This window comes from Engraulis encrasicolus, chromosome 8 (assembly GCF_034702125.1).
Source record: "Engraulis encrasicolus isolate BLACKSEA-1 chromosome 8, IST_EnEncr_1.0, whole genome shotgun sequence".
In the NCBI taxonomy this organism is placed as follows: Eukaryota; Metazoa; Chordata; class Actinopteri; order Clupeiformes; family Engraulidae; genus Engraulis; species Engraulis encrasicolus.
The window spans coordinates 51,250,064-51,307,563 of NC_085864.1; the positions used below are offsets into that span (position 1 = coordinate 51,250,064).

Here is a 57,500-nt window from a genome sequence, read left to right on the forward strand (position 1 = left end):
TGGACCATGTTTTTTAATAGCATTTTCTATTTTTTCAAAATTGAGGAGATGCAGGAGAGACAGTGGAGGAGACATAGGAGTTGAGTTGAGAGAGGAATTGAGTTGGGACAGAGAGATGGGTAGGGATCAGCAAATGACCGGGGTCGGAATCTTAACCGGGAAGCCGGCGTAGCAGTCCAGTGCCCAGCCGTTAGCGCCACGGCTGGTCCAGGCAAGTGGATCATGTTGAGGTGAGGAGCCACTGCACACAGTATACAGTGTTGCCAGATGTGTCTGATCAAATCCCGCCCAAAAGTTTTATCAAAAACCGCCAAAATGTGCTAAATTCCGCACAATTTCAACAAATTACATCTATTTCTATGGGTATAAAACAACAGAAATAAAAACGCCAAATGGCAGTGGTCCTCCCTGTTGGATTTTCTGCTTTCAAATCCTGTAAAAACAAGATACACCGTCACAATGGCTCTGAAAAGTCTAGTTCTACCCACCCCTGTTCAAATGCCAAGTGACTATGACATCAAAACAATATTGCATACCTTTAAATCTTTGGTATTCAAGCCCAGCTGCTTCTCAAAGTCTGCATCTCCTAGCCGGTTCCTTTTGGGTCTGAAAGAGATAAAGCATTTTTGTAATTGTAATAATGTGCAGGTATGATTATTCTGTACTGAAGGAATTCTCAGTTAAGTCTAAAATAAAGAGGCATCTGCTATATGTATTATCGCAATACTGTAATCACATTTTATTCTGACCTGAATATTAGAACAAAAACAAATCCAGACGAATGAACAAACAAAGGATGATCATCAATCAATAGTCCTCCCTGGTGGATTCAACATCCTGAAAAAACAAGATAGAGTTTTTTAGGTTTAATAATGACAGAAAGACCAAAAAAAAACTTTTTTCCAACTATTTCCACTACATTAACGACCAATTATTAATAAATGTATGGGCATTAACTTAGCTGTAGTTGTACAATCTGATGTCTGAGCCCAAAAATATGTCATTGACAGCTCCAGGCCACTTTATTAGAATAGCATGAAAAAGTTGACTTATTTCCCATAATTTTATCAATAATGTTATGATTGAATGAATGATTGGGATAGTTCAAAATGGGCAATGAATATAGAAGTTAAACATTATTGATAAAATTATGGAAATAAATTAATTTCTCTCCAGGACCACCAACACTGCATCATTCTTGGCTGCTTCTCCAAATATTACAAGTGGCTGACTGCAGCGATGACATCAAAACAATATTGAATATACAGTACCTTTAAATCTTTTGGTTGGCATTCAACATCAGCTGCTTCTCAAAGTTTGCATCTCCTAGCCGGTTCCTTCTGGGCCTGAAAGAGATTAAAGCATTTTTGTAATTGCAGGGATGTATGATTATTCTGTACTGAAGGAATCCTCAGGTAAGTCTACTACTAATAAATGGAGGAGGTAACTGTTTTAAAATACATACAGTATAAGACATAAAATAAAATCACCAGAACAAGTCTAGGCTTCGGCTATATTTATTATCACAAATATTACTGTAATCTCATTTTCATTCTTACCTGAATATTAGACCACCGGCGCTGAAGAGTCTCTCGACTGGGGCACTTGAGGGCAGGGCAGTGTTGTGTTTAATGAACAGCCTTCTGAGCTTTGGAAGCTGCATATATTCTTCAAACCCCTGTGTTGCTGGGGCATCCAAATAAAGGTCCACTTCAGATTTTGGGACAACCGAAGGACTGGATGAAAACCTGAAAAAAGACAATGCAGGATCCTTCTTGTCCTTCTTGGATGGAGCTGAAACAACGGTGGAGGTGGAGGTGGTGGCGGTGGTGTCGTCGGAGAGGAAGTTTTGGTATTCTTTCTTTAACATCATTTTGTATTGAAACCGTTTCTCCTCATCCTGGACCCAATCCAACTTGAATCTTGGTAGGAGAATCGCTGAGAGAATGTGGTCCCTTTTCTCCAGAGCGCCTGCCAGCCTCCTCTCCACAGACTCCAAGATGCACTTCATCAGGGGTTTGCATGTAATGAGGCCCTCTGTTGCAGTGGGTTTCCGGCTGTCATTCAACAGTTCATTGATGTGACATTGCAGCTGCACGATGGTTGGTGCCAGGTAACCCAGGTAGACGTTCTGCTCTGCTTGCAAGATGTTCAGGGCAAGTGCTAAAGGCCTCATTACATCAACAAATTTGTGGATGAAGTCCACCTCTTCTGGAGAGAAACGGCGAAGGCCAAATTCATCACTCACTGTGTGCACCAGGAAATCGTCATGTGAAGGGGGGTTGTCGCCTGGGGTCAGCTCAGCCACATCGGGTGATTTTGATAGCGTTGCAATGCGCGACAGACGCTCCATGGCGAGGAACACGGAGTTCCATCTGGTGTCATTGGGCACCACAAAGCCAAGGCCAAGTCTCTCCTCCAGAACATCGGCAGCCTTGGTGCTTCTCTTGACCAGATTCCACATAGCAGATGCCTTGCCAAACACTGCTCTTGACATGGTTTTAAACCTTTTTTCTGTGATTTTCTCCGTGTCTTTTGCCACGAGATTCAATGTATGAGCCATACACCTTTTGTGTGGAGGGAGAGAGGGATGATCAAGCTCCGAGAGCGGCTCCGGCTCCATCTGATCGTCGTCATCTGATCTTTCATCCTCCCCTTCCAAATCTGTTCCAAAACAGTTGAATGCTTTCACGTAATTGGCTGCATTGTCGGTCACCGTGCACACCACCTTGTTCTGTATCTTATATTCCCTGTGCACATCAGACATCATCTTTGCCAACACATCGTGTGTGTGTGATCCCTTCACGCGGCGACAGGCGAGCACTGCGGAGAATCTTTTACCCACGTCTGTCTTGCTAAGCCAATGGACTGTGATTCCCATGAATGCCTTGTTGACGGCTGCCCAGCAATCAGCAGTCGTGCACACACAGTCAACCTCACTCAGCCTAATTTTCAGGTCACACACAGAATCTTCAAACTGCTTATTCAGCAGTGACTGCACCTTCTTTCTGGTTGGCACGGTTTTGGATGGCTGCAGTCCTTTAATCAAATTAATGAAATGTGGACTCTCCACTTTGCTCAAAGGCTGTAGGTCTCCAATTATATACTGCAGTACGAGTGTGTCTATGTTTGACTGTAAACAAACACCGTGGCCGCCGCCGGTGTATGCAGCAAGTGGCATTTGGACTGGTTCTTTCACTCTCGACGATGTCTCACCTTCTTTTGACCTGCAGCGTGGGGCCGGGTAACGTGACAGACTGCCGGGGTGCCTCAGCTCAATGTGGCGTTTTAAGTTAGACGTGGATGTAGTCGACGTACAAAATGTTTTTTTCAATGCTGGTGGACATAATCTGCATTCGAATATGACAACTGTGCCCTCCTCCCCCACCTTTGTGTAAAATTCTTTTAAATATTTCTTTTTTGAGTCCTTCTCCGAAGCATCCTCGCCCTTCTCTTTCTCCATTTTGTTTCCCGCGGAAGTTATTTGATAACTAGGAGGATACGGAAACTGTCAAGTTCAAAGTCGCTGTCACTGTTTGTTCTCCCTACACCTGCCTACACACATAATGCAGTACCCTCCCCCCTTCCACACACACACACACACGCTTCCTGTCTGTAGTCGAACATGTAAACTAGGTCAAAGTAAAAGTCGCTATCTTTAAGCTGTTGTTAGTCAGGGTTTCTGCAGGGATTTAATGAAATCTGGTAACTTGGAATGAACGGAATGATGAACGTAATGAACGTTCACGTTCACGCTCCAGATGAACGCATTCACAGTTCGTTCATCATCTAGAAAATACTGTCCGTTCAGTTCACGTTCTCAAAATATGAACGCGTTCATGAACTTTCGTTCATTGAACGCGTTCGGGTACAACACTGACCGTGGGGACCTAAAAGGGATCATTATGATTCAGAGGTGTTTTGAGAAATATTAGACCCCAAAGGGAAGAGCACTCTGATGTATTGCATTAGGCCGACAAAGCTTTCATAACATAATGGGAAAATCAATATGGTTGAGATTCTTTAATGAGGAAACCTACTGAATGTAGTAAATCATTTGAACCCTTTGAATGCATTTTTTAGAAATACCCTTTTTTAAAGGGGCACAATGTAGGATGACATCGTTTGTGAGGTGCAAAGCTTTCATAGCTGATGGGAAAATCAATATGGTTGAGATAATTTAATGAAGAAACCTACTGAACAAAGTAAATCATTTTAACTCATCATTCTATTTTTTAAAGGAATGCCCTGTTTTACTGAAAGGAAGCACCATACACTGCAGTATGTTATCAACTAATACATATTTGGTATATTTTCTGCAAAGTAGGCCCTACAGAACATGTTTTCTCCTCTGGGTGTAATGAGTAATCGATGTACTGTATTGGGAATTGTGTCCTTATTTACTTCTATTGTCATTGTATGCCTACTACACTACACGTGTTCCTCAGACCCAGAGGAGGTTACTTCTCCCCTTTCTCCTTCTGTACTGTACTGAACTGAACTCCCCCTCAATCCTCCAACCTCCATTCCCAGTCTGTTACCTTAAAACACCCTTTAATATCAACCAATTACCATGATGTATTGCTTTCATCGCCAGCCTGCGGAAATTACCCTTTTGTGGGCTGGTTGTGTGTGTGTGTGTGCGCGCATGCGTGCTCGTGTGTGTGTGAGGAGGGTGAGTTTGTTCAGGGTAGGTGCATTGCTTCCTGCTGGTCAATTGTGACTTGGTGGAGTTGGCCATGACCAAATCAAGGAGGTCAGAGGAGTGAACAAGATTGAGAGTCCTCATACACTGTCAAAAATGGGGTTGCAATTTCACTATTGTGTGTGTGTGTGTGTGTGTGTGTACAACTGGCAGCCATCATTTCTATAAGCTATAAAATCAGCTATAAAATACAAACTGTAAATGCACATGTCAATGGCATCATCTTTCCATGCTGCAGGGATTGAATTGGTTTACTTTGCCGCTGACAGACTGCTGATCTATCTCTGGATATTATAGTGTGTGCATGCAAAACTACCAACCCTGAGATGTTGTCATGAACCATAAATTATAAAACATATATCAGTTGCACTGATGCAGTGGGGGTGATACAGTTGGTTAACTTTGCTGCTGATGGATTGCTGCTCTACAGAATATATGGATAATATAACTGAGTGTTTGTGTATCCTAATGTTTAGAACCAACCATATACAACTGGCAGCCACATGCAACTTGAGTTGGTGCCATAAACCATGAAGCAGTGTCAGTGGCATTTTCTATTTGTGCTGGAAAGATGGATTGCTTACTTTGATACCGACAGGCTGCTGCTAAGTGTATCCTAACTTTTCTTTCCTGGCTTCCTAATCCAAACAGGAATATACAACTGGCAGCCCTCATGCAACTTGAGTTGCCGCCATTAGCCATAAACCATGAAGCATAATGTTATAGTAGTGCCATGTACATGTATGACTGGCAGCCGCTAGGTTGTCATCAACCATAAACTACTATAAAACATATGTCAGTTGCATCCTCCATCCGTACTGGAGTGATGCCGTTGGCTAATTATGCTGCTCATGGGCTGCTGCTCTATCTATGGATATCTAGTGTCATGGGCTGCTGCTCTATCTATGGATATCTAGTGTGAGTGTTAGTGTATTCTAACTTTTAAAACCAATCAGATACAACTGGCAGCCATGCAACTTGAGCTTATGCCAAGAGGCATAAACCATGACGCGTATGTCAATGGCATTCTCTATATTTGTGCTGTAACTTTGCAACGGTTTCCCCTTGGATCTTTATCCAAATTGCCATATGCAACTGGTAGCCAATGTGTACCTTGAGTTGGAGACATAAACCATGAAGCATATGCTATAGAAGCGCAATGTACAACTGGCAGCCATTAGACAGGTTCAGGCAACGTAAAGCGTAAGGAATAAACCATATGTCAGTGACGTAGCGTGTTGGCAGCCATTAAGCTACTTGAGTTGCGATAAGCAGTAAAGCACGTCAGTGACGTCCCCCGGGTTGGGGTGCCCGCCCAATTGGGCTACTTGGGACGAACGTCTGCGGGTAAAAACAAGAAAAATTGGCCATTTGGCGTTTTTTTTTTTTCAGCCGTTTTGGGCCCATATAAGTGGATTTGGGCGGAATTTGGCGCATTTTGACGGTTTTTGAGGACCCTTTGGGCGGGATTTGATCAGACATATCTGGCAACACTGGCTGCAGTGACGGGGTTTGCTGCTTCCTGAGTGGAGCTCCATTGTGGTGTAATGATGGGGGTTTACCTGACAGCCAGCCGGTAGCCACTCAGACAGGAAACGTAAACACATCCATCCATCACTCCATCAATCACTTGTGTGTTATGTTTGGGGAGCATACCTATGTTCCCCGGGTCCTATGTTCCATTCCTCCATCAATCACTTGTGTTACGTTTGTCTGATCGCTGCGATGAGAGACGGCACTCACAGGTCCTTCCATCTGCCGAGGCCTGACATTTCATTTCAAAGTGTGTGTGTGTGTGTGTGTGTGTGTGTGTGTGTGTGTGTGTGTGTGTGTGTGTGTGTGTGTGTGTGTGTGTGTGTGTGTGGCTACATATGTGACAGAGTTGGTTTATCAGTGAGCTAAATAACTAAGTAAATCAGATTATGTAAGAGACCATGTTTGTGTGCATATGCATGTGTGTACCTATGTGTGGGTCTGTGTCCATCAGTGCTTGTTGTAGTACACATCCTCACAGCCGGACGGGGACAAAAAAAATCAGGCCGGGAACTGTCCGCCAGGCATTGACAGAAACTGAATCCTGTGACCAGGGTTGCCAGATGAGGCTGATGATTTCCAGCCCAAAAAGTGCTCAAAACCCGCCTAGAATCACAAAATCTGCTAAATGCCATTTGTACCCGCACACGGTCATCTTAAGCAGCCCAATTGGGCGGTTAACAGCCCAATCTGGCAACACTGCCTGTGACAACATTGTTAGTCAAATGAATATTTAAGAGAGGTCAGCTGTGGCGGCATGAGGACTGATGGCACTACGTTTAGGGGAGGACCAGGTCGAAATCATCAACAGTCCACCGGGCAAATGCCCTGTATGCCTTATGGCCAATGGAGCCGCACAGCTTCAGTGCTTATAAAAACCAGCACGATGCATTAGTTCTCATTCATCACAACATTTGTCCCCAAAGGCTGTCTGTCTTCGCGTAGACGCAAAAACATTACAGCTGTCCCCAAGCACCGTCTACACGGCGTAGATGCCACAACATTACATCTGTCCCCAAACACTGTCTACAGCAGCCGTCATGTTGATTCACAGTCTGGCTGTGGCATTAATGCGTCTAGTGTCACTTGTTTTTGCATTCGTTCATTTTCCACCACACTCACAACATTGACAAGCTGGCAATGGATGTCTGGATGTTTTTTTTTCATTCCGTGCAGGAGGATATTCATTGCAGGAAAAAGTGTGTTGACAGGGAGTGTTTTCGTCTGGCGAGTAGCAGAGTTGGTTGCCAATGCTCAATCTTATGTCTCTTGACAGGTTTGAAATGCAGAACTTTCACTCTGTGGCCAAGATTTAGACTTGTTTTCCAAACATAAGTGAAAGACTGCTTTCAAACATTCAACCATCACTTGAATGGATGAATTCATTGTTGTGCCTATACGTAATGTTTAACTGGAACAGTGACAACAGTGTTGCTGATCTGTAGGACTGTATATCAAAATGCATTTGTCTGCGGCTGCCGCTTGTCACTATTGAAAAAAAGACAAAAAAAAACAACATATGTCTCTGAGGGGAGATGAGAGAGGCATCTCTCTATAGATAATGTCCTGTGTGACATTTACCCAAGAGACCTAGCTGGAGGCTGAACTGGAACATTGCCAGCTCTGTGTGGTGGGAAAATGACCTGGGGAGTGACCGGAGAAGGCGTACATACAGTAAAGGTGCCGGTATGCTTGCTGCAAGATACGCGAGCGCGTGCACGATTTGTTCATGAACGCGTTAACATGCGTATTTAATGTCAATTTCGCGCGCGTTGGACACGGCAGCCAAATGCGTGCGTCAGGTGCAATATCTTCAAACTCGCTGGGGGCGATCGTAATATGGACTGCGCAGTACCATGCGTGTGCTTGATATGAACACGACAATGGCAGCAACCTTTACGAGCGTCTCATTGAGTTTGTCCGAAATGTCAAACATTTGTGATCATACTTGCTTGTTGCACTTTTAGTTTTTTTGTTTTGTTGTTTTCCTTGCCATCCAATTTCCCCATCTCAATGCTGCGTGCTCTCTGCCCCCTGGATGATACCGCCAGTATTTTGCGTCTTGGTCAACTGCTTTTGAAGCAAGAATGTGCAGTCGGTTGCTTGCGGTGACGTGCGTAATTTACATCTCGCAGCAAGCATACCGGCACCTTAAAGTTGTCACATTTCACATCAGGACAGAGAGGGCGTACATACAGTTAAGTTGTCACATGTCACAGGAGGGCATTCCCCATAGAGAGGGATGCCGAACGAAATTGACTGAAAGAGAACAGGGTGTTAACAAAACAAGACATGACTTCACAAACAGTGCCATTTATTTATTAAAGTCATTTAGTAATGTCCACATTTTGTATCTCATGAGCACAGTTTATCTTTAGCCCAATATATTTGCCCATTTCAAGTCAGCTACGTGTGTGTGTGTGTGTGTGTGTGTGTGTGTGTGTGTGTGTATGCGTGTGCGTATGCGCGTGTGCGTGCGCGTACGTGTATGTGTAGGTGTAGGTGTGTGCGTGTGTATGTGTGCGAGCGTGTGCGTTTGTGCCGTGGTGGTGGTAATGGGTGGCGGTGGGGATGACGTGGCAATTAGTGTTGCAGGCAGACATATTGACATGGGGCTGTGCAGACTAAATTGGTTGGCCAATGTTGATGAATATTGTGGGAATAAATTCCTCATTAGCCCTGATCAATATCATTAATTTCATCCGGAGGGCCCTCTAATACACTATTAGCATGTGCAACATTTCACCATCACCAGCCGAGGAAAACTGTAAAACAAACAAACAAACAAACAAAATAACAAACAAACATTCTCATTTGTATTTGGGCTTTTGTGTAGATTGGATTGCAGATGATCAGATTCAGTAATTGCTTAAGAAACGTCAATGACATCCAGTTACTTTAACACATTAACACATAGGCTAAGTTTACTTTCTTCACATTTACCTCATAAAGTTAGGAAAGGTCATCAAATATGAAGCGCAATAAATATGTACTTACAAAAAACCATTAAACATTGATTGGGGTCAAGTTAGAAGTGTCGAGCATAAATTCCAAAACACAACCCAATCTTTTCTAACCCAATTGACCTTATATACATAAAATATGTGAGATTAGACACAAAACATCTTGCGGTGATCCTTCTTGTTTACCTTGGATTACTGATGACTGCACTTCACCAGGCAGCACCTGGAATCTGGCTGTACATAGGAATTTCAGATCTTTGAACACAAATTTCTCTTCTTGTGTTTCCTCACTGAACACAACAGCTGTCTTTTCCCCATGCTGGGAGGGGGAACTCACTGACCCGTCTCTCTCTGCATCCTTGTTCCAGACATGCCACAAGCTTTTTGGTGAGCCTGTTTGATCTGGCCTTGCACTAGCAACAAAAGGGTCTAGACTTCTCCATTAATGTGTGCGTGTGTGTGTGTGAGTGTGTGTGTGCGTGTGAAAGAGAGAGACAGACAGACAGACGGACAGATAGGGAGAGAGAGAAAAAAAAGTGTGTAAGAGAGCTTTTTCACCAGTCCCTGGCCTGCACACACACACACACGCACACGCACATGCACACAAACACACACACACACACACACACACACACACACGCACGCGCACACGCACACTCAAGCACACTGGAACTGTTCATTTTGTAATATTATTCTCCCATAACTGTGCTCTGAATTTATGCATGCAGGTAATTGCATTGTGCAAGAGGCTGCTTTAAAAACCTTTTTGGTTACACTGCGCAATGAAACATAAGTCCCTTTTTTAGTTAGACGGTGCTTTTTAGCTTTTTAGTGGTTTAAACTCTAGTCTATATTCATAGAATATTCATTCATGCATATTGCATTTCCTCTCTCTCTCTCTTACAACCCTTCTGCTCGGGCCAGAGCCACTCTTGGACACTCTTAGACCCATTTGCATGTACTGAAGAAAAACGAGCGACTTTCCCACCTCTGTCTTTCTGCTTCATACCAACAATACTGGAAAGGCCGCCTCAGTAAAACTGGACACTTCATAATAATGTCATTTTGCCTGGCCATCTCCTCTTCCTCAGGTTACTTCTCTTCCCTCTTCTCTTCTCCCTCTTTTTCTCTGTGCTTCTTCTTCACAGTAAGATATGATAAGATAAGATAAACAGTATTGTCTGTTTGCACAGAAATGTGTCTTGTATGACACTTCGCCACTTCAGTCGTGCCTAGATCCTCAGAAACATGATCACATGGGCATCACAGTGCCCCACTCTTCTGGGACACTTGGTTGTGTTTATTGCTCCCGGACTGCACTATGCTGCTATTTAATGTCAGCCATTAAATATGTGATATCCTTCACTCCTTGTCCGCACTCCTCAATTTACCCATCTCTCTCCTCTCCTCTCCTCACTTCTCCTCTCCTCTCCTCTCCTCTCCCCTCTTCTCCTCTCCTCTCCACTCCTCGCTTCTCTTCTCCTCTCCTCTCCTCTCCTCTCCTCTCGCCTCACCTCTCCTTTGCTCTCCTCTGCTCTCCTGTCCCCTGCTCTCCTCTCCTCTCCTCTATGATGCTCAGAGTGAGGACCAATTTTATGTAAATATGAAAGACTGAGATATGTAAATATGACACACTCCCCAACAATATACACTTCTTTATCTACAGCACAGATGCTACAGGTTTTATGTGGTGTGTAGACTTTAGTGTGTGGAGGTATTTGTCATGGTGATTGGAGGACGGCTGTGAAGGGGAATATCTTTATGTGGGAGATGAGTGTTTAAAAGCACTATTGCCTGGCGAGACACCCGAATCAGAACGCTACAATTCCCAGAACATCGAGGCCTGTCACGGAGCAATTTAGAGACACCAATTTCCATTCCGTTCCAAAAATATTACGGACATTTGAACTTTTGACAGCATTACTTTTATTGACTCACTTAAAGAAATTCATCCGAAGGCACACTTGCAGGCCGACACAGACACAAATACTGCACATGAGCACGCACACACACACACACACGCACGCACGCACGCACGCGCACACGCACGCACGCACACACACACAGGCGCTCACACACACACACACACACACACAGGCGCTCACGTACGCACGCACGCACGTACACACACACACACACGTGCGTGCATGCATGCATGCATGCATTTGTGCGTGTTGTCCATTGGCCACTGTGTTATCTCTACAGGGTCTTCATCTCATTATGCACAGTGTCTCACACCGCTGACTCTATACTCTACCTCTCATGTCTTTCTCATACTCCTCCTCTCCTCCTAACACCTTGTCTCTGCCTCTTTCTTCTCTCCTTTCCTCTCCTCTCTTCCTTTGCTATGGTCTTTAATTTTCCATCCTACTCCTCGTCTTCTCTTGGGATCTTGTCTATTCTCTCTGTCTCTTTCTTTTCTCTCTCCTCTCCTCTCTTCTTTATTTTTGCCATGGTCTATTATTTTCCTCTCCCCTCCTATTGTTTCCTTTCTTTCGTTATAGTCATCTCTCTCCCCTCCCTCTCTCTCCTCTCCTCTCTTCTATCATTCTCTCTTCTCTCATTGTTCCTGTCCACTTCTCCATTGCTCTCTCCCTTCTCACTCCTGTCATTCACTATTCTCTCTCTCTCTCTCTCTCTCTTTCTCTCTCTCTCTGTCTGTCTGTCTGTCTGTCTGTCTGTCTGTCTGTCTTCTCTCTCTCTCTCTCTCTCTCTCTCTCTCTCTCTCCATTTGTCTCCTCTACATCTACATTTCCCTTATCTCTGCTCCCTTTCCTCCCTCTCTCATGTTCTCATTCCTTTCTGTCTCTCCTCTCGTGGTTCTAGTTGCCAGTTCTGCTGTTTGCTGTGTGTTGTCCTTGATGCGTCACTTAGTGCTGCCTTCTCTTTCTCATTTTCTTCCATCGCTCTGTCTCTTTTCTTCTATCCCTCTCTTCCTTTTCTCTCCTTCCCAGCTGTTACCGCCATGTCTCATACCAATCGTTTTTTCCCTCCCTTTCTCACTCTCCGTTGTCATCCACCACCCCACCTCCCGCCCTTTCTCACTCTCCGTTGTTAGCACTTCACCTTCCTCCATCCCTCCATCCCTCTTTTTCTTCCTATTTCTTCCCTCTGTATTAGTCAGGCACAGGCATCACAATTGACATGTAACTGCTACAGCAATATGCTAGTATGATAAAACCAGGCTCTTGTCTGCTCCACTCTTCTCTTCACTTCACTTCACTTCACTTCACTTCACTTCACTTCACTTCACTTCACTTCACTTCACTTCACTTCACTTCACTTCACTTCACTTCACTTCACTTCCCACCCCATAAGCTCTCTCATCCCTTCCTCTATTATTTGGTTTATCTTCGCCACCTCACCTCTCATTTTCACCCCTCCAAATTATTTCTTCTTCTCTCCTCACATCTCATCTCTTCTCCTCTCCTTTTGACTGATTGCTCCCTTCCCCCTCCTCTCAGCCCTTTTTTCTCAACTCCTGTCCTCTATTTTCTCACACACTTTTATCTGTAGAGATCTGACTGCCTAGATCAGAGGGGGACAAGGGACAGCAATGAAGGACAGAGAGAGAGAGAGAGAGAGAGAGTCAGACAGACATATAAATATAAATATCAAAAGAGAAGAGAAAGGGAGAGGGAAGAGGAAGAGAGAGAGAATCAACACAGAGCAAGGTGGGTGGAGGGGGAGATAGAGAGCTGAAATAAACCTCACTCTCTAGTGCCAGTGGACTCCAGCTCAGCCAACCATGAAGGTTACAGCAGCTCACCATTTACTTCTATGTAATGATTTACGTATTGATGTATTTATTTATGTATTTATTTATTCATTCCTTTTGTAGCCATGTTGGAACAGATGGTGCAAAACCCACTATTATGCAGTTCGCATTGAGAACCAACTTTTCGGTTTGTGAACGCTAAGATCTGTGGCGTGAACATGTCAGTCGGTTTGCGATTAGGTGCGGGGAACGGACACTGGCGCAGCTCTTAGGCGTCCTGAATGTACCATAAGTGGAGCCTGTGTGATTCCAGGAGTGCAAAGGTTCAGTATAGCAGAACTTCTAGACTGAGAGTAGACATAATTACAATGGTGCATTTCCCAGTTGGGAGCATACTGAAGCTGAAGAGCCAGAGCTTCAGCACAGCCCATTTTGCAGTCTAGAAACACATATAGTGCTTTCAGGCCGACTGAGAACCGTGCTGGAGCCCGTTCACGCACCTAATCGCGAACCAGTCGTGTTCACGCCACAGATTTTTGCGTTTGCGAACCGGAAAGTTGGTTCGCAATGCGAACCGCAAAATACTAGGTTTTTCTCCGCGAACCGTGACGACAGCATGCTCGTCAGCAGGTTCATCCGGGTAACGCAGTCACGTGCGGGAAAAGTTCAGAGCCCGGTCTGAACACGGGCGGTTCGCAGACAAGCGTGTTAGTGCCGAACGTAACTGGTGCAGGCACCGACACCGGCTCCGTTCTGGTCGGCCTGAAAGCCCTAACAGAGGACCTTGTAAGACAAGTGGAGCTTATTTGGGATTCTAGGAGGGTATAGGTTCAATGCAGTAGAACACCTAGGCTGACAGCAGACAGCCCTTAGAGTGAGATTATGTTCATGATTAATGTGCTTGACATCTGGCGTACGCTTTGTTCAGTTTTATACTGTAAGGTAGCCCAACACATTCATTTCCCCCATATTTGGCGAGAGCCCAGTCAAATTCAGGTAAGCGTGGCCTTCAAATTGCGTCAGTGCACTAAATCCACAAGAATGAACTGGATGAAAAATGCAGTAAATAACTTGATGCATCGTCACTCTCTAACACACACAGCACCAGGGAAAGGGGTGTGCCATGGTGTCAGGAGACTGTATCAGTCTTTTTGCTCCACACGCGTACACGCACACGCACACACACACACACACACACACACCGCTGGGTCGAGGCTATTTGACACCCAGATGGAGGGTCAGGCCAGTGGCTTTAATGTCATCAGCTGACCTCAAGGAGCAGGCTGCAGTCCAGTGGCTTTAATGTCATCAGCGGACCTCAAGGAGCAGGCCAGTGGCTTTAATGTCATCAGCGGACCTCAAGGAGCAGGCCAGTGGCTTTAATGTCATCAGCGGACCTCAAGGAGCAGGCTGCAGTCCAGTTGCTTTAATGTCATCAGCGGACCTCAAGGAGCAGGCTGCAGGCCAGTGGCTTTAATGTCATCAGCGGACCTCAAGGAGCAGGCTGCAGGCCAGTGGCTTTAATGTCATCAGCGGACCTCAAGGAGCAGGCTGCAGTCCAGTGGCTTTAATGTCATCAGCGGACCTCAAGGAGCAGTCCAGTGGCTTTAATGTCATCAGCGGACCTCAAGGAGCAGGCCAGTGGCTTTAATATCTGTTGAAACCACACAGTAAAAAAAAGAACTGTTGTTTTTACGGTACATTGCTGGCAGCAGTGGTTGCCAAAGTCTACCTTTAAACAAATAACGGTATATTTCCTTTTTACATTTTACGGTAAGATTATGGCAGCAGTGGTTGCCAAAGCCTACCGTTAAATAAATAACGGTATTATTTTTTTTTACATTTTACGGTAAAATTATGGCAGCAGTGGTTGCCAAAACAGATTGGACAGAATATATTCAGGTGAGTTCAATTATAGAGTCACAATCAGACAACTGATTGGACTGATTATACTCAGGTGAGTTCAATTATATAGTTACAATCAGACAACTGATTGGACTGATTATACTCAGGTGAGTCCAATTATAGAGTTGCAATCACAGACAACTGATTAGACTGATTCTACTCATTGGAGTCCAATAAACATCAACTTAATTAGATACCTAAATAAATGCCCAATTGCCAGATTGTCTAGTGCAGGCAGGTGGACCAGTCTAGTATCATCAATGAAGGGTATGCAAATCCATTCTTTATTTAAAAAAGGCCTGAAAATAACCTTAAGGAAAATGAAGGCCAAAGCTAGCGGGGCAAGCAAGCAAACAAACAAGCTAGTTAGCAAGCCACCATGCAGCCACCCTTACAACGTGACCTGCTAGCCGGACCAGCCAGGTGAGGGCAGGCCAGCAGCCGGCCAGCCGGCCTTACAGCCAGCCAGCCAGCTAGCTAGCAACCAGTGAGCAGTACAATGCAACAGTCCCTGTTTAAGTACATGTTCAAGTAAACCATGTGACCCGAGTGATGAAGCATTTGGCAGGTGCAGGCAGTAAGTTAATCATTGCATGACAGCCCTTAGCACTCAGGTGAGGTCAGGAATTGATTGATAGATTGATTCGGATGGGGTAGAATGACAGTTTCAAATAGACTGGGCTACTTCTAAGAGCTCAAGGGATAACTGTCCCAGGTAGACTTTTTCAGATTATACTAGCCTATAGGTATATTTTACACATTAAATGAGGCTAAACTGTAGGCTGTTAGCGGAGAAATAATAAGTTACAGTGAATTACTGCAAAATGTGCAAACTGTTGCCATTTGCAGTCCTTAACTGTTGCACAGTTTATTCAGTTGCCAGCTTCATTGTTGTCAAATCTACAACGTGGAGGCACCTGGAGCCAAGCAGACAGGCAATATGTTTTCTGTGGAGTAATTAATATTCAATTCATTATAACCTCCATTGCTTTCTGTTGGGTAGGAGGAATGCAAAAAAAGATATTCTGAATTTTGAAGAGGTTTACTGTGTCAATTTGCCTCTCAATCGAAAACTCTGATGGCAAAGCCTCAAAGTCCAATGAGGGAAAAAATTATTGCGGTGGAGAATTTTTCGCAGGATGAACTACAACACATGCAGAGGGTTGTACTCTAAGTCAGTGGTTCCCAACCTTTTTCTTAAGGGACCCATGTTTTTACTATTGTAAGCTTTGGTGACCCAACCACGCGAGCGCCCGCACGAGACGGAGTCACAAGATGCCCTTTGTTTCCTGCGAAAACTAATTTTAGTTATTTTATTCCTCAATTCGTCTTTGGTCAAATATAGAATAAATGTTTAATGTAGCACTTGCAATTTGTTGCTTCTATGCATGTATTAGTTAAATGCTTTGTCTTTTATTTAACATGGGCTATATTTAAAATGAAACCCCTTAAAATCAAGAGGGCTCCGCGACCCCCTGTGGATCTTTGGCGACCCATAATGGGAACCACTGCTCTAAGTTAATACTCGTTGATGGCTACTAATCAAATAGTGTGTTGACATCAAACTCTGCCTGTTACAACCAGCCTATCAGTGGTTTGACAAGTTACACCTGGAACAAGTGCAATCACAAGAGATCTATTGGACTAAAAGAGGACAAAAAGCCTAACACGACCAGAAAGAGCACCTACTTTTTGTAGTATACACAATGTGAAGAAAAGCAGAACAGAGTTCTTTGTCTGTTGGTTCACAATTTGGTTCACTAACAGAGGATTGAGTTTGGTTCACTTATAGGGGACTCAACAAAAATGGCTACTCATGTTGCCAAAACATTTGAAAATTGGGGAGGCATGTTTTTCATAACTCTCAAGGGAGTTAAACATTAACTCTCTAGCTACCTTAGCTCAACAACTCGGATCCAGAGGAGTCAAATAACACTCTGTAGTGTTGCTGCAACTCATGATGTTTAGATTTTGGCTGAACACCAGTCTAACTCTGATCAATCGAACTCTGGCAAATTTGCTGTGTACATATGTGTACACCAGTGAAAAATAAAGTCATGTACCGTTTCTTGACTACTTCATCTTCACTTAACGGTATTTTCCGATATTTTCTTTTCAGTCAACAGTTCAGTATTTTCTACATATTGACACGAAAAATAAAGTTATGTACCGTTTCTTGACTACTTCATCTCACTTAATGGTATTTTCCAATATCTTCGTTTACAGAAAACAGTCCAGTATTTTCTACATATGACACCTGTCAAAAATAAAGTTATGTAGCGCTTTTTGACTAAATAGTGGCTTGCCATATTTAGTACAGAGATAAACTGTTTTACATTTTACGGTCACTGACTGTTGCAATTTCATAGTTTTTTGCCGTAATTTCAACAGGGATTTTTTACAGTGGTGTTGTACTGATCTCATATAGCACTGCTCTCAAGCACTCCTACATTAGCAGAGAGAATACTATCTCTGGCATAAGTGGGCAGTGCACACACACACACGCACGCACGCACACACACACACACATTAATCCAAAGCCAGATCCATATCCACTCTGGTCCTGCCTAATGATTTCCAGTGTGTCCAAGGCCAGTGGCTAATCTGTTTACATATGGAGGGAGTGGGATCTCTGTGGTGTGGTGGTGGTTGATGATGTGGGAAGACTGTGTGTGTGTGTGTGTGTGTGTGTGTGTGTGTGTGTGTGTGTGTGTGTGTGTGTGTGTGTTAGCGTGTGTTAGCGTGTGTTAGAGAGAGAGACAAAGAGAGACAGAGAGAGCGAGAGAGAGAGAGACAGAGAGAGACAGAGAGAGACAGAGAGAGAGATCTATGCTGTGGTATTGCTGGTGGTAACGATAAAGAAAGCAATGCCAGCAGAGAGAAATGAGAAGAGTTTGTGGCCATGACCAAATTAACTTAGCACTGTTTCAGGCCTATTTGTTTGTGCGTGTGTGTATGTGCGTGCATGTGTACATGTGTTCCAGGTCGGCTGTGTGTACTGTGTGTGTGTGTGTGTGTGTGTGTGTGTGTGTGTGTTTGTGTGTGTATTCCAGGTCGGCCGTGCTTCTGATGGATTTATGTTTCAATTCACTCCCCTCTAATCCCACTTAAGACACGAGCAGCTCTGCTTATTTATTCCTCTGGTTATTTATCTCTCTGTTTATTTATTTGTTTGGTTGTTTATTGATTTAAACTGTGTTTATTTTAAGGTGTCTGGGGTAAGCACTTGTATTTATTTTTCCAAGCAAATGAGATGTTTTTGCCTCACCTTCTCTGGTCCATTTAACCAATTCATCCATCTTTGCTCTCCTCATTTCTCTCTCCTGCAATTACTCAATCGCTCTCTCGCTCTCTTGCTAATGCCTAATAATTAGTTTGCTGGTAAATTAGATGATACACAACAGAGGGAAGGAGAGGCAGTGTAACCAAATTGTCCTGCCGCTTACTCATCTTCAATCAGCATTGAAAATGGACACCTCTATAATTATGGGAAACAATGACATTGATGAATGGACAGTGACACACAGCAAGTGATTTAGGTTTTTTTTCAAACATGCTTTTTTCAAAACAAAATCTCACCCCCTCTTTGGGAGGTCTAGCGAGACACACACCAGGGGTGGACTGGTTACGCATACTTCTAAAAAAGGGTTATATGCTCCCGGAATTGTATGTTTCCAAGTTTTCAAATTGTGCCCTTCCCAAAACCATCCCTAAACATAACCTGTCAGTAATGCAATGTTTCTGAGTTGTAAATTTGTGCCCTGACCAAAACCAACCCTAAACCTAACCTGTCAGAGTTGCAACAACAACCTGCGCTTTGCCCTGTAACAGCAGTCTACTTGGAAGCAGAGGGGAACATAGAACCCTTTTTTGAAAAAAGGGTCCCAAGTTCCCCGGTTGAGGGATGACCCCGGATGATAACGCCATCATGGTGCGTATTGGTTTTGTGCTTATAAAGCAAATGTGCAGTCGGTCACACGCTGTGATATGCGTAATTTAAGAGCAAGTATAAGCCTTAGTTATTTTTGCACAGACAAAGCAAGAATTGGAACAAAATCTGCATCTCTGTTATATCTTTAACCCATTGATGCCTGATGTTGTGTCGCGCAACATTGGCCCTGCCGCCTGGAGCTGCATTTCGCAATATTCATGCTCATGAGATTTGAGATAACTTTATTAAAAATCTCTGTTTGTTTGAGATGAATGAACACATTCTAATGAAAGATAAGCATCTTAGTGTTTAAATGCAACTTAGTGCATATTTGTATGTGCTTCAGAAGCTGAGATATTTAGGTTTGTATAGGCTGAGGGCAGCTTTTCTTAAAAAGGGCTCAGGCATCCAGCACCCTTTTTTGCAGGTGCCTTAGGCGTCAATGGGTTAAGAGAGAGGATAAATAGAAAATGGCCCTCAATTAATTTCCAATAGAGATTAACCTATGGGCATATTAGACCTATGGGCATGACACAGCTCAATTTTAAAGCAAAAAAGTGCCAGCCAAGCCGCTTTATGTCAAGATGTAGGCCTACCAGAAAACCGGCGGTGGAAAGCAGCCTTAAGTCAATCAAATGAATAGGTCCTCCTGAAGCATGTTAGTATAAAGACATTCAGACTCATTGAAGATCACATTTTAGCACATTATTCAGTGTTTATTTTTAAAAACAGGTGTTGTTTTTCATATGAAAAGCTGGAGTTGGATTACATTCTGCATTTCTGTTATGCGAGTGTATAAAATGGAAATAGCCTTCCATTCATTTTTAATAGCGATATCTACATATTTGTGTAAAATGAGTGAACAGAGAGCTTCCCAGTTGGCACCTGTTTTGGCATACATTTCTTTGCAACTCACAACTCAGGGGGAAAATCTAATTACACAATGTCATGTTGCTTTGGAAAATGACAATACCATATTTAACACATATTTTGAACTCTGTGTTTGGTTTGATGCATAACCAACCCTGGGTGCTGTATAAGGTAAGCCAGAAAGAGTCAGAACAATATGTCTAAATGTCTTTAAGCAAAGGTAATCCATATAAACTGTGGAAAGGCCTGATCTCACTACAGCAACTTTAGTAACTGTTACAAAACAACACTCAAACCCGATGATGCTTTGGAAGAGCGACTTTTGTCATTAAGAGTCATTACCACCCTCTGGATCCTGCAAGGGCGTAGGTTTGGCTTGAGCTTTGGTAGGGACAACTTCAACCAAAAAAAAATAAAAATAAAAAATACATAGATTCTTTATCTCGATTAATCTGACTGGTATTATAAAATTAATCTAGGCTCATTCAATATAGGCCTATGCGCCCTACCGAAATAATGACTAGGGCCTATAAGTAAGGAAGACTGTTTCTTAAACCAGGTGGCACATTAGACCAGGGCTCATATCCTTTTCCCAAAACAGTGCTATACAGTAAGTGGTACATGTTGAACACAGATAATTCTATTTAACATTTATTTAAACAGAATTGCTTCAACGACCAAGCATTTGTAATGGGCCTGGACAACATAACAATGGGGAGAGAGAGAGAGAGAGAGAGAGAGAGAGAGAGAGAGAGAGAGAATGAGAATATCTGTATCTGACTCTAAAAGGGTAGCGGCTCCTTTAAAGACGTAGGCCAGGCTACTCTTGGGCTCCTTTCTGTAAAGCAGTCAAGCTCCATCAAGACCGAGCCCCTTTGTCCTGGGAGAATAAACGACCCTTTTTTGCCTAACAATATCTAAAACCTGACTTTTATTCTCAGAATGTCAGAGGAATTAAAACTTGAAATGAATTCCTTTTGCCAAACTTATTATAACATGCGGCACACGCGGCACGCGGCAACCGAAATGAGCAAGCATAACTCGTATTTAGCTATCGAGTAGTTTGACAGTCGTAATGTTTTGCAACTATGGCATGCATTGTGTGAGGTGTGTGGATAGCCACCAGGCTACAGCAACTAATTCAAACGGCAGCATCTCCAGCATCTTCCCATGACTCTCTCATTCATTCATTCATTCATTCCCATGTTTATTTGCATCTGCCAGGGCTTAATTTACTACAACGAGACTGTTAAAACTTGCACTCGAAAAAGAAAAGGGAGGGTAGGAGGATAACGCTTATCTTACCTAAACACCGAACGATGCAACACATGTGTAGATGAAATCTTATGGGGCCTTACTGTTGAGGTAGGCTAGGCTATCATAACTTCTTATGCCAGTCGTCCTTTTCTTTTTGGTATATCTGAGGCTCATAAATGTCAAATTCAGAAGGAAACATGTATGCCGTTGGAGTTTAATTCCAATACGAGACAGATGCGTTCACTTTTCAGCACCACCAGCGTGGACCACTGCTTCCGCCTGCTTGCCTGCTTGTTGCAGCCAGTAGCGGCATGGGTCATCAATCATAGCTCACTAACTAGCCAATTTAAAATGTTCTTTAACACTAGAACTACCAGGATTTTTCTGCCTACCTAGAAGTACCAGAGAGGGGTCATTTGACCCTTCGGCTTTTACCTAATACACTAATCACTCATTTTGTTATGGTAATGAGGCTGTTAGGGGCCGTGTGTGGGGTGAGGGGTGAGGGGGTCACACCTTACAGTGCTAACAGCCAAGACAAACAGGGACAGACAGCTTCTTCCCAAGGGCTGTCAGCCTCCAAAATCACCACAGGTAAATAGCAACTTGCATGAAGATATCAGCAGCAAAGACAGATAGCACAGTTTGGCGAACAGTGTGTTACAGTTTTTCTCCATTGGTTTGGCTCATTTCTTGAAACTGAGATGTCATTCTCAAAACATGGACAAATTCCAAAAATAATTTGCAGTTCCTCACAACAGAATGGCATTTATCATTGCTTTCATCAAATTTCAAATGCTTTAGTACATCCTTGCAAATGGCTATGTACAAGTATCCTACAGTTATCAGCTTACATTTAGTACAATTTTCAAATGAATGTACCTTGCTGATCTATCCCAATTGGTTGATTCTCAGTGTAATGGTTGTCCTGAAAACATGTCAGCACATTTTCTTCATATAAGTCATCAATGAACTTGTGAATGTCCCATGTGATCATGACGTATCATATGACTGCAACCAGATAATGGTTGAATTACAGTTTTTCTCGATTGGTTTGGCTCATTTCTTGAAACTGAGATGACATTCCTATAACCATTGGGTCATTTGGCCAAACATTCTTACACTTCTGCACAACAGTTCAGATAACTAGCAAAATGTCATATACCTCCCAAAACACCTCATTCTTGCATCAACACTAAACCGTCTCACATATAAATAGTCAGTACCATCAAAATGGCATAGATCTTTCTCAATTGCTTTGGCTCATTTGCATTCATTTAGTCCTTCTGTCAAAATAAACTGGATGGTTCAGCATAACTACTTGGATCCTCATCACTCGCTCATATCACCCCAAAAACAGTTTACCCATGTGTCAAAACTAAATTTCTTCCCCACATATATCATCAGTACCCCCAAAATAAATTATCCCTTTGCCATTGTGTAAGCACTGCCAGTCAAAATGGTTGTTTTATCTACGTTCAGCTAACAGATTTCGACTATGTATAAAAATGAAAAAGTGAGTGGAAACATTGAAGTTTGACAACACAGATAATTTACCAAGGACATTTATCAGTAACTTTCTTTACTGTAAATTCATATACAGAAAGTAATGCCCATATATCACAGGTTTCTCATGGGTTTGGCTCATTTCTCAAAACAGAGATAACATTCACAAAATAACATGGACAAATGCCAAAGCAACTAGCAATTGTTCAAAACAGAATGTTGTTTGAAAAAATGTCATGAAATTAGCCAAATAACAGAGGAAACTGTAGTATACACGGTTGTAAAATTATTTTCTACTAACTAGAAAAGTTACAATACCATCTGACCTGTTGAACATTTACTATGTAATGAAATTCTTAAAATATATGATGTCCTTGACTTGATGTCCTTGTTTTGGGAATTGCGTAGACCACTTTGCATATGATGACTTACACAATGAAATAATGCTGACGTGTTTTGGAGAGGGCAACCATTAGACTGAGAATTGTCTAATTCGTTTAGATAAGCAAGGTCAATTTATTTGGAAAATGTGCTAAATCTATGCTGAATGTGTCAACTGAAGGGTATTTGTACATATCCATCTGCAGAGATGTACTAAACATTTGAGACATGTACAAAGCATTTGATATCTGATGAAAGCAATGACAAATGCCATTCTGTTTTGGGAAATTGCAAGTTGGTTTGGGGATTTGTCCGTGTTGTTTTGAGAATGTCATCTCAGTTTCGAGAAATTAGCCAAACCAATCGAGAAAAACTGTAACGTGTGAATCTCCCATGCCATGTGACCATAACGACTCATGTGAATGCAACCTGGCAATTGTTAGATGGATAAATACCAGTGCATGTGGACTACTGCTTCACTTCCCTCAAGAATTTTGTGGTGAAAGAAGCTCCTCTCCCAGATGCAGAGATACAGCACTCAACAGGCATTGGAAATGATCCACACACACACACACACTCTGTGTCTCAAGTGACAGCTGTGAGGTGCTAACAGCTACATTTCCACAACAAAAGGAGTGTCCGCAGGGGGTCCAAAGGGTCAAATGACCCCCTTGTGGGGCTTTTAGGTAAAAAGGTCAATTGACCCCTCCGTGGTAGTTCTAGTGTTAAATGAATGCTACCACTGCATAGTATATCGAAATATTAAACTAATCAATGTAGATTTTCGTTCAGTTATTGCATTTTTTTTAATTAATATGTCAAAAATTGGTCGGGACTATTTTATATCCCTTGAATATTGGTTGTGACATGTCACGACCGTCCCTACCCAAATCTACGCCCATGGGATCCTGAAACCACAACGACTCTCCCACTTACACCTTGATGGGTGACCCTTCTGTCACCTAACGAGGGGAGTGGTCTGCAGCTCTCCCACTTACACCTTGATGGGTGACCCTTTTGTCAACTAACGAGGGGAGAGGTCTACAGCTCTCCCATTTACACCTTCATGACTGAGACCCTTTTGTCAACTAACGAGCGGAGTGGTCTACAGCTCTTCCATTTACAACTTGATGGGTGAGACCCTTTGTCACCAGCAGTGGTGTACAGCTCCACCTCTACTAGTGGCCCAGAGATAAAGCTCCTGGCTCTCTACCAGCAGGTCAGAACTGCAGAAGACTTGGCTAAAAAGAGGAATCATCCTGAAGTTGCGAACAATAGTTCTGCAGGCTACAACTTGGATCATTTGACTACCAAAACCTGGATGAATGAGAATCTTCATAGACACTCATCACCACTCGAGATGAACATGAATGACATAAAGGGAGAAGACATATATGACTTTCTACCAGAGCATTTGTCTACAAAATTGAATGGTACCTGTACATCAATTTGCAAGGAAGAACCGTGTTTGTCTCATGAAATTAAAGGAGGGGAGACGTCTCATAACATGCAATTTAGTGGTGATGAGAACACTACTACAATGCAGCCATCAACTCCATCACAACAGGCAATACCTCTGAAGATGGATGATTTCCTCCCAGAGTATTGGTACAAAACAAAGGAGGAAGATCATGAAACTGACAGACTGTACATGAAAGAAGAATCCCTGGACATGACAAGGGAAACAGAGTCTTCTCTAATGGAATACAATGGAGATGTGGCCCCAATAGGTAAGTTGTATAACAAACTTGTAACATTATTTAAATATTAGATTGTGTATTTGCAAAATAAATAGGTTGGTGTTTACCTCTCAGCTTTTTGTCACTTTTGCCTTAAAGGGACACTGTGCAGGAAATGGAAAAAAAGGTACTGCAACTATGCTGCTCATTGAAACTGGCTGCCTATTGCCAAATTACATCTTTACATGAAAGTTTACTAGGTAATAAACACATATTTTCTAGTGTGGTCCAAGTACAGTCATTTTTGCAGCTAAAAATGCTAAAAAAAAAAAATTAAATTTGGAAATTAAAACTGGCGGACCATGGAGAAGATCCCCCTTTTCATGTATGAAAAGTGCCATTTTTCCAGTCATAGTGAATACTTAGAATTTGATGGTGGTGGTAAGTATTTATGAAAAAGGTAACATTAGTGAATGGGCAGCATGAATTCTGGAAATAAACAACTAAAAATCTCACACAGTGTCCCTTTAAATATAAGGTATATTATATGACACAAGCCTCCGCTTCTCTGAACATGTCAATGCATAGGTTGCAAGTACTTATCAAACATTATGATATACATTTGAAGGAATTTCCATATTGTCAAAGTCCAGCAGAAAGATCAACATAATTCCATCCAGTGATCACTTGAGGCGGGATGCTAAAGTTACCAGTTACTTCCAGTGATGATGCTAATGATTCTGATCCAATAAATCTAAGTACTGAAAACACTGAGAAGAAAATGATATGCACATTCATGAATAATGCCGGGAAATACTTCAAATATGTGAAAATAAAAAAGGGTGGTCTGTTCCTTTAAAAATACATTTAAAAAAAATGTAGATGCAAGGTGGAGATGCAAGGTTTCTGCTGGGCTGTGACAATATTATTAGTATTTACCGTATCTGAAATTGATGATGTAGTCAGTAACTAATTTGTTGTGGAGTTAAAAGTCGTTTGTTTGTATTTCTTCCTTTTTGTGTACTCAGGTGAACACCAGACAGCTCATACTAGCACAGACCAACACCAGTGTACCACATGTGAAAAGAGCTTTAAAACAAAACACGACTTATCGAAGCACCGGAGAACCCATGTACCGGGAAATACATGGGAATATGCCACATGTGGAAAAGGATTTGCACAGAATGGTTCCCTCATCAGGCACCAGAGAACCCATACTGGAGAAAAGCCCTATCTGTGCACTACATGTGGAAAGGGCTTTGCAGTGAAATGTAACCTCATCACCCATCAGAGAACCCATACTGGAGACAAACCATATCAGTGTGCCACATGTGGAGCAGCCTTTTCACAACGCAGCACTTTAGTTCACCACCAGAGAATCCATACTGGAGACAAACCATATCATTGTGCCACATGTGGAGCAGCCTTTTCACAACGCAGCACTTTAGTTCACCACCAGAAAACCCATACTAGAGAAAGGCCTTTTCAGTGTGCTACATGTGGGAAATGCTTTGCAAAGAAAGCTAACCTCAACAGTCATCAGATAACCCATACTGGAGAAAAGCCCTATCTGTGCACTACATGTGGAAAAGGCTTTGCAGTGAAATGCAGCCTCATCACCCATCAGAGAACCCATACTGGAGACAAACCATATCAGTGTGCCACATGCGGAGCAGCCTTTTCACGAAGCAGATCTTTAGTTCACCACCAGAGAATCCATACAGGCGAAAAGCCTTACAAGTGCACCACATGTGGAAAAGGCTTTGGACAAAAACATGATCTCCTAACACACCAGAGAACCCATACTGGAGAAAGGCCTTTCCAGTGTTCCACATGTGGAAAAAGCTTTGCAAAAAAAGGTAACCTTATCGTCCACCAGAAAACCCATACTGGAGAAAGGCCTTATCAGTGTGCTACATGTGGGAAATGCTTTTCAAAGAAAGCTAACCTCAATAGGCATCAGAAAATCCACATTGACAACAGCAATGCTCAACATGCGGAGCTGCTTTTCCAAAATTCGCCTCTTTAGCTGTTCACCAGAGAACCCATACTGGAGAAAGGCCTTACCAGTGTGCTACATGTGGGAAGTGCTTTTCAAAGAAAGCTAACCTCAATAGGCATCAGAAAGTCTACATTGACAACAGCTAACACTGGTGAACAAGACCTGCATTACTCTGAAGAACAGTTACAGAACATCTGCAGGTTGAGACTGGGGAACAAGACCTGTATTAAAGGTGCACTATGTAACATCTATATGTTGAGACTGGGTAACAGTATATCTGAATGTTTATAGGAGCCATTTTATTGTAAATTCAGTTGTATTGGGACTTCAGATATTCAACATAAATATTTGATTTAGTTTGACTACTGAAAAGTCACATTAATACAGTGGGTTATAAAGTGTGATATTAATGTTTTGCCCTAATCTCATATTACAAATATAAAGTAATTCCAGAGGGCTTTCAGACTAGAATTAAAATATAGACCCACAGAACCCCTATGCACATTTGAGTGCTTTTGTCCCTGATGATTTTAGATAGCAGTTTGGGTGAGGACAACTGATCATGGCCTCATCACACAACTTAACCATTTATTCACATTCAATAAAGCCAATGGCATTCATGTTTTGAATCATGCTAATTTTTTGTGTAGGTTGTTTATTATTAATTCTTCTAGTGTTTTGGATTACTAAGCTTACATCTGGCGCTGCACATGCATCGTAGCCTAGGCTAGCCGATGGCCCGAGGCACAATTGAAAAATCAGCAGAAAATGAATGTATCTTTAGTTGCTTTTAACGTCAACACATCAGAACTCAATATTTACCATTCATATCTGCACCAATTGACACGGTTTGATTTCGCCGAGCCTGCACGTTTACCTGACATCCACACCCTTACGTCAACTCTCCTTCCTTCTCTCTCACTCACTCTCTCTCACTCACTTACTCAATTGACAGAGCGAGGAGGAGGGGCATGTCTCGCAGACACACGCCTGCATGTTGCCAGTTAAATATTTCAGTTTCAGTTCAATATTAGATAGTTTAATGCAATACTTAATAATGTTTCATTAGGCCTGCATTGATTAATAGCCTACTCCAATTTAGACTTAGATTGGCAATAGCCTACATTTCCAGAGATAACGGTATTACATATAGTCTAGACACATTTTTCATATTTGTGAATGTTAGAAGCATTTTTTAGTAAAAGTTGGGAACCTATGTACTTAACATAATTTAAGTGTGCTGAATTCAACTAGACTGGTTCCCAAGCTGGATTTTGAGGTTTTGACAGTTAAATTTGAAAAATAAAATGGCTGCCAAAATACGCTATTTTTGACAGAGCATTTTTACCAAGTATTGCTGTACTTGGAAATAAATGCTCTTTTCTAACATTTTGTGTCCCATTAATGTTTCTTGATGAATGTATCTACTATAGAGGATTTTAAAAAGTATAAAATAGCTTCTAGAATGCTAATAATGCTAATATTGTAGGCTAGGTGTTAAACGTTTTAAATATAGCCTAAACGTTTTAAATATTTAGCTTTTCTAATAAGATATTTGTAGCCTATGTGTGTTTATATGGTTAAGAAAATTGATGTAAGTATTTTAGAAATACTTTGCATAATGTGAAGTATTTAGTGCAGGGGTCCCCAAACTAAGGCCCGGGGGCCGGATGCGGCCCGCCATGCCCCTTTGACCGGCCCTCCACCTCTCTGCACCTCACCATTTACACTGGCCCAAAGAAGCAATCCTCACAGAAAAAAAATATGATAAAATATTGTATCTATTGTATCACTCATAAACTGTCATTCACCATATTTTTCTAACCTTTCCTTGCTATTTTTACATGTGAAGTACTCACTTCTTTCGCTTGTAATGATGAACTATTTTGTGCTAGAAATTATGGCTATAACAGGCAGTGGCCTAGCATACAGCCCACATTGATCCCGGCCCCTGATCACAGTCAGGAACGATAATGTGGCCCCCAGAGAAAAAAAGTTTGGGGACCCCTGATTTAGTGTTTCCAAAAAATCACTGAAAGTTGCTATTGGCTCTCTGAAAACTGTCCAGAAATCGCTAGATGACACCATGATATTACATATAACGTACATTTTGAAAAATGTTCAGACATATTTTACATATTCTATCAGATACTATTGTATACATTCCAGATAGTCTATACATGCTACTCAGCCTGGTTGTTAGTGGCCAGACATCTCTTGAAGATGATGGAATTGGTTGCAAGGAAAAACTTCCTCAAAGAAGAGTTCTGAATGAGGCTAAAGTCCTTGTTTATTGTGTCAGTGATGGCAAAAAATGGACTCCGAAACATGTCAGTCTTGCTTGTACTCTTCATCAAGCTATTGGGTAAAAGACCTAATATGACTATTCAATCAGGCAGGTCATTGTCTGAGTTACGACCAGGTCCTCCAAGTCCAGATCCTCCTTAAGCTGGGCTTACACTGTGCGACTTTTGCCCCGATTTTGCCCCGATTTGGCACTCGCACGACTTTTTGAGAGTCGGGCCGATTTCTTGCTCAATCGCAGGTCAATCGTGAGTCTTGCATCGTGCAGTGTACATGGGGTAACGACAAGCGATTTTGCCTCACGATCGTGCAATCGCAGGGTCGCAAGAAAATCAAAACGGTTTGAAATTCTGGTCGTGGCTCGTGCGTAAATCGCACAGTTAAAGCAGTGCTACGACCCGATTTGACTCTTCACATGCACAAATTAATAGGGCCGTGCGATTCGCTGTTGAGTGCGACCTCATCTCCACCTCAGGTGCGCAAGTTCCCTCCTCTGTAGACCGGGGAAACATGCCTGTCGCGTGGTACAGTGGAAGCATTTCGCTCGCATCCGATTGTCGGCTCGTGTAGTGTGAGGACGTGAGTCGTCAGCTGTGAACTTTTAAACAGGGAAATTCCATCGTGCAGTGTGAGAAGAAGCTTAAGACCCACGAGTGAAAATATCGCACAGTGTATGCCCGGCTTTAGCTGAGAGCACTCTAAAACACTGAAGCAAGAGAGTGGTGCCATTATTCCAACAAACATTGTGGCAGATAAATTCATCCACTACAACACAAATGGCAGCATGGCAGAGAGGCCAACCAATTGATGATTCTGTTAAAGATATAGAGATGTCTACTAGACATACATTAAAATGTGCCAAATGCCCTGATGGAGCTACATCCTCTCTGGATTACGCATAGGACATTCAAGCCAACTTTTTCAGCACCCATTGCTTAATCATGCTTTGGAAAATCTGGAGAGGAGCATAAGTATGCTAGACAAGCAAAGGCTACGGATCTAGCTTTCTTCTTGCACTGTCAAAACTTAGACATTTTTTGCACATTTTCTCAGAATTGCACATTTTCTCAGAAAGCCTTGGGATGGACGGTGGATGACGGAGTTCCGGTGACATGGCAGCAGTTTGAATAAACCCGCGTTACCTCCCCTGAAATAAGATCTAAATCTCGTTTAAAATGATACTGTAAAGAAAATGTTTAAGCAAGATAACTAAGTGATGAATCTGCGCTCCGGGATAAATAAAGATTTCCACGAACTCCAACCAAAGAAAAAGAAACCAACCAAGAAACACACGGGGGAAGACGAAACCCGCAGCATGGCCGCCCAGGGTGAAATGCATAAACTTTTTGCTGAGTTAAAAGAGTCCTTGTGCCAAGAGTTTCAAGTGCTGAAAATGGAATTGAAAGATTTTCGTCGAGAGACTGAACGCGACATTCAGAAGATTATGCAACAAACAGCTGATCTGAACGAGAAGGTGAACGCAACTACAACGCGCGTTGAGCACTTGGAAAGTCGGGTGAGCGATTTGGATGATGCTGGAGCCAATAATCAGCAAACTATGGAATGGATGAAGTCTCGAATTGATGAACTTATTGAACAAACAGAGTACTTGGAAAGCAAGTCGAGGCAAAATAACATGTGCATCTACAATATCGCTGAAGGAAGTGAAGGAAAGGACATGGTGGGATTTCTCACAAAGTTGATTAAAGAACTCGGAGTACATGATGAACTGAACATACTTCGTGCGCATCGCACTTATCAAGAGCGAGAAAACTTCGACCGTCCGATCATCATTGCTTTCCTCGAGAACGACATGAAAATGCGTGTCATGCAGGCTGCATGGACAAAGAAGAAGGTGATGTTTGAAGATACAAGGATTTACTTCGAGCATGATTTCACAACCAAGGTGAGGAAGCAGAGAGCCATGTATAAGCCAATCAGGAAACAACTAAAGGACCAGGGGATCAAGTCGCATATCGTGGCGCCTGCGAAACTGAAGATTTTCCACGAGGATGATTCCACTACAACCTTCCCTAACCCAGGGGCAGCGACTCAAGCTTTAGAAGAAAAGGGACTTTACAAAGCCAAATAAACTGGATTACGCCGCGAGGCCGAATTCACCTTCAGATAAGAAGATGCGCATCTTGGATAGGCCTACGGATTACGGTAGGCTGCGTAATGGAGCAAATGGGGACCTCTCTCTCTCTCTCTCTCTCTCTCTCTCTCTCTCTCTCTCTCTCTCTCATTTCACGCATGTCGTCATTGACTACGGTCTACTGGAATAATAGAACAAAGCTGGATGAACTTGAAACTTGCAACGGTGAACATTAATGTGCAGTCTAAGGAAACGCCTTCTTTTTTTCTGTTTTGCCCTACTCTGCTTATGATCATATTGAAAAGGGAAAGGTTTTGCTCCAGTGGGCGGCTTGCAGAGAACCTTTGTTATCTTTTTATTATTATTGTTTTATTTTTTCTTCCTGGCTTAAAGCTCAAGGTAGGACTGACATTTCGGCCCGGCAAAAGGGACTGCACAAAGCCGAGTGTACCTGAGATGAAGATGACGCGCTGTCTGGACTTTGGTCACGGTATGCAAAAAAAAAAGGGAGTGAGGGGGGGCGGGACGGGACTGGTCTTTAAGTTCAAGCCTTTTTTTTGTGTTTTTTTGTTTTGTTTATGGAAACGAAGAGGAGTGTAAAAGGCGATTGAACTGGCATAGATATGAAGAGTGTACAGACCTAGGTAGGCCTAGGCCTATATGGCTACTATGGTGAACATTAACACGAGAGTTGATTTGTTTTCGTTAAACTAAGTTATTTTGTAAGAAAATGGACAAGTGTGGATCCAGTTTGCAGTCTACCGGGGAACTTTGCAAACTATTTATTTTATTCTGTTTCTTTCTCTTTCTCTCCTTCTCTTTTGGGATATTAAAAAAAAAAAATACTTAAAAGATTTTTCGGTCTGATAGAAATTACTTAACAGCTATAACCAACTTTGGACATGACTGGAAATTATTTGATTAATTAGAGTTGGATAATTTAGGGGGAGGGGAGGGTTCAAGCTGCTTTCTTTTAGGGTATGTGCACGAACGTGGCTACAGAGACCCTAAATTCTGAACTAACAACTCTCACCACAAGTTGCCACCAAATTAGCCGGTGGTGCAGATGGAACTTTGTCGATCTAAATGTGTATGAATGTTTGTGTTTTTGTGTTGACTGTGTATTTGTTTCCTTTTTTGTCTTTATTAATCCTGCCTACCGCAGCTTGAAGGTTTCCCTGTGTATTTTCTCAAGGTTTCTTCATAAAAAGGTATCATGAGACCATTAAAATTAATTACATGGAATGTTAAAGGTATAGGACATCCTGTTAAACGAACCAAAATACTCACAGCACTTAAAAAAGAAAAGGTTGAAATAGCTCTACTGCAAGAAACCCATCTTACACCAGAAGAACATCTTAAACTGCAAAAGGACTGGGTTGGACAAATATTTTCTTCATCCTTCAAATCAAACAGCAGAGGAGTGGCTATCCTGGTTCACAAACACACACCGTTTGAACTCATTGAACAAATCACAGATACAGAGGGAAGATATATTCTGGTTAAAGGGAAAATTGGGAATAAGGAATTAACATTGCTTAATATATATGCTCCTAATACAGACACGCCTTCATTTATTTCTGATATGATTTCGCTTTTTAACACCCATTGCACAACATTGGGATTTATAGGGGGGGACTACAACCTAACTCTTTCATGCTTAGACAAATCCTCTCATTCCCGTGGGTCTAATCCTAAATCAGCAAAAATATTGAATGCTTTGGCACATGAAACAGGATTAGCAGATGTATGGAGAGTTAAAAATCCCACAAAAAGGGACTATACTTTTTTTTCTAACAGACATAAAACTTATTCTCGGTTAGATTACTTTTTTCTCCCAAAGAATTGTTTGAATCTAGTTTCCTCTTGTGAAATACATGAAATCTCCATATCGGACCATGCTATGGTTTCTTTGGAAATATCATTACAAAAGGTGCATACATCTAAAATGTGGAAGTTTAACAACTCACTTTTGGAAGACGGAACGTTCTGCAAGAAAATGGAAGAGTGGATTGAAGACTTTATTATGCATAATGTAGGGCTACCTGACATACCACCTCATGTATTATGGGATGCAGCAAAAGCAACTTTGAGAGGACATATTATATCATATTCCTCATATAAAAACAGGCAAAGGCAGGCAACTACAAAGGATCTAAAGGAAGAGCTGTTATACAGAGAAGCATTACACAAGCAAATTCAATCAGAAGAAAACTGGAAAAACTTATTTAAAGCAAGAGCTGACTATAACTTAGACCAATCTAATTACATCAAACAAAAAAACATGTTTCTAAAACAGAAAATTCATGAATTTGGAAACAAGTCAGGAAAATTCCTAGCACACTACTTGAAAAAGGAACAGGCTAGAAGAACAATAATGGCTATCAAAACTGAGAGTGACTTAGTATATGACCCTTTAGAAATAAATAAAGAATTTGTCAGTTTTTATTGTAACTTATATAAATCAGATAACATTTCAACCTCTAAGGCAAAAGCATTCTTGGAACATTTAGACCTCCCACAGACCACTGTATTAGACCAACACATGATAAATAATACTTTCTCTGAGGAGGAGGTATATGCCACAATAAAATCAATGTCAGCAAATAAATCTCCTGGCCCAGATGGTTTTTCTGCAGAATTCTACCAAACATTTTGGTCACAACTAAAACCCATCTTTATGTTAATGGTTAATAGCTTTTATACTGATAACATTCTACCAGCTTCTATGAAAACAGCCAGAATCTCTCTGATATTAAAGGAGGATAAAGACCCTCAGAGCTGTTCCTCATATAGGCCTATAAGTTTGCTTAACTGCGACTATAAAATTATTACAAAAGTTTTGTCTAAAAGACTAGAATCAGTTTTGCCCAAATTAATTAAACTAGATCAAACTGGATTCATTAAAGGGCGTCACTCATCTGACAACACCAGACGGCTTTTCAATATTATACATCTTCTAAATAAAGACAAAACACCATCACTATTAGTATCACTTGATGCTGAAAAGGCTTTTGACCGCTTAGAATTTTCTTTTCTTTTCTTAGTACTAGAAAAATTTAAGTTGGGTCAGAACTTCATTGCATGGATTAAAGCAATATATGACTCTCCAAATGCTACTGTATATACCAATAGTGTGGAGTCAGCCCCTCTGCAACTAGGAAGGGGCACCAGGCAAGGCTGCCCTCTCTCTCCATTACTTTTTGTCATGGCACTAGAACCATTTGCTGAGAAGATTAGAACTAACCCTCTGATAAAAGGAGTTACTGCACACACACACCATCATACAATTTCACTTTATGCTGATGATACACTATTGTTTATAACTGACCCTTTGTCATCATTGCCTCAGCTACTAGCGGACATTCAAACATTTTCTGAAGTTTCAGGTTATAAGGTAAATCTACAAAAGTCAATTGCTTGCCCGCTCAATATTATAAAAGATGATGACATAAAAAAAGAATGCCCTTTCTCTTGGTCAATACATGGGTTCAAATATCTTGGAATACAAGTAACACCTTCTTTAGAAAAACTATTTACGACAAACTACAACTTTTTGTTGGAGGTTTGTCAAAACAAGCTGCAGACTTGGACCACTCTTCCATTCTCTCATTGGTAAGATCAATGTGGTCAAAATGAGTATACTCCCTAGGTTCATTTATGCTTTTATTATGTTACCATGTCATGTCCCGTCTTCCTTTTTTAAGCTAATTAATAAATCTTTAACAAAATTTATATGGAACAATAAAACACCAAGGGTTAAGCTAGCTACTTTATCTAAATCCTATGTTAAAGGGGGGCTAGGACTCCCTAACTTTCAGTGGTATTACTGGGCCTGCCAGGTAAGAAATATTGTAAGTTGGAAATTAGAAACTAGCACTCTTTGGGTATCACTTGAATCATCAACATGTCATCCATTAGATATTATGTCAACACTTTACATTAAGACTCTACGTCTTCCGACAACTGTAGAAGAGTTACCTCCACTACAAGCTACTCTGAAAGCATGGCAGGACTGTAACCGGTTCCTAGATAAAGATAGTTTGATAAGCGTACATTCTCCCATTGCATCCAACCCAGACTTCTTAGCTCTTTCACAAACAAATTTCCGAAACTGGACACTTAATGGTTTGAAGACTTTTTCAGACATGTTTGACAAGGGTTCTGAGTCTGTGAAAACATTTGCAGATATCACTAGAGAATATGAAATTCCTAGATCAGATTTTTTTAAGTACTTGCAGGTCCGCCACATCATGATCCATTTGCAAGAAAAGGGACAACTTAGATTCTGCCCTACAGAACCGGAACAATTCATATCCTCGGCCTCCTCTGTTAAGGGGAAGATATCTCTTTTTTATAAAAAGTTATCTGAAAGATCACAGAACTCTTTTTTGCCATTGAAATCAATTTGGGAACTTGATCTAAAACATAATTTCAGTGAGAAAGAGTGGTTAAGAATGTGTACAGATTTCACCTCTCCCGTGGCTACAGATATTAAAATTAAGGAAAGTAATTATAAATTTCTTTACAAATATTATCTAACCCCAGTTAAGCTTAACAAATTTGATGAAGTAAATTCTCCTTTGTGTAAGAAATGTGGAACTGAACTGGGGACATTTATGCATTTATTTTGGGACTGCAAAGTTGTTTATTCTTTCTGGGAGAAGATCCACGAAGCAATCCAAGATATGTGTGAGTGCACTTTTGATCTCTGTCCTAGGTTGTATTTGTTGAACTATGGGTTGGGAAATGTGTTCCCTTACGCAAAGAAATGTGTTTTTGTAATATTATGTCACTTTGCCAGAAAATGCATACTCATGAATTGGATATCGCAGTCAGGACCGACTCTTTCACAATGGTTAGATCAGATAATACACTTCTTAACGATGGAAGAAAGTATAAACACACAACACCTGAAACAGTTGGATGTCAGGTCTACATGGTCCTTAGTACATAAATACATAGACACAGTAAAACTTACAAACCTAAGTTAAGCATATAGGGTAGACCTCTATGTGAAGTGGGTAGGAAATAATTGTATGTATTTTTTTTTTTTTTTTTTTTTTTGTTTGTTTTTGTTGTTGTTTATTCTTCCTTTGTCTAGTGGACAAGCGCTGTCCACTTTGTGTGAGGTTTGTGTGATATGTGTAAAAGTGTAAATAAAAAAAAAAAAAAAAAAAAAAAAACTTAGACATGAAGACTTCTTGGTCAGTGTTCAGTCACTGTCATCAAAGGAACAACAGACTGCTGCGGGGTATTTGCCAATAGTCCTCGCTACTGCACACGTTTTGATACTTTGAATACAAATGCATTGTCATATCTTAACATTTTTATTTGGACAGGAACAGTTATCACAGTTGACCAAGCATTGTACTGCAGACTTAAAGAGTTAAAGTGGTCAATTTCAGAATAGAACAACAGATGAATACCTCGCCTAGGAGGACATAACTTGTCAATCAACTTCCTTAAGGCCATAGGAGAACATATGAATGGATCTGGACTGACCAATGTATGGATGGTGGATTGCTTGGATAAGGCCCTGTTGAACTTGTTCTGGCAGGAAAGGCATCCAACAAAGCCATGGCACACAAGTTTACTCTGCAATCCCTTTAGGGTCTTCTCATGCCAAGTCTTCTCTACCTGTCTTGCTAGGATGGCTAATGGTGATGATCCTCAGACAATTAGTGAACTGATTTCATTCCAGTATCAGGAAAAGGACAGAAATCTTCTGCATGATATTGCTGAGTGTCAATCTGATGATGTGAACTGGTGGCAGTATATGGATATGGTTACTGTTCTGCTGCAATACACAAGAGAACAACGTGAAGCTACCTGGGATCTGAATTTTCACTCTTTCAGCCTAATGTTGCCCTACTTTAAAGTGTAACTTGCAGGTTAAACACCACTACATCTCATTTTAAGAACCTTAATACATAAATTTAGATGTGATATATGTCAAAATACCGAATTATTGCATAAACAACATTTTCAGAAAACTTTGTCAAAAATAACGGCGGCTTCTTTTAAACAAACATTTAGAATCCGACGTAGACAGAGGGAGTCGCCGCGTTCTACAGACATACTAAGCACAGAGAATAGGCCAGATTATAATATTGTAACACCTTTCCAGACCTATAGGCTAAATTTCAACAAGTTAAATGGCCTTAAACAGTGGCAGTATCCACCAGATACCGTCTGAACCATTTTATTATTTAAAATAATACTATTTTTTGTAGGTTTCCTCCATGTCAATGCGCTGCAGCAGCGCCATGAGGGTGTGCCAGACCGTTATTAGGCTACCGTATTTCCTCGATTTGTAACCGGGCTCCTAATAGTAGCCGGCCTCGTTTTGTAACCGGGTGTTGTGAGAAATCGGAAAAATAGACACCGGCCCCATTTAGTAGGCCTAGCCGGCCTGGTTTAGTAACCGGTGCGTTTTAAATTACTCATTTTGCACAACGTGTTAAAGTTCACAAAAATTCGGAACGTGTGTAGGCGATGCCTAGGCCTACTTTAATAGCCTAAATTGTAACATTTAAATGCCTCCTCTCCAAGCGGCACAATCGAAACTTAAGGTGCTTGCAAGTTTGCCTGGTAGCCTATCCAACAAGACAAGCCATGTGACATTAAACATAGCCGTCGTCTTGCGAAGAGTTGGACGAGTTGGCGTGTGTGTATGAGAGAGAGAGAGAGAGAGAGAGAGAGAGAGAGAGAGAGAGAGAGAGAGAGAGAGGTGCTTCCCGAAAGCGCTTTGCAGAAAGGGAAAGGTGATGTCTCCAAATATTAGGCCTACACAAAATACCTCTTAGTAAAGTAGACATAAGTGAAGTATTTTGCTTAGTAGCAAAGCCGACTCGATTGGTTCATATTGCTCAGAATAGACCTCATACCGAAGTCCACGTTTTAATGGAGTTGCATGCGCGAGGTTGCAACTGTTGCGACTGTGCTAGATCACGCCGAACAGGTGCTTATACTGGAGGCTCTTGCGCAAACAGTTAAGTCACTGCATACCCGCCAATGATGAAGCAGGTTTCTTGCGCACAGCATCAAACAGAATTGCATCAAACTGCTGTTGCATCAAACTGCTCTGACATTCGTGAGCCGCGAAAGATGCGTATCTATTTGAAATTAAATAATCACAGGAGCACATGGAGTGGACAGTGTGCCAAATTGGGTCGTAGCAATGTTTTAACTAACCTATATGCAGTACCCTACACTCACGAGAGATGACCAGGATTTGAAACAGGTTTGATTCTTGCGGCGATTGCTGATAGCCAGCTGGTCCAGCGGTGGATTGCGTGTCGTAACCATACACAAAACCAGGCGAGACTCGCTCTTGCAGACAACATTGCTCTGCGAGAAAGATCATCCCTTTCTTCCTGGCGATTCATCTCCTTTGTCATCGTCCCTCTTTTCCTGTTAGTAATTTGGACCTGGCATGTTTATCCCCGTAATTTGTAAAACCGGCACTCAAACGTGCGCGCAGCACAAAACAAAGACGCAGGTATCCTCTCTATCAAAGGGACGCTTTCTCCGCGTGTGGTGTGCTAGATTTTCCGTATCCTCATGGATTGGCAATACCTGTTGGGAGACTTCAATTCAATTCAATTTACTCCCGATTTTGTAGAGATATTATGCTATTCATCAAAATGTCAGGACCACATCAACGTTAGTTTGGCAAATGTAGCCTAACGTTGGCATGCTGATGCAAGGGCGACGGTGAAACAATGACGCATGCAAATAATAATCTACTTCCCAAAGCATAGCCTACTGAAAATGCCCAGCATGTCCAACGTGTTTTACACATTCAAATAGGCCTACTCCCACTAAAGACATCTCCCAAACTCAACGACGAGTGCTGCCCGTGCACATTTCGCAATGCAAAAATAGGTAGGCTATATAGGTAATATTTGTGCTGCCATTTTTGTTTCAGTTTTGTAACTAGGATTATAGCAGCTGAAGACTTGATTTCTTCTAGCCTACGGGAATACTTTTTTAGTTTGGTATAATTACGGACAATGCAAATAACTGTTTTTTGTGACATGCGGACATTTTTGGAGGGAATATAATCGAAAGTCCCGCCGCCTGGTTTATTGTTTTGTGACTTGCATGTGGATGAGCTTTATTGAAGTTTCATGTAATAGGCCTACTGAGCAGTGAACTGAAATTGAAAATAGACTATATGCCATTTTTACAACATGGCATTTTTCTCGGGTGCTATGAGTTATTGTTTTGCACCGAGTAGGAAACGTTTGACGCAATGCCACTCACAGTGAGTGACCATATTATTTCTCATCATTGTCGGCAAAGGGTAGGGCCTTCAACCATAGCCTATTATATAGTTTGGTCTTTTTGTAGCCTGTAAGCCAACACCCTCGTGAAACTGTAACGCGCTTCACATAGGAGTAGTGCCGCGGTTTCAGCACCATGGACAGAGGGCGCATAGGCGGTTTTTGGGAAAAAATATTAAAGTACCGGTAGTCGCTATTTCTAAGTAGCCTATGTAATGGTCTACTTTGAGACTATTTTAGATTTGCCTATGAAATGCATCTCTCATGTGAAAGCAAAGGAGAGATAGGCCTAGATATCGCCCCCCTGTTTATAATCGCAAATTACGCATGGCCACAGACAGCGCGGATACCCAGAACAGTTTCATATTCTAGATAAACCGATAGACCCGCTGATCTGTCTTTTTTAATACACAATGCACAAACACAGTAATAGACCATTTTCAATAGCCCACATACAATATAACTGTCCACTTTTCCCAGCCTCTCTACTAGAACCAAAATGGTTGGTAAGCCAACATCCACAAGCGAGAGCTGAGCCAGAACTTTAGTTGGACTCCCTCTATCTACGTCATAGAGGCTCTGCCAGTGAGGAGCCCAATACTTCAGAAGTAGCTGTAAAATGATACATTTTCATAAAAATATTGCAGTTTGGATTTGTTATAGACTGTGAATTTCACATATATGTTTCAAAACACCTCTCCTGACAACATCCAGTATATATTTAGTTATAAATTTAACCTAAACGTTACCCTTTAAGCGGTATGGCCATCTTAATTATGCACAATGGGACCCAGTGTATCTACTTGATGAGTCAGCTTCCAGAACCATTTTGTCTGAATTCCAAAAAGGCCACTTTGTGGTCAAGAGATTGGCTCACAAGTTTAGCCAGATTCTGATCAGGCTATGAAGTGGGTAAATGTCACAAAAAATGTCACAAAGGGGCATGTACCTCTATCTGTGCACACATATGGGCACGACACAACTCAATTGTAAGGCCGTTTACGCACTAGGGCGGTAAAGCGGAGCGTGACGGACGCGATTTTTACCGGCGTCTATGAAAATACATGGAAACATATCTGTCCTTACATGCCAACCGGCGGTAGTCGCGCGTCAGCGCCGTGCCGCACTGCATTTGGAAAATAGAACTTTTTCACGCCGGCAGCCGGTGGTGTCTCATTCAAATGAATGGCAGAGTAGCACGCTAGCTTTGGCTGTGGGGAGGTTTTGAACAGGACTGGTTGCGCATGCCGACACTGTCAGTGTGAAAGGCAGAGTAGAACACAACGGCCGAAACTAAGCAGAAAGACAGCGCTCGTCTCGTGTCCGTTCCATTCGGCTTTGGTATGTCTGACGCCTAAAGCAAAAAGTGCCTGCCTTGTTGTGCTATGTCAAGCTGTAGGCCTATTAGAAAACCTCAGGGATTAAAGTTTTCCGTCGCTACGACGGAATTCCGTCAACTGGATTTTCGTTTGGACGGATTTCCGTCCGTATAATTTATGTCAATTAATTTACAATTTTTACTTTCCAACTGAACTCAAATCGAGAGCACTCCTGGTCATGAGAAGGGGACGAGAGGTGTGTTTGGTGTACGGATTTAGTTATACACTCCACCATTGGCGGTGTGATACAACATTCACTCATCAGTAGCCTAGTTTTGGGTCATCCCTGTTCTTCCGTGTTCCAAAAAAAAGTACACGAGCGGTCAACAATTCTGTGGCAGCGCAGCGCGAGAGATTAAAAAATAAATAGTCAAAATTGTTCCTGATGGCAGAAAAGAAAATAATTGTAATACAAAGTGCAGTGACGTTTCCATATCATTGCACCTGCCGTTGCAGATATTTAGGGGGGAAAATTAATAGTTTACTTCGACTGCGTATGATGTCCTTTTCATGAAGGGTTTGCCTTTTAAGCATTGTGACTCTTACTAGCATTATTCATAGCCCCAATGGGACGACTATGGCAGCTAACTAGGATGTTTATGCTCAAAGTTTAGCGCGTTTGACTGGCTGCGTGTAGAGCTAGTTGTCTTTTTGACAACGGATAATTCACAGTCTCATCTGTAGGCCTACTCATAGCAGATTAACTTTGTTGTTGCCGATATATATATTCAAGAAATAAGTTAAAAATGGGTTGCATTTGGGTCACGGATAGGCTATCCCTGGCAGAGCCAATATTTTATGCCACGTCTTGTTCTGGGAAGCAGTGTTCTGATGGGTGGACTCATGGTCGATAAATGCCGTTTCGACGTTTTCACTTTCAAGGCTTGTTACTGTGTGACGCTATTTCTGCTAACTGGAATAGTGTGCAGCAGCAACAGTTGTGTGTGCGCTTGTTTTTGAGTGGCTCAACGTCTGTGCCCATCTTCTCGGACTATGCGTTTCGTTTGAGTTCAGTTTGCCTATTTGCGCACTGCGCACTCAGGACTGATAGGTGGGTGATTTGTCTTGATTCGAGTGGAAAGCTGCGCGACAAGCTTGGGAAAGTGTGTTACTTTTGTAAACGATAGACGTATGTCTGTGACTGTCGTGTCTGCTGCGTCTTGTCAGCTTGTAGAACACGTGCGCATAGGAAGAATCGGGGATGTTTTTTAAATCAATGGTAAGCGTGTGCTTGGCACCGCACATCGAGAAGCAAAAAAGTAGCCAGTAGTTTTCAAAACGGTAGAACACAGAGGTAGACATACCGCACCCTGTTTGTAAACGTCAACAAGTTATTTGTAACAGGATGAATACTGAAAAAGGCCGAAGGGTGAAAAACATACAAATAATTAAAGCTAGTTTTCTCCCTCTGATTGCTATGATCAGGGCTTTTTAAATGTCAGAAATACAACTGCAAGCAATGCGCACCAGTGCTTTCACCAGAACAGTGTTTGCCCATTCTAATGTGAAAGACAAAATATAGCCTACTACTACAACAAAAAAACCCATAATGGGATCACTCACTGTATCAACACATTGCAATTCCAAGTCAATAATTCTGTGAGATCAGCTAAGCAGCATTCATTGTGAATCCATTCTGCATGATGTTGTGAACAATTCATAAACAATGGGTAGAAATAAGAGGAAATAACCAAAACATGCCCCAAATTTCAGTTCAATCTTTGCAGTCTGATATAGTATCCATTATCCCTCCATTCTCGGCCAGTTCTAGTCAATCTGGTGAGCGGCCTATAGGCCTGCCCGCCCTCTTTCCTTTTTTGTGTATTTAGAAATTGCCATCTGCATAGCGTTGTAGTACATCTGATCAAACACATCTGATCTAGTACCTACAGGTACACTCATACTGAGTCTATATAGGCCTACTGAGTGTATAATGAATATTCATTGTTCATGTGAAGTGTAAAGTTTTATGTTGGTTGAAGTTCTGATTTTGTGGCACTTTTTGGTATTACTGGCGCCCGCAAGACATAGGCCTATTCTGCTCTAGGCGACTGCCCCGTCTGCCTATGCTGCTGGCTCTGGCACCATTCCTTGCATGTATGTTTCGTCATGAGGGCAGAGCCTGGCTACATTGGTTTTCGTAGGGTTACGGAGTGATACTCGATCGGGTGCCTAACCGGTAAAAAAATTCAGTCAGATTACTTTTTTTTGCTCTAATCCCTGAAACCGGCGGTGGCAAACAGCCTTAAGTCAATCAAATGAATAGGTCCTCCTGAACCATGTTAGTATAAAGACATTCAGACTCATTGAAGATCACATTTTAGCACATCATTCAGTGTTTATTTTTAAAAACAGGTGTTGTTTTTCATATGAAAAGCTGGAGTTGGATTACATTCTGCATTTCTGTTATGCGAGTGTATAAAATGGAAATAGCCTTCCATTCATTTTTAATAGCGATATCTACATATTTGTGTAAAATGAGTGAACAGAGAGCTTCCCAGTTGGCACGTGTTTTGGCATACATTTCTTTGCAACTCACAACTCAGGGGGGAAATCTAATTACACAATGTCATGTTGCTTTGGAAAATGACAATACCATATTTAACACATATTTTGAACTCTGTGTTTGGTTTGATGCATAACCAACCCTGGATGCTGTATAAGGTAAGTTAGAAAGAGTCAGAACAATATGTCTAAATGTCTTTAAGCAAAGGTAATCCATATAAACTATGGAAAGGCCTGATCTCACTATAGCAACTTTAGTAACTGTAACGAAACACTCAAACCCGATGATGCTTTAGAAGTGCGTTCTATTTCTGGAATTCAAATGACTTTTCTCATTTAGAGTCATTATTACCCTCTGGATCCTGAAACCACAACGACTCTCCCACTTACACCTTGATGGGTGACCCTTCTGTCACCTAACGAGGGGAGTGGTCTGCAGCTCTCCCACTTACACCTTGATGGGTGACCCTTCTGTCACCTGGCGAGGGGAGTGGTCTACAGCTCTCCCATTTACACCTTGATAGGTGACCCTTCTGTCACCTAACGAGGGGAGTGGTCTGCAGCTCTCCCACTTACACCTTGATAGGTGACCCTTCTGTCACCTAACGAGGGGAGTGGTCTGCAGCTCTCCCACTTACACCTTCATGACTGAGACCAGGGGGTGTTCACTCACGGAACTAGCTACTAGCCACAACTGGCTATCCTTAATCCTACCTAAGTGCAAAATGAATGGGTGTCAATGGAGTTTTCTACCATTATAATTTTTGTGATTTTTAATGATTTTTCGTCCTGAAATATTAATATTAAGTTCGAAGTTAGAAATAATAAGCGTTTCGGTTATTTTGCGCCACTAGATTATTATATACTGGCTCACAAAGCTCAATTTCTATGGGGCCAAACTCATAAACATTAGCGGGATGCTAGAGAGTACAGGTTGAAATCTTCTAACCTGCTGTAAAACTACACACCTGAACGATTTGTCAATACAGCCTATTGTTAAACAACAGTCATAGTGCTTACCAGGAATGTTTTGTTGATAATATTTGTGACTGGAAATCGCAGTAGCAATGTATTTAGCATAGGGGTTCCCCTTTCCATTCCATACATTTTCCCACATGAAGGACTGACCTACGCTCGCCAACTAGTGAACACTCCATATTTACTGCCGTATGCATGCAAAGCTAACTGGCTACAATGGGAACCAATCAGACTGAACCTTCTCCCTGTTAGAGATTCTCTGCTGAGACCCTTTTGTCAACTAACGAGCGGAGTGGTCTGCAGCTCTCCCACTTACACCTTGATAGGTGACCCTTCTGTCACCTAACGAGGGGAGAGGTCTACAGCTCTCCTACTCACACCTTGATAGGTGACCCTTTTGTCACCTGACGAGGGGAGAGGTCTACAGCTCTCCCATTTACACCTTCATGACTGAGACCCTTTTGTCAACTAACGAGCGGAGTGGTCTACAGCTCTGCCATTTACAACTTGATGGGTGAAACCCTTTGTCACCAGCAGTGGTGTACAGCTCCACCTCTACTAGTGGCCCAGAGATAAAGCTCCTGGCTCTCTACCATCAGGTCAGAACTGCAGAAGACTTGGCTAAAAAGAGGAATCGTCCTGAAGTTGCAAACAATAGTTCTGCTGGCTACAACTTGGATCATTTGACTACCAAAACCTGGATGAATGAGAATCTTCATAGACACTCATCACCACTCGAGATGAACATGAATGATATAAAGGGAGAGGACATCTATGACTTTCTACCAGAGCATTTGTCTACAAAATTGAATGGTACCTGTACATCAATTTGCAAGGAAGAACCGTGTTTGTCTCATGAAATTAAAGGAGGGGAGAAGTCTCATAACATGCAATTTAGTGGTGATGAGAACACTACTACAATGCAGCCATCAACTCCATCACAACAGGCAATACCTCTGAAGATGATTAAAGAAGAAGACATTTATGATTTCCTCCCAGAATATTGGTACAAAACAAAGGAGGAAGATCATGAAACTGACCCATCGTACATGAAAGAAGAAGCCCTGGACATGAAAAGGGAAACGGAGTCTTCTCTAATGGAATACAATGGAGATGTGGCCCCAATAGGTAAGTTGTATAACAAAATTGTAACATTATTTAAATATTAGATTGTGTATTTGCAAAATAAATAGGTTGGTGTTTACCTCTCAGCTTTTTGTCACTTTTTGTCTTAAAGGGACACTGTGCAGGAAATGGTAAAAAAGCTACTGCAACTATGCTGCTCATTGAAACTGGGCTGTATATTGCCAAATTACATCTTTACATGAAAGTTTACTAGGTAATAAACACATATTTTCTAGTGTGGTCCAAGTACAGTCATTTTTGCAGCTAAAATGCAAAAAATAATAATAAATAAATCAAATTTTGGAAATTAAAACTGGCGGACCATGGAGAAGACCCCCCCTTTTCATGTATGAAAAGTGCCATTTTTCCAGTCATAGTGAATACTTAGAATTTGATGGTGGTGGTAAGTATTTATGAAAAAGGTAACATTAGTGAATGTGCAGCATGAATTCTGGAAATAAACAACTAAAAATCTCACACCGTTTCCCTTTAAATATAAGGTATATTATATGACACAAGCCTCCGCTTCTCTGAACATGTCAATGCATAGGTTGCAAGTACTTATGGGTCATTCCACGCCAAATCAACAAGAGCCCGCACACTTAGGTCTCAAATAATTCTGAAAATATTACCAAGTGTACCCATGGTACTTAAGAGAAGCACTGTAAATTTATTTGAATGTAAGCTGTATACTCTCCGTGTTACAGCCAATTTTACTGGGGGAGGGGGGTGCCCATTTTGTTCACACTCTTTTTTTTGTCAAAGTTCACAAGCCCGTAGCTCAATAACTAAACAATGTAGGAAGCTCAAATTTGGCATGCTGGTACATAGATAGGAATAGTTTGTTGCAAAACTGTCAGTTTTGGTCTGTATGACCCTGTATCGCCATGACATTCCCTCAAAGATGATACAAATTGTACTGGAGTTTTTGGCTGTGCTCTGTTTAGGCCTTCAGAAGACATATTTGTGCCCAACATAGCCTCATGATTTTTTCCCCTTGTAGATACAAGTAGAAACACTCCCATAAAAATCTATAAATAGAAAGGAAACCCCATCAGTGTTTGACCAGAAGACCTCATAAGTCTGACAAATCATTTTGGGTGTCATTTTCAGAGCTCCAGAACCCCTTGTGGGATTGTCCACAGATTTTTATTTTATTTTTTTCTTCATTCTCCATGAATTCTTCTTTTTAAAAATGCAAATGAGACTTGTCTTATGTGATGTTTTCTTTTGTAATTTCGAACCTGAACATGGCCAACATGCACATTGAGGGCAATATGTTTTCTATGCGTTTCTTCCGCTGCCATCTGCTGGTCAAAAAAAGTAACAACATGACTCCTTGTGCCTGACCTACTGTATCTTTTGGTGTGCGAACCTGCTCCCACATTTAACGCTCCTGAAATCATTGAAATTGAAAGGGATACCTGCACCCCTGCACAGGGACTCTCGGGTGATCATGTCTGGGCAAAATTTGAATTTGATTATTTAGTCTTTACATTAAATGTTATCGAAATCATGTTGCTCTCTTTTTGCATTTTGCCCATGTTCAGGGTGGAAATTACAAAAGAAAACATCACATAAGACAAGTCTCATTGGCATTTTTAAAAAGAAGACTTCATGGAGAATGAAGAAAAATATAAAATAAAAATCTGTGGACAATCCCACAAGGGGTTCTGGAGCTCTGAAAATGACACCCAAAATGATTTGTCAGACTTGTGAGGTCTTCTGGTCAAACACTGATGGGGTTTCCTTTCTATTTATAGATTTTTATGGGAGTGTTTCTACTTGTATCTACAAGGGGAAAAAATCATGAGGCTATGTTGGGCACAAATATGTCTTCTGAAGGCCTAAACAGAGCACAGCCAAAAACTCCAGTACAATTTGTATCATCTTTGAGGGGATGCTATGACGATGCAGGATCATACAGACCAAAACTGACAGTTTTGCAACAAACTATTCCTATCTATGTACCAGCATGCCGAATTTGAGCTTCCTACATGGTTTAGTTATTGAGCTACGGGCTTGTGAACTTTGACAAAAAAAAGAGTGTGAACAAAATGGACACCCCCCTCCCCCAGTAAAATTGGCTGTAACACGGAGAGTATACATCTTACATTCAAATAAATTTACAGTGCTTCTCTTAAGTACCATGGGTACACTTGGTAATATTTTCAGAATTTTTTGAGACCTAAGTGCGCAGGCTCTTGTTGATTTGGCGTGGAATGACCCTTATGAAACATTATGATATACATTTGAAGGAATTTCCATATTGTCAAAGTCCAGCAGAAAGATCAACTTAATTCCGTCCAGTGATGACTTGAGGCGGGATGCTAAAGTTACCAGTTACTTCCTGTGATTATGCTAATAAATCTAAGTACTGAAAATACTGAGAAGAAAATTATATGCACATTCATGAATAATGCTGGGAAATACTTCAAATATGTGAAAATAAAAAAGGGTGGTTTGTTCCTTTAAAAATAATTTTTAAAAAGATGTAGATGCAAGGCGGAGATGCAAGGTTTCTGCTGGGCAGCGACAATATTACTAGTATTTACCGTATCTGAAATTGATGATGTAGTCAGTAACTAATTTGTTGTGGAGTTAAAAGTCGTTTGTTTGTATTTCTTCCTTTTTGTGTACTCAGGTGAACACCAGACAGCTCATACTAGCACAGACCAACACCAGTGTACCACATGTGAAAAGAGCTTTAAAACAAAACACGACTTATCGAAGCACCGGAGAACCCATGTACCGGGAAATACATGGGAATATGCCACATGTGGAAAAGGATTTGCACAGAATGGTTCCCTCATCAGGCACCAGAGAACCCATACTGGAGAAAAGCCCTATCTGTGCACTACATGTGGAAAGGGCTTTGCAGTGAAATGTAACCTCATCACCCATCAGAGAACCCATACTGGAGACAAACCATATCAGTGTGCCACATGTGGAGCAGCCTTTTCACAACACAGCACTTCAGTTCACCACCAGAGAACCCATACTGGAGACAAACCATATCATTGTGCCATATGTGGAGCAGCCTTTTCACAGCGCAGCACTTTAGTTCACCACCAGAGAATCCATACTAGAGAAAGGCCTTTTCAGTGTGCCACATGTGTAAAATGCTTTGCAAAAAAAGCTCACCTCATAGCCCACCAGAGAACCCATACTGGAGAAAAGCCCTACCTGTGCACTACATGTGGAAAAGGCTTTGCAGTGAGATACAGCCTCATCACCCATCAGAGAACCCATACTGGAGACAAACCATATCAGTGTGCCACATGCGGAGCAGCCTTTTCACGAAGCAGATCTTTAGTTCACCACCAGAGAATCCATACAGGCGAAAAGCCTTACAAGTGCACCACATGTGGAAAAGGCTTTGGACAAAAACATGATCTCCTAACACACCAGAGAACCCATACCGGAGAAAGGCCTTTCCAGTGTTCCACATGTGGAAAAAGCTTTGCAAAAAAAGGTAACCTTATCGTCCACCAGAAAACCCATACTGGAGAAAGGCCTTATCAGTGTGCTACATGTGGGAAATGCTTTTCAAAGAAAGCTAACCTCAATAGGCATCAGAAAATCCACATTGACAACAGCAATGCTCAACATGCGGAGCTGCCTTTCCAAAATTCGCCTCTTTAGCTGTTCACCAGAGAACCCATACTGGAGAAAGGCCTTACCAGTGTTCTACATGTGGGAAATGCTTTGCACAGAGAGCTAACCTCAACAGGCATCAGAAAATCCACATTGACAACAGCTAACACTGGTGCACAAGACCTGCATTACTCTGAAGAACAGTTACAGAACATCTGCAGGTTGAGACTGGGGAACAAGACCTGTATTAAAGGTGCACTATGTAACATCTATATGTTGAGACTGGGTAACAGTATATCTGAATGTTTATAGGAGCCATTTTATTGTAAATTCAGTTGTATTGGGACTTCAGATATTCAACATAAATATTTGATTTAGTTTGACTACTGAAAAGTCACATTAATACAGTGGGTTATATAGTGGGAAATTAATGTTTTGCCCTTATCTCATATTAAAAATATATACAGTACTTCCAGAGGGCTCTTAGACTAGAATTACAATATGGACCTACAGAACCCTTATGCACATTTGGGTGCTTTTGTCCCTGATGATTTTAGATAGCAGTTTGGGTGAGGACAACTGATCGTGGCCTCATCACACAACTTAACCATTTATTCACATTCAATAAAGCCAATGGCATTCATGTTTTGAATCATGTGCACATTTTTTGTGTAGGTTATTTATTATTAATTCCTCTAGTGTTTTGGATTACTAAGCTTACCTCTAGCGCTAGTAGCCTAGGCTAGCCGCTGGCCTGAGGCACAATTGAAAAATCAGCTGCAAATGAATGTATCTTTAGTTGCTTATAATGTCAACACATCAGAAATTAATATTCACCGTTCATATCTGCACCAATTGACATGGTTTGATTTCGCCGAGCCTGCACGTTTACCTGACATCCGCAACCTTACGTCAACTCTCCTTCCTTCTCTCTCACTCACTCTCTCTCACTCACTCAATTGACAGCAAGGAGGAGGGGCATGTCTCGCAGACACACGCCTGCATGTTGCCAGTTAAATATTTCAGTTTCACATCAATCTTAGATAGTTTAATGCAATACTTAATAATGTTTCATTAGGCCTGCATTGATTAATAGCCTACTCCAATTTAATCTGATAGACTTAGATTGGCAATAGCCTACATTTCCAGAGATAAAGGTAATACATAGTTTAAATATGATTGGTCTATGCATTGTTATCTTAGAAAATGTCAATAAATCGTATAAAAAGAGCAAAGCTCCCAATTCTTCCAGCAACAGATTCCGCGCCATTCCCTGCAAGACTGACAGGCTGCACAAGTCCTTTGTCCATCCAACTATTTAACATCTCTCAGAATGACACACTGGAAGAGACTATTATAGGAAACTGGACCGCTTAATCAACCCCCCCCCATATTACACACCTATCTTTTTCTTTACCCCCCAACAATCAGTAACAACTATTGCACTGAGAAACTTTATGTTTAATGTTTCATGTGAAATCATCTGTTTGTATGTATGATACTAGACACCTTAATTTCCTTCGGGATTAATGAATGCTACTCTACTCTCTACTCTCTATATTGGTAGGGACTATTTTGGCTTTCCAAAATATTGGTCGTGACATGTTACGAGCGTCTCCATATAAAATTAAGCCCATGGCTCTACTCTGTAATCAACACTCTTCAAAAAATAGAGGACAGTGATGCTCTTCTCTGTAATGCACATTCTATCAATTCCTGGTATATTCTTTACATTTGGTATAGCTATATTCTCTACATTCCACCACATATGATGAGTTTTTTGTACAATGGTGTACACAGTGATGCCCCCGCTGTACAATGTACAGCATCACTCAATTTAGCAATTTGAATTTAGTTACTGCTTACCCATGACTGCCCCATGACTCCCCCTTTTACTTACCTTTTACTACCAAGGCAGACAGACTGGACCAAACTGTTAGGTGATGGGGATGGAGGAGGAGATCTCGAAAGAATGGCACCTGAGGAAAGGTGAGTTAGACACATCACTATAAAGCGAATGGATGGCCACGGGCAAAAATGCTCTTGTGACATTTGAGTCTTCCCTTTGAAACTTGTGCAGGTTTACATATACAGTAAGTAGCACTTATCAGTCACCTATGGTATACGCAATTTCATTTAAAGCATGCTACTAGGTAACACTTTAGTGTAGATAATGTGTTTTCAACAAAACTTTTACAATTAATTACCATAAAATTAACACTTCAGTTACACCCCCTTATTGGAAGAAATATTATGTAATACTTAATTATGTGATGTGAGTAATTCACCAATTGTGGAAGAGTGGACTATATTGTGCAGTGAAACAGTGTTCCATTGCCTGCAGACATCAGTATACCTGAGCACACTCTGGAGTGGACTATATTGTGCAGTGAAACAGTGTTCCATTGCCTGCAGACATCAGTATACCTGAGCACAGTGTTCCATTGCCTGCAGACATCAGTATACCTGAGCACAGTGTTCCATTGCCTGCAGACATCAGTATACCTGAGCACAGTGTTCCATTGCCTGCAGACATCAGTATACCTGAGCACAGTGTTCCATTGCCTGCAGACATCAGTATACCTGAGCACAGTGTTCCATTGCCTGCAGACATCAGTATACCTGAGCACACTCTGGGATAATGCCTTCCTTTGCCTGGTGAAGAGTAGATTCAAATATACATGTATTTGTTTGAATATTTCTGGTGACAAAATTATTTAATTAGCACAAACACTGGTTCACTTATGCCTCTTTTCCACTGCCAGTTTTCTGGTAGGCCTACAGCTCGACACAGCGCCACTCGGCCGCTACTTTTTGCTTTACGATTAAGCTGTGTCGTGCCTATTCGAAAAGCAAAAAGTGGCAGACAAGTTGTGCTGTGTAGAGCTGTAGGCCTACCAGAAAAATGGCAGAGGAAAAGAGGCAATAGAGTACTATTAGGGTGACCAGCTGTCCGGACTTCGGCCGGACAACCCCGCCCCTTAACTTTCTAACCTAGCGTCCTCACGCGCACCCATTGCTTCCACTTGCCGAATACCCGCCTCCGTGGGGAAAACAGTGAAGTTGGCATTCTAAACCAGTGATGCGCGGGTCGACAAAAAAACAAGACACACCCGACCGCTTTTTTCCCTAGTCCGCCCGCTTGCCCTGCCCGCAAGAAATATTCATGAAAAATATTGACCCGGCCCGCTTCCCGACCCGCCTTTGAAAATAGTAGCCGTGCGTCTTTATGAACACCCTAGCGTCATTGGCAAAGCGCAATCACGTCAATAAAGGTCTCAGCATGGTTCACTTCCGAGGGGACTGGATACACTTCACATCACAGAAAATGCTGAGCTGCAGGTATAAGTTCGCTTAAATGGTTGATATGGAGCAGGTAGGCTATGAAAACATCCATAGTGGCAATGTAGCCTACACCACTTTGTCTTCTTTTGGTTTGGTAGACTACTCCTCTGCTCTGTCCTTTTCCTGAACTGAAATTGGTTTCGCTTTTTCCTATCCCGAAGTTGAGGGACAGGGTGCCAAGGCCACCCCCTCCTTCACCAGAGACCAAGCGGTTAATTTGGGAGTTTGGGAAAGATAATCGCGTCACGTGTGTGCACAAACCACAAACGCAACCAGCGCCGCCTGGTGCCACTATAGGCAACGCCTGTCTTTCTAGCGCAAATTATCATTTAGCCCACACAAAGCGTGAACTTTCGTAATCTTAGATGACTGCAATGTAAAGATCCATACATTATCACGTAGGCTGCAGAGCCCTTCTCAACTGATTGACAGTTGCACTCACGATGCTATAACGCGACATGCCCTGTCCAACAAAAAGTAGTCTATGTTGAATAGGCTAGATAACATTTTCTCGCAGATTATTATTTTCTAATATGAGCATTTCGATCATAATATGTTTGTCTGTTACCCAGACTACCAAGTTTGCTCTTCATACAATGCTATTTTATTATTTAGGCTATTTATTAGCCTATTTATTTCTTTTAAGTGGCGAGGGCATTGTTCTTCCACTGTAGGCTAAATTACTCAAATGAGCACTGCATTCAAAGGGAATAGGCTAATAATTAGCCTATTCTATTTCGACAATGTAGGCATAGCCACTCGAATACCTGTGGAGGAAATTAATCTGTATGTTGGTGAGCAGACGGAGCCAGCCGTCAAGTGGATTGCCTCGTAGTCGTGGTACGACACAGGAAATGAAAACAAACTCTGTAAGCAACACATGAGTGCGAAACCATTACAATTGTATAAGAAAATATGTAGGCTATATCCATCACTGCACTGTTTAGAGAGCACCCTCTGTGTTCTTCAAAATGCACTCAATGGTTGCACCTGCTGCACCAGTTGCGCGCAGAAGATATTCGGCCGACGCAGGAGCCATTAAGTCTCCTGCAGAGCGCGTGGCACCATCGTAGTTATTCAGCCATATAAACTTTGATCTATTTCGCAAAAAATGTCCCTGTCTGCTAAAGTAAACTGTAGCCTATTGGCTATAGCCTACTTTAATAATCGGCATCATTTCAAAGGTCCTGACAGACCGCACCCGACCCGAATTTCATTAAAAATAATATTTCATAACCCGTGCCTGCGGTCGACCGCAGTTAACTGCAAGCGCCCGCTGATTTCGGGTCAGCCCGCGCATCACTGTTCTAAACTGTAGGCAGAAATCAGGGAACAGCGCTGCCATCTTACCTCAGACTAACTCAGCTGCCAACAGCAGTTTTACTTGTAAAACAATATTTTTTTGGGGAAGGATTTTCGCATTTCACCTCACTCCGATAAAGGAGTCATCAGTAGGCCTATCACTAACATAATATTGTATCAGAGACGGCAGGTTACGATAGACAAATCCTTCCGTTGTTGTCTGTGTAGGCCTAGGCTATTTCATATTTTTTTTTTAAATGTATTTTGGGTAGTCATGCATTCGTAGGCCTAATAGCCAACAATTAATTTGATTTACTTTACTCAAAGTTGGTCAGAAGTCTGTTTATCAGCTGTGTTTTAAGAGAGGCAAACCGCTTCTGTCAACCTTTTTTTTCATGCAGATGCTGGATGGAGCTCAAAATACAGACAGCGCCCGTGCAGAAAGACGTTTCTTTGCCCTGTTTGTAAAGTTGTGAGAACCCTCGTGTCGTTGTAAAGGCATTTAGCGGACAAACTTAGTTGCACTATGCGTTGCCACCAGTGCAGGAAAAAATAGGAAACAGACAGTAGACAATAATATAGTTACCTTATTTAACTTTCATACAGTCAGTTAATGAACTTCATATAGGGCTATTGCACGGAGATTTCCCCGACATAAGGCGACAGCAATACAGTTAATTCGCTGGGCGAAGTCTGGGGTTATATCTGGAGTAACATGGCGGCCGCAGATATCGGAAACGCGACCGACTGTCAAGGTCTAGTTTGCGTCAATGACGTTGCCTCGCATCTCGAGGCCATAAGCAAAAGGCTAGGAGGAAAGGAAAGACAAAGAGAGGGACACACGGACGTCGTGAACAGGTCGTAAAAACGGACCGATGGCCACCCTAAGTACTATGCACCATGCTTCTTTCTCAACTGGGAGAGCTTTTGACTGGGATTGTTACCAATTAGCCGCAGGAGGATCTTTTGCCTAGGGAACAATGGCTTCTTATATATTTGTTTTAAATATTTCTGGTTATTTCAGTGGCACATACTAGTTCACATAATTATAAACCATTACTCTCTCTTGATTGGGATATAAGCTACCAATTGAGCTGCAGAAGGGTCTTTATAGATCCTCTGGGACAAAAACTCTATGCATTGTAAGTGCACCTAAGATGTGTATCATAGATACTGTATATCATCTTGCTGGCGTGTATGTTCAATGCATACGTAGATGGCTAGTTAACAGACAACTACAGGGCCCAGAAGAAGAAAAAAAACATTACTGTAGATAGATCACATGCGTACCTACATAAGAGGTTTACCCTTGAGAGATAGAATTAGGGGGGAAAATAATCTTCTAATGTTATTCAATTGGCTTGCACCTATTCACTTACCCATCTATAAAGGCATTGCAAATAGCATCGTAATGTAACTATTCAGAAGCCAAAACATAGTTGATGCAGAAACCCTGGCATGAGAAATGCACATAGAGGGATAGTTAAATGAAAACACTAGAGATTTGTGCAGAGGAACCTTTGGGGGACATTGGACTGTGGTAAGCATCCATAGGAAATGCATGGATGCCAAGAGATTTGATATGCACAAAGTGTACCTTTGGGAGAGGGAATATAAAAAACATGCTCCTAATTAATTTTACAAATCATCTTCTGTTCTTGCTCAACTGGATTGCATATATTCAATTTATCATTCATTATTGCATTCTACTGTAAATAGGATCTTACAGTAACCATTATGCTATTATTGTGAAACATGACCTCCTTGTACTCTAATGACATAAATGATTCAGTGGGAAGCAAGCATCGTTTAGAGAAAACCAAGGCCGTTGACTGTATTGTATCTAAGTGCTTTGGTTAAGCTGGGCTACTCAGAGAGAGACAGACATAGTCCAACAACTCAAGGCAAGCATGCACATACATGCGCGCGCGCGCACACACACACACACACACACACACACACACACACACACACACACACACACACACACACACACACACACACACACACACACACACACACACACACACACACACACACACACACACACACACACACACACACACACAGCAGTCAGACAGACCAGAGTGTATGACTAAGTAAGACCTCATTTTGTTTTGGGCCTTAAAGCACTTCAGCAATGAAGCAATTTCCTCAATGTATTCCCCCTCTTGTGTGTGTGTGTGTGTGTGTCTGTGAGTTTACTGCATGGCAGTGCGGGAGGGAGGGGGTATGTGAACTTTGTGTGTGCGTGAGTATGTGTGTGGACTTTGCATTTGTGTGTATATGTGTGTATATGTGTGTCTGTATTTGTGTTTGTGCCTATGTGTGTGTGTGTGTGTGTGTGTGTGTGTGTGTGTGTGTGTGTGTGTGTGTGTGTGTGTGTGTGTGTGTGTGTGTGTGTGTGTGTGTGTGTGTGTGTGTGTGTGTGTGTGTGTGTGTGTGTGTGTGTGTGTGTGCTCTACTGGCCAGTGCAGGTTATTGAGTTCACTGTGTAATAGGACCCCATATTGCACAATCTGCTGAGAGAGATTTTTTTTTTTCCCAGAGAGGAGACGAAAAATAATGAGGGGAGAAGAGAAACATGAATATTGAGAGAAGGAGAGAATGATGATGATAGTAGAGAGAAGAAAAGAAAGAAAAATTATGAGAACGAGAGTAAGAGAGAGGGATAGAAAGAGTCGGGATATGTGAGATAGAGAAGAAGAATGGGAGGTGGAGCGAGAGGGCTAAAGAAAGAAAGAAAGAAAAAAGAAAGAAAGAAAAAAGAAAGAAAGAAAGAAAGAAAGAAATGAGATTAGTTTTTAGTCTCCTTTGACACTTCATTATAGTGAAGCAGGCCTATTCGCAATACAGAGACATACACTCCATTCTTTATGCATATATAGAGATTTTTTTGTTTTATTTTATATAAAACTGCACACACCATTAAAATTACATGTACAAAACTATAAGATTTTGGAATTGAAATATGTACAAATACTAAAGAAAAGAAAAACTAACAAATCAAACCAAAGCCAAGCAGAACATGAGTGATCCAAGTGGGAGGAGAACCATGTGGATATGGAAGTTCGGAATTGGGTCGTTTACGGAATTACGCTTGTTTTGTGCTCAGAGCTGTTGTGCCAGCTGGCTGCATCTTATGCTTCCTTTTTCTTTCAGTCTCCGTTTTTCCACATTTGTGCATTGACAGGCAGAGTCTACATTTGGGGGACTTTTGTGGGTTGTTTAGGGGTTGTTTGAGGGTTGGTTGTTTTCAGAGGGAGGGTTAGAGGGTGTTGTGGTATTGGGGGATTGGGATGTGGGAGATTGAGGTGGGGATGGTGGGTGTTTGTTTTCAGAGGGAGGGTTGGAGGTGCTTGGTGGATTGGCAGAACCCACATTTGTGGATTGTTTGGTAGATATATGGAGTTTGTTTGGTTTTCAGAAGGAGGGTTGGAGGGGGTATCTGAATTGGACACGCACACGCACACATATGGACACGCACACACACACATACACACACATGCACATATGGACACGCACACACACACACACACATCCACAAATGGACACACACGCACGCACGCACGCACGCACGCACGCACGCACGCACGCACGCACGCACGCACGCACGCACGCACGCACACACACACACACACACACACACATTTAGTAGTCAGCTACTCCACATTTAGTAATCAGCTACTCCACATTTAGTAGTCAGCTCCTCCACATTTAGTAGTCAGCTACTCCACATTTAGTAGTCAGCTACTCCACATTTAGTAGTCAGCTACTCCACATTTAGTAGTCAGCTACTCCACATTTAGTAGTCAGCTCCTCCACATTTAGTAGTCAGCTACTCCACATTTAGTAGTCAGCTCCTCCACATTTAACTTTAACGTATCATCCCTCAACAGTACCATGGTCTCCTCAGGGGCCTTTTTAATGATCACTACTTTGAAACAGGAAAATAGCACATGAAAGGCTGAAAATCCCACACACAGATTCTCCCAATTTATCACCTCCCCACACACATACACACACGCACTTACATGCACACACACACTGGCAAACACACACACACACTTACATGCACACACACTGGCAAACACACACACACACACACGCGATAGAGAGAGAGAGAGAG

At 41.8% G+C, this 57,500-nt stretch overlaps 2 protein-coding genes and 1 long non-coding RNA gene across 3 annotated transcripts; 2 read left to right on the forward strand and 1 right to left on the reverse strand.

The window, feature by feature from the left end:
* Positions 1-535: 535 nt before the first annotated feature.
* On the reverse strand, positions 536-1,654 carry LOC134453765 (uncharacterized). The gene is made up of 4 exons (XR_010035738.1): positions 1,560-1,654; positions 1,272-1,346; positions 750-837; positions 536-606 (listed from the first exon to the last, which is right to left on the reverse strand). It is a non-coding gene; the product is annotated as an uncharacterized LOC134453765 (long non-coding RNA).
* A 22,697-nt stretch (positions 1,655-24,351) lies between these two features.
* LOC134453953 (zinc finger protein 239-like) lies at positions 24,352-26,563 on the forward strand. Its single transcript, XM_063204699.1, has 2 exons — positions 24,352-24,499; positions 25,477-26,563. Exons 1-2 carry the CDS (start codon positions 24,352-24,354, stop codon positions 26,475-26,477), a joined length of 1,149 nt encoding a protein of 382 aa, XP_063060769.1. The 3' UTR covers positions 26,478-26,563.
* A 17,949-nt stretch (positions 26,564-44,512) lies between these two features.
* Positions 44,513-48,858, forward strand: LOC134454710 (zinc finger protein OZF-like). Its single transcript, XM_063205867.1, has 2 exons — positions 44,513-45,130; positions 47,772-48,858. Exons 1-2 carry the CDS (start codon positions 44,704-44,706, stop codon positions 48,770-48,772), a joined length of 1,428 nt encoding a protein of 475 aa, XP_063061937.1. The 5' UTR covers positions 44,513-44,703; the 3' UTR covers positions 48,773-48,858.
* The last annotated feature ends 8,642 nt before the right edge of the window (positions 48,859-57,500 follow it).

Coding starts and splice junctions, on each gene's coding strand:
- LOC134453953 (XM_063204699.1), top strand. CDS start 24,352: ATGGATGATTTCCTCCCAGAGTATTGGTACAAAACAAAGGAGGAAGAT. Junction 24,500..25,476: donor TGGAGATGTGGCCCCAATAG/GTAAGTTGTATA, acceptor TTGTGTACTCAG/GTGAACACCAGACAGCTCAT.
- LOC134454710 (XM_063205867.1), top strand. CDS start 44,704: ATGAATGAGAATCTTCATAGACACTCATCACCACTCGAGATGAACATG. Junction 45,131..47,771: donor TGGAGATGTGGCCCCAATAG/GTAAGTTGTATA, acceptor TTGTGTACTCAG/GTGAACACCAGACAGCTCAT.